The 72,089-nt window shown below is 35.3% G+C and overlaps 1 protein-coding gene across 2 annotated transcripts; it reads right to left on the minus strand.

Annotated features, from left to right (window-relative positions):
* Nucleotides 1-23,062: 23,062 nt before the first annotated feature.
* LOC131051348 (small ribosomal subunit protein uS2y) lies at nucleotides 23,063-44,530 on the minus strand. 2 transcript variants are annotated; one of them, XM_057985815.2, is made up of 6 exons: nucleotides 44,194-44,530; nucleotides 28,431-28,693; nucleotides 28,084-28,281; nucleotides 26,035-26,239; nucleotides 25,684-25,875; nucleotides 23,063-23,668 (listed from the first exon to the last, which is right to left on the minus strand). In XM_057985815.2, exons 1-5 carry the CDS (start codon nucleotides 44,321-44,323, stop codon nucleotides 25,724-25,726), a joined length of 948 nt encoding a protein of 315 aa, XP_057841798.2. In that variant the 5' UTR covers nucleotides 44,324-44,530; the 3' UTR covers nucleotides 23,063-23,668; nucleotides 25,684-25,723. The 2 variants fall into 2 exon arrangements, with proteins under 2 accessions (XP_057841798.2, XP_059069798.1); XM_059213815.1 differs by lacking the exon at nucleotides 23,063-23,668 and having other exon boundaries at nucleotides 25,501-25,875.
* Nucleotides 44,531-72,089: the final 27,559 nt, after the last annotated feature.

The following is a 72,089-nucleotide window of genomic DNA, read 5'->3' on the forward strand; positions in this document are numbered from 1 at the left end:
TTGCATCCCTTTTAAACTGGTACTGATGATCTTTGATGTAAACATTCTGCAAAATTAATATATTCTTCTTGAAATTTCTTTTCTATATGTCTCAAATCTTGAGGCTAGTAATCTGCTTCTTTTATATCATAGATTTAAATAATGGAGAGAAACCATCTTCTAGCACCTTCAAGAATCTATTTGTCGGTAGCCTAAGTGTTAGGGTGGCCTATTCAATGATCAATAAATATGTTGAGTCTACAAGTAGACCCAGTAAGCACTTTATCCTTGCCTTGGTAGAGATGCTCATTTTATTTTTTTCACAAGAACTATAATATTTCAATAGAAAGACAAAACCAAAACTTATTATACTTTTTCTTGAGCCCCTTAACATACCCATATACAATCTCAAACCAAGACTTTAGCTCACAAACATCCCAACCAACAATATGACCCATAAATAGAGACCAAATAGAAACAGCATACCCACACTTGAAAAACATATGCATATAATCCTCAAACCATCCAAAAACAAGATAAATGGCAGATTTATTATAAAATGGTAATTTCTGAATCATAAATTTCCATTTAAACATTTTTTTTTTGGATCAAGCATACCCGACCAACACATGAAAAAGATTTTGGACCACATTCTGTCTTCCCACTCTAGGTTCTAGGCCCTATTAACATATTCAAGAATACAATTAGACTATAATAGTATTTTATGTAGACACTTTTCTTTAAGTTCCAGAAAACAAGAACCATCTACCTATTTCACACCAGAGAGCCATTCAATTTCATGTTTCATTTGAACTAGTTGTTTTAACCATATCAGTATCTTTTTTAGAATTGCATATGTTCTTTTATTACTATTGGACCGATTAAATCCATCATGTAATGTGTCCTAGTATTTAAGTTTGCCATTACAAAATATATATTTGAAGGAAGATATATCCATCTTGTTCCATTTCCTAGCAAAGAACTCCTGTAACAAAGCAAGGAGCTTGTCTTTATGCGATATGTTCAACCAAGGAGATCTAAAACCACATATTACACCTTGATTATGTAGAATAGATTAATTGCATCATACCTTTCCTTTACAACTCTCCCAAGCCCTCCATAAACTGTGAAAGACAATAGACCTTGAAGGTATAATGCTAATACTAAAAAAAAGGTTGTCTATAATGTGGATATTATTCCACCTTGCAATTTTTGGGTAGGCTTCTTGAATGTTTTGTATGACTAAAACTTTTCATGGCTCATTACCCTCCATGGCTTTCACAATCCACTTTGTAGCTAGTACAACACCTTGGAATTCCAAGTCCTTCAACCATAGTCCCACATCTTCTTTATTCATGTAGCACTACTCTCATCTGACCACATACATCATTTTACCCCCTTCCCACCTGAACATAAGTATCTCCTGATAATATTTTGAACATTATTCATTTGATAACTAGAAAAGAACCAACATGATGCATAATATATTAAACAAGAATAGAGGACTTTTTGACAACCTTGGACCCTACCAACAAAGAACGAATAAGTTTCATTCCATCTGTTAAGTTTCTTCTCAATTTTATTTAACATCCAATTCTACATGTTGAGTAGCATGGGAGAGACTGAAAAGGGTATACCAAGATATCTATCAATTTGTCTAGTCCCTCACAACCATCCAAATCCACTTAATCATTCTAGTGCATCCTTATTCCCTCCTAGCAGGATGGATTTTGATTCAAATATTTTTCTACCGATGCATCACAAAATAAATCCAATCCACTTCACAAGTTTATCATATTGTTGCAATTTAAAAGAGGGAATATAGTTGTATCATCAACAAATTGAATGTTTATAAGTTGAGAGGCATCAAGTGGTTTAATACCTTAAGGACTAGGGCCTAGGATTTCATGCCTAGAATATATTTCAAGGCCTCCAAGGAAATGACAAATAGGGCAGGAGCCAAAGGGAACCCCTACCTAATAGACCTTCCCAAAGAAAAGGCCTCATAGAGCTCACCATTAATCTCCACATGGGCATTTTCATCCTTAAAGAGAACTTTCACCATTTTGAAAAATGAATCAGGAAAACCAAACAATTCAAGAATGATAGTAATGAAAGACCACTCCACTTTATCATAAGCCTTCTCAAAGTTTACAAGTAGGATACCCACTTCCTGTCCATCTCTCTTAGCCCAGTTTAGATCTTCCCAGCTAGTCAATAAGTTATCAAGAATGTATGTGCCTTAAATAAAACTGGTTTGGGTAGGACTAATAAGGCGATAGGATATTAGTACACCTTCTAGAAAGTAACTTAGCTAAAATCTTATAGGAGACATTCAAAACATTTATCGATCTCCAATTTTTTATATCACTATTGTCCCCTTCTTTGGGTAAAATTTTTATAATACCCTTATTGATTTCCTTCCCCAAAGTACCATTCCTAAGTGCCTCATTATAGACATCAAACAAATCATGTATCTCCTATTCTATATTGGACTTATTAAATTTAATAGGAAGGCCATAAACCCCAAGAGATTTCCAATTCTTGAATGAAAGATTAGTATTTTTTATCTCACACTTGGAAATCCCCTTACTAACTTGGTCTATCATACTCAGTGAGAGTTTCCTTAGAATCATTCTTCTACACAATCTTTGGGCATCTTGACACTTTTTTGAATTGTCCTTGGTAGTAAAAAGCATTCTGTAAAATTCATAGAATACCCTGGTAATATATTTGTTATCATCGAGCCATTGTTTATCCACTTGGATAGGACCGATACTTTCTCTGTTTTGCTTGATTTTTAGCATGTTGAAAAAGAATTTTAATCCTCAATCACCTTCTTTTAGCCAATTCATTTTTTACCTTGCCTTAGCCCCTTGATCTCTCCTAGTTTGAAACTTCCTTAATGAAGTTGAGTGACTTTAAGATTATGATTTAGTTTTGCATTATGTGGATTCTTTTGGATTGTGTCTTCAATATCAACCAATTCCTCTTGGAACATACATTCCTTTCCTATGTTGATAATGGCATTTCTTTTCCCTATTGTTCTTAGTATCTTTTGCATATTAATTATCATCTTATTCCAATATGTCACCAAGTTATTATTTAGAGCTTTAGCGAGGCTTCTAAGAGTATAGATATTAGCAATGGTATCTTGTTGCTTTAGAAGGTTCACATTAAGTTTTAAAAGACCACCCTTATTCTATGTCTTAGATATGTCTAAAAGTTGTCCTTGACAATGATACTAGCTTCTATTGGATGATGGTCAGACAAAGCCATTGGTTTAACTTGTACATTATTAGCATTGGAGCTATCTTCAAAACAAAACAAGTCTTTATTGACATGCATCATGTCCAGTCTGCAGTACACTATTTTCCCATCCCCTTGATTATTACACCATGAAAACCAAATACTCTTACTCTCTTTTTTCTTCCCTTAAAGAGAATCATATAACTTAAGAGACCCTTTGAGTCTTTCCCAAAAAAAAATATCATTGCCTTTTCTAGTGTCCTTATGAGATGCCCAAACCATCAACACATTCATGTGATCTAGAACCAACAAACCTCGACGTACTACAACATATAATCAACAATCTAAAAAAGAGAGAAAATAGAGACACAAAATAAATATCAAACTCCAAACTAATGGTGAGAAAACAAGGAAACGAAGCAACAAATCAAACATAGAGCACCAATACCAAGGCAAGGGCGATTGTGGGATAGCCAATTGCATGCCTTGAGAGACAAGAAATCTCTCATGCATGCAAAGCCAGAGCCACCCTCCTCTATCTCCCCAAACTCTTTGTCGAGTTATGGGTGATTTTTCTACCCACCTTTGATGTGGGCTACTAGTTGTACTACTAGTGTGCTATAAGTGGTCTAATTTGGCCTTTTCTGTCAAATATTTGTTCTTGACCAATTGTTTGCGTCCTTTTTGGCCTATCTTTTTATAGGGTCAACACCCTTGTTATGTTTATTTTAATATCAAAAACATTTATGTCATTTCTCCAACTTATGATAAAAACTAAAGCTTATCCCTCCGGTCCTTTTCTTATCAAACTCCTCTCTAGATAATTTATGAATACTAGTTATATTATTTCCTCAATCATATCTATCTTTACTAGGCTCGAATGGAAAAGAATGGAATCCAAATGGTGTTTTTGTTGGTTGTAAATTTATCTTTTACTAAGTAGGCTAATCCAAGAGCATCGATGAATGTTTTGGCTTAAATAATTGAGCTTAAGATAAACTATACTCCTTGAGACCACTAATAGAATAGAATTTTTTTTAAATCCATCAAGGACACTTGTTGTCTTAGCCAATTTATCAAACTAATTCTAGTATTCTTGAACTAGATGTGTCTAGAATAATTAACTTAAAGCAACCCTAAAGTTCTCATTGACAATTAGACCAGAGTGGATAAGGACTTTTATAACAAAAAAATGGCCTTTACAAGATATGGTTGTGGTCTTTCTAACCACTTGCCTAATTTAATAGCTTCAATTCTCTAGGTAGAATAGGATGATGAAAATATTTTGACTTGGGGGAATTTGATGTGATGAATAATGATGAACAAACTGGTTGTCTTCATCACTAAACTTAACCATGGCAATATTGGTTAAACACAGTAAGACTTCAGATAGCTAAACCAATAAAACTGAATACTTCAAATAACATTCAACACTTGATAATTACTTCACCAATATACTCATGCATGTGTTGTATCAGTAATACCATAACTATTAACTTTGCATGCATATTCACCTAAACAAAGATTGTTAAATCATCACATGAAAAATGCACAATTCATGACACATTGATTTTTCACGTGGAAACCCAAATGGGAAAAACCACGGTGGGGATGAATACCCACAAGCTTGTTTTTTAACTCTTTTGAAGCTCGCTCTATTAGGAGCCTATTCTGGTTAAATACTTTACAATAAGGTTCTATTAGGAACCGATCCTGTTAAAGATCACCCGGTTAAGGGATGGCTATATACCCTGTTAAAGGTTACCTTGCTAGAGGATTTGAAGAACTCAATGATCTTGAGTCACCTGGTTAGACGATTTGCAATAAGCCTGTTAAAGCTACCCGGTGAAGGGATTTTCCAACTGTTGAGATGGTTAGAAGACAACAGGTAAAGCTCTGATCTGATAATAGCACTACATTCTAAGGCAGATCATTTTCAGTTCCTCTACTCTGCAATCACACTCTGCAGTTTTCCACTCACTGGTCTGGCAAGTATCTCATTACTTGGATACAAACACAACATTTCCCAACACAAACAATAAAAAACATCATCAACCTTATAGACAACAATTAGGTCAGTAGCATAAACCCTAAACCCTAAACACTTTAGGTTTACAATTACAAGTGGTCCAATATTGACCGTTCAAAACACTTTGCATAGAATGAAACAATCTCAAACAAATCACAAGTCATTCTACATCGTCCATTCTCCATCGCATATGGAAATCAGTAACCCATCACACTCTCTTCACATACCACTAAGAAGAATGTTCATTCCCAAGGTAGACATTTAATGCAATCGATCTTCACATGCAAGATCCTCAAGGAAATCCTTCACGTGCAAAAAACTGACGTGACATCTCGATCTCATCCTTATCTCTTAGCTAACTCATCACATAATGTCACCGGTTGCATCACACAAGCTAGATTGCCAAACTGGAAACCCTAGAGCTGAGACTACCAACCGGTAGTCATACTTAGTGAAATCCTGACACCAGTCCACTTCATCTCTTCATATCGGTTCTCTAACTTGAACATCAATAACAACTTCTTCCAATCTTCATACTAGTTCACCTGCACTTATTGACATCAATGACAACATACATTATCATCATATCATCATACCATCATACCGGTTCATCATATGCCAACATGATGAACTATTAAATACTACTTTTCTTTAAATAAGAAATTATTAGTATTGATTATTACCACAATATTTTTTATTATCTTAGGTATTCATGGAGTCCTTCCCATATTGTAAGGGAGAGAAAAATTATTAGTATTAGAATATTGACCATTGTCACTTTACATATAGTTAAGCAACTCTATAATAGAAATATACATGATATTAAGACCTCCTACCATATTACTCAAATAATTTATTATATAGATCCTATCCATCTTGGAAATACATGAATCCCACTCGGAATATGATTGTTGGACTCTATCTTAGATGAATTCCAAGGAAATATCTAGCTAGATTTGTAACCACTAGTCATGGTGAATACTTGAAGTTACTAGAGGTTTACTAAAATTATTAGAAAAAATTATCAATAGGAAGAGATAATCACAACCATATAGGTTCTTGAAGGAGTTAATGTTTGAGTAAAAGGGTATTTAGCTATTTAATTATTAGCTTACTTAGGTCCCTTTTCACACTATCTATTTAAGCTTACTTAGGTCGTGATCCTTTTTATCTCAAGTTATAGGATTGGGATGCCTGTCATGATCTATTTTTATCCTTAAAAAGGATTTCATCTAGATTTTTTTATTAACATTTTTTCTTTCCCTTTTATAAAGATTTATAATTATATCATTCATTAAGATATTATGCATACATAATAAATCATATCTTTTTGGATAAATTATCTCTTTGGTCTCCATAACCATTTCCATTGCTTTTCTCTCTTTTTGTGATAGGTGTTTGATTGTAGGTGATCCTTGGGAACTATAAGATCTAGGAGTAAACTCCAATACTTAATTAGTGATACAAACTAAAAAAAAGGTACCTACATGTATATACAAATATTCCTACATAAAAAATAAGATCACTATATATTAATCTACCAAAAGGGGTAAAATTGGCTTTTAATTTTTTCTAGGTTTTTTTAATTCTAATACCTTAGGCCACTTTTGTAATTGGAACTACAAAATTATGCTTCAATTGAGAGAATCTGGCTTCAAAAATTGTGGAGCTATGAACCTAATAGGAGATAAATTTGTGACTTGTTGGTAAACGGATTTGTTGCTTTAAGAAACTTTCTTGAAAAACTCTGTTTTGCCCTGTAATTAGCAACAAAGCGTTCACAACAGTTGAAGAATCACAAAGAAATGGTAATTCTTCTCTGCGTTTGAGAGGGGCAGCTCCCTCGTATAATGGGGGTATTCGGATTTTTCAAAAAATTTAAAGAACGAACAATAAAGAAAGATTGAATGTCATACAAGGTATGAATCTAGTTTAAAATGAATTCCATATAATCAAGTTTGAGATACCACAACTTGAAATAAACTTCTTCACATTCAATGTTAAAGGGAAAGCATTAGGTAATCATCAATTAAACATAAGAACATTGATAATAACCCATGAAAATAAGTTGAACACACATCCAAATTGATCTCTATTGCTTAAATTGCTTGAATAACACTATCCAAGTCTCTTATACAAAGCTTGTGAAAAAGTGGAATCCCTTCACATTGAATAATAATGAGGTATATATAGGTGAAGTGGTAACCACCTGAGGTAACTACCCTAACCACCTTTATAACTACTTTATAACTTCCTCAACTACTTGAAATAACTTCCTCAACTTTGGGAGAAACGACTACTTAGAATAACTACCCAAAATGAGAACTTAGGATAACTACCTCATATGAAAAGAGCCAAGATTATCCTTTATTACAATACAGAAATAGAGATGAGAGAAAGGAAACTCGATCATGAGAGTTATTTACAAAGAAAGACAAAAACATGATGCGAGTAACACAACAAAAATGAAGACTATACAAAATGCAACTCTGCACTTATTCTAAGCTAACTCCTTGCATTGCCGATGAGGCTGTCGTTTCTGTAGGCACATTATGTTGTCCAGGTCCTTTGTCTCTGAAGATTCTAGAAAGTCAGATGGCTAAAGTGACAGATTTTCCTTTGGGAATTAGGATGTTGGCTATCCTCATTTTCCATGTCTTCAAGTTTCTATGAACGCCACTTAGTTCTGTCACCATGCTGAGTATCTGAGACATAGAGATTCTCAAGGAAGAGTAAATATCAATCAATTTTTCCATGGTATTTTCATTGAAGTTTGTCCTGTTAAAAAGTTGTTGATCTACCATGTTCTGGAAGCTATTCTGTAACACCTGCAAATCTTCCATCAATGTCACATCTAGGAGAAGAGTAGTGAGTTGTCCTTGGAGTTTGGTACACTCTTGATCACATAAAAGCATGAGCTTTTCTAATTCTGATGAAACTTGATCTATGTTCACTAGTTTCCAGTTAATGCTTTCTATCCATATCTCTGGATAATCTTTTTCATTACTAGGCAAGATTTTCTCAGTTGCAAGGGTGTCCATTCCAATTTCTATCATTGTTTGAAATCATTCACAATTTCCTTCCAAGTTGTTTCCTCTTTCTTGACATTCTTCAAGTCTTTCTCAATAGTATTTTTCTTTATTAAGGCCTCATCATGGATAGATTTTGCTTGGACTAGGAAATCACATGCAAGAGTTTTGACCTTTTCTACCCAACCTTCAATTACCTTTACATAGGCTTGGTACTTTTGAAGATTATCCATAACATTCCTTTCAATTACTCCTTCTGGTGTCAATACAATTGGCTGGCGATCTACACTTAGTGGCATAGTCGAGGTATCAACTACGGATTTCAAGTAAGAAGACAAAGTGTGCACTTGTTGTTTCAATTGATCCTTGGATTGCTTATCCTTCTCACTTCTCTCCACCATTTTGGCTACCATCACATTAAAGTTCTGAATATCAGACTCATGAGAAGAAGGTCCCATATCAATCTTCGTCATAACAAAGTCCGCAGAGGTGGCCTCATTTGTATCTTTCTCAGATATGGGTTGAGCAATCTCTAAGCACATATTCTTTGAATTTGGATCAGTCTTTATTCTTGAGGATACTTTGAGTTTCTTCGGTTTTTCAGCTCTTCCAAAAAGATCAGATATGCTACTAAATTCAGGTACCACTAGCTTTTCTACCTTCCTCTTCTTCAATAGACTTTGTTCTAACCATGGGAAAGAAGAATTTTCTGTAGACTCTTGGATGATTTCTTGTCTTGCTACCAGTGTTGTTGTCACCTCTCTGATTTCAACTTGATGACTTGGATTACTTGGAAATGATGAATCCATGACTAAAGTATTTTGTTGTGCTTCTTGTCGTAGGGATTCAATAGGAATTGAGGGAGATATGGAATGCATTCCATCATCAAATCTTGTGTCATCCAGAATTTCCACTGGAACTTGATCCTTTACTTGACTTGCAATAGAATTTTCTTCTATGTCTTTTGCTCTGGATTTCTTCCTCTTTTGTCGAGGTTCATCACCACATGTGTTCTGAAGATTGTTCCTCCGTGGAGGGTCTTCATCTCCATCACTTCCTTGATTATTCTGGTAAGAAGGAGTATCCCTAGCTGGAGTATGGGAAGAATGCAGTGACGTAGAGCTCTCAAGTTGACTTCCTTTCCTTCTTCGAGTTTCCTTTGTTGGTCTGGTAGCAGTCATTTGAGTAATCTTCTTCTTAATCCAAGCTTCAGAATTCTTGATTACAAAACTTGTTCTTTCTCTGACATCTCTCATTTCTGGATCTGCCCAATTCAAATTGGGAAGTGGCTGGGACTGGACTTGCTCAAAATAGATAGGATCAATCAAATCAGATCCATCATCTTCAATGCCTTCTATGGTCCAATCCATCTTGAAATCATTCATTTGCTTCAAAGTCAACCTTGTCCAATCTCTTTTTCTAACCTCGAACTCATCTTCACAATCCTCCCAAAAGTCTTCAAGATTAGGAAAATGAAAATAGACAGGACCTAACTTTAAGTTGTTCTTGACATAATCCTTACTATCAAAAGGAAATCTCATCTGATATGGATACAAGTTAACCTTGGATAAAGCTTTTTCCGTCTCATCTGCTCTTGAACTTGACTCACATCTATAGTGCCCGAGACAAATGGGAAAGGCTACCCCTTTATTCTTTCTATCTCTACATTTCTTTTGAACTGAAACCAATTGTCGACAAAGCTCAACTAAAATGAGCTTATCATCAACATATCTGGGTAGCTTGTGTGGATAACCTTCAAATCCTCCTACTCGAAGATAAGTAAATCTCGGAAACTGGATGAAGAAACTTCCATATTTCTTTATCAATTTAGCGGCTTCCTTTGATATTCTGGTGGCAATGTCTTCTTGTAATAACCTTACTACCCACATTGTGAAAGCATCATTCACCCGCCTAAAATACACAAAGCTTTCCTCAAGTTGCAATTGCTTGTAATAATGGTAAACTTGAGTTTCTTGATTTAGGACACCATTAGTACTTAACCCTGGCCATGAGCTCAAATTAGCAATAGCATATATCAAGTAAGAGATCATATGGAAGCGTTGACTTGTTTTGAAGTGCACTAACTGGTCATGTATGCAGTTGCTGATGAGATGGCCCCAGTCAATGAATTGCTTACCGGCAGAGATGACTGTTATGAAGAGATACATCCACATTTCAAACTCAGTGGAGTCAGGACTTCCTGTCACTCTATGGAGTAACAAAATCAAGTAACAAATCTCTTTGATGAAAAGAGAACGGTGGAGTGTTTTTGGAAGCTGAGACTGTCCTCCTCGTGGCGCAACCATCCATTCTTTAGCCAGATTGTTGAGGCATTTGCTTCTATTATCGCTGAAGTATTTGTAAGCTTTTTGCTTATCGATGTGAGTGAACTTTTCCTTATATGGCAAACGAAGAATAATAGCTATTGAAATTCCATCAAGTTTGGCCATTAAGGATCCCTCTGCAGCTCTTATCTCTCTCGCATCTGGATTATATCTTTTTGAGCATTCTAGTACCAAATCTATGCATTGAATTGATATGGGAAAACATGCTGCTTCAATCAAGCCGCTTCCTGCCACTCTACAAGACAATTTTGATCTGTCACCTTCCATGAAGAACTTTTTGATCTCCTGCAAATTTATGTGCCCAATCTTGGTATCATGAACCTCTGGAATCATGGTGGTGATCATCGGGGCATACTCATACTCTTGAGCCTTGTATTTCATGATGATGTGTTTTGCAGATTCTTATACTAAGAAGTTCTAAAGCATCTTTTTATTACCAATTGCAGCAAATTGGAAATTTGTAAACAATGTTTAAAAATATCTCTTGACTCCCTCTTATCCCATAGGTTTGAAAACTTGAAAGATCATTTAAAACAATACCATGCTACTACTAGAATCATTGCATTACATTTCTTTGAGATAATTTATTAAATAAATCATATCTCTTATTCTCCATATTTCATGGTATCTGACACAACTCCTTCTTCAATCTGTATTTGAAAAGAATACTCATAACATATTTAAAGCTCTTTGAGATAGCGAGCATGGGTTTTGAAGTAAATCGACCCAGTATTCATTGTATACAATATATAAATAACTGTAAAACTTGATGTGATGACATTCTTTACAATATATATAAATTACCAACACATCTTTACCTTCTTCTGCATTCAGCAAGCTGAATCGAATAGAGATATGGGACACTGAAGTGTACAAGATTTCAATTTCTAAACACTGTTATCCCTGCCTTGAAAAACTCATGCTAGTCGATAATTATAATTTAACGGACATTGAAGCATTGCCAACAACAGTCAAGTCAATAACTTTGTCATCCTGTGAAAATATGAAGAATATAAGGGTCATTTGTGATCTGGTAAACCTTGAAAGGCTAGTAATAAAGTGTTGCCCAAAGTTGGTTGAGCTTCCGAGCTTTGCACGATTGACATCCCTCACATCATTTGACCTAAGAGGCTGCGACCGAGTTGAGAAAATTGAAGGTTTAGAATACTTTGTCGGCTTTTGCATGCAGGTCGACCGGAGCACTTCTAATTGCGATGTGAGACAAACAGCATCACCAAAATATAAACAGAAGCAATATCATCGATGGCTAAGGAGAAACAATATCGCCTAAGGTGGCGGAATACACATTGCACTTTCTTAAACTCTTATCAACATATTCACATTGCGCAGCAATAACAATCATGTGCTGAGAATGACAACCATTTCGATCAAACTGTGGCGCTCAAACATTTCATCTTCAATACTTCTGAGTGGAGTTAGGGAGCACGATAGCATGCATATCTATCGGCATGCAAAGCAAATGGCGGAAGCAGTTAGAAAACCGGTTTTCGCCTTCCTTCCTGGCCACGTGGTAGGTTCCTTCCACCAATTGGGGTTTCAGGCGAGCTTGGTGGAGCGATTTTCCAGTTAGAGAAGTATCAGCATGTTAGTCAACTTTGCCAAGTTGCCGATAGCAACCAAAACATAACTTTAAACTGTTAGTCGGTTATTGATATTTATATTCGGCTTGTTTATCCTTTTGGTCAACTTGCTGATATCTTTCATGCATAAGTGAGTTCGATGCAAAATGTTTGGTAACTGGTTAAAGTTGGCCAACTCACCGATGAAGAAGATGTCAATGTTTAAACCTTGCGTGAAGAAACATATCGGTCACTTATGTCATTTACCAACTTGGCGATAACAATCAACTCACTTTCTGGACTTGGTGAATATAGGCGCTTTGATTGTTCTACCAACCTGCCGCTAACACTTGGTTAACTGTCGGCTTAAACCGCCGATGGTGTACATTTCCCAAGTGAGTCGCTTCTAGTGTAAGAATCTCAAAACCATTCTTTGAAGTGTCTTACCTCCATGCCGTGAAAACCCGCAATCTATATTTCAAACTCGATTGTATAATACAATTATCACATTACATATCACAAGGACGGATAAGGGTGCATTCGGCAATGAAGTCCATCCGAGTCATTTTACTCTCTTTCAAAGCCAAAAATTAATAGTTAACCACGGAATAGGAAGACCATCCCTATCATAGGCAAATTCACTTCTTGTGTCATTGGTACATTTACAAGACATTGTTGATAGTAGGTTGTTTCGTCAAGGGGTTTCTAAGTTTCTTGAATGACACGAACATTAAAACAACTTCAAGATTATTTTCTTATGACTCATGACATAGGCTAAAATGGCTTTTAATCATAATTTTTTTTCTTTTTAAAGAAATTGATCAGTTAGACCTCTTGACTTCGTCAAATGAAAAGAAATCACACATATTCATGCTTTGCATATATTCATTTTTTCGTTGAATATCGTTATCGACTCAAATTGTTTAACACAAGAATTCCAACAATTTTCACTGCTCAAAAAGTAGAGTAAACATGACTACAACTGACAATAAAAACCCATAATTTGGAAATGGCCTTCTCTTTTATAAATAATTTGACATGATATATCACTAATATGTCATCACAAAACTACCTAATTGTCTTAGATATTGACTAAATTAATTAAGTGATAAAGGCAACTTCAAGGAGGTAGTCTTAGACCATTTTATTAAATAATCCATGTTAATAATAACAGAGGTGAGCCTATTAGATGAAATAGAAAAAGAGCATATATTTCTTACTAAATGAAATCCCCCATATACAAAAATAGCCAAGGAGAGGTAAGTGGATGAAGGTCCAAGGTTGATGCATTTGTTTTTATACTATGTTATTGACAAGTGGCACGTTTTTAAGCATACTCTTTAATAATATTATATTTGAAGTATTTTTTTAAAATAACACCTCTTTATAAAAATGGCCATCATAAGTGTTCCCATGGGCATCTTAGAGTGTATTTTTTTCATTTATTTAAAATTTTAGAAAAAAAAATAATGTATCCATAATGATAAATCGCATTAGTAATTTAAGAAAATATTTTATGAATTTGTATGTTTAGGAGGGAACACAAACTTATCATAAAAGCTATAAATATCAATGAATCATTATTCTATGTCAATATGGTACATATATGAGTACCCATGTCTTAGACGGTTGGGACTCTTACAATTGAAAATGCAATATGAATTGTGTCATTATTTTCTATATTCATCAAGAGGAAATATTGGCCATAACATTTTGTTGTTGATTATTCTTTTGTAAAAGGTCTTCAATAGTATAAGAATCATAGCAAGTTGATAAATATTGTGTCAAACCATGGTATTGTGATACTTTTTTCTTCATTAACTTGATATATATCTCTTTTTGGTGCACCACTAATTGAGAGTCTCCATTAATAATAGTAGAATTTATGCCCAAAGATAATGTGACATGCAATTGTCATGATGAGGGATTCATAATCAATAATATCATTTGTACTTGGAAATTATAGCCTAGAAGGCAAAGGTATAATAGTGCTAGAAAGTGGGATAAGAATGACACTAGCACTAGAGCCGATCATGTATCTATTTTTCTCACGAGAATAAAATCTATAAATAAAACCATTTTTCGCATAAATCTTTGTCTTTTTATTGTCTTTTTTGAGTTCCTAGTTTGCATTCATGAAATGTTGATTTATTAAAATCTAAATATGGCTAAATATTTTTATGTATGATTGTTTCTTCATGCTATGTTTCATTGTTGAACATTTATGAATGGTCAAGTCATGCTCTAAGTTATTTATTTGAAACTCAACTTCATGTCCAAAGAGGAAAGATACAAGATTATTGGTATGAATTCCAAATGGATACAAATTAATATCAAGATATTTTTTCTTTGGTTTAACCTCAATTTCATATTAACCATGTCTCTATGGATCTTCATAGCAAGCATGAACCTTGAAGTAGCCAAATTTTCATATTAAATCCACTAGAAAACTAAGACTTAATTTTCCTTAATCAATACTTATTATTCCCAATTATATGCATATAATGAACATTAATATAATTATTGAAACATAATCATCACCTTTTTGTAATACATAGTGATCAACATTACTACTTGCAAAACAAGTGCTTTTTCCCTTCACACTTTCAACTTACAAAACAAGTTCTTTTTCCCTTCACCTTCAATTCTTTAAGTTGGCTTGTATAAAATTCATCTTCTAAATCTCAATGAAATAATCCAATCTCAGCATCCTTTACTCCACAAGAAAATTAAATGTGATAACTATAGCTAATAGCATCCTAATGGATTTCAAGTTAGCTCCCAAATCAAATATCTCGCCAAATTGTATTAACTTATCTTGGGAAAACCCCTTTTCCACCAACCAAGCCTCATGCTTCTCTAATGTACCATATAACATAAATATATTTGGGCTAGGTGGTCCCTTTGTGATGCTCCAATAAAGGTACATATTTGGATACTCAAAAGGTAATAAGTCAATTTGCAATCCATGCTTTGATGGCTAAGGGAGATGATTTTAATGATTCAAATGTACAATCAAGCCAAGAGAAATATACATTGAGTTTTAAAAACTTTGTTAAGCCCAATTTTTACATTAAGATGGATCAAAATATTCTCATCATTGTTCTCTATGTGGATGATTTGATTCTAACAAGGAATAAAGAATATTTCATTTGTAAAACAAATAAGTTAGTCACAAGGTTCAAGATAAAAGATCCAAGGTTGCTTCACTACTTTCTAGAGCAATTTTAGTGAATATGACAAGTCTGTTGTCTCCTAGTTGAATGTGTCAAATAGTTTTTCACAACATTTACGATGGAAGATGAGAAAGCTACTAAAATTTGTGCAATCTTGGTATTAAGCTGACAAAAGATACAAGGATAGAGGAGGTAGATCCTATAAAACATCAAAGCCTATCAATAAATTTGCTCTATATTATGCACTCTTACCTTAATACATATTTTTTTTGTATTGGCAGCCAAGTTCGTGCAAGCACCATTGAGTAGTCACATGAAAGTTGTAAGGCATATATCTTGAAATATGCGAATGGGACTTTAAATTTTGGTCTTCAATTCAAGATAGGAAGTCACTATGTTTTATAAGGCAACATAAATTTTGATTAGGTATATAATCCTTCAACTTGGGAGATTCAAGAAGCAAAATTGTGTTTTAGAATCTATAACTAGGGTATAGTACATTGGACTAGTTCAAGCATCAAATGAAACAACGTGGTTGTGAAAGGTGCTACATCATTTGCATGTGCCAAATGATGTGGTTCTTCATGACTATCAAATCTCTTTAGATTTCCAAGAGTCTTTCTTATATGACATATTGAGATTAAGAACCACAAGATTTGTGTGTTATTGGACCATGAAATGATTTGGATTAGATATGTGCTAGAGTTGATAGTGAACCCCACAACTCTCATAAGTCAACTACAATCTAAATTCATATCCCATCTAAAGACAAAAATTCATGATTATGTTATGCAACCTTGAGAAAGAAGTTGATCCAATAAAACATCTAAATTGACATGAACTTGAATACAATTGGATTACACTTGATAGATTACAGTGAATTCTTATACAAGCATAAAGATAAAACCCTAGATGAAAATCCTAAGTGAGTTTAGATAAGATTGTGACTAGTGTTATCATCCTATTCTATGAGACAATGTGACTTAAATATAACTCATTCTACTAATAAAAAGCACTCTTAAGTTTAGCTTGTGTAATAAAATAATAGGGGACCTAAGTAATTAATTGATGATTAATTACTTACTAAGGTGATTACCTAATTTACTCCAAAATATTGAGATAGAAGTAGAAATGACACAAATTTTCATAAACATTTGTGGAGTGTAAGTTTGTCAAGTTATAGCAATAGTTATGTCTCAAAGAGCTTGTTGTTAAGGGCGTTGTTATCATGACATTCTCTTTATCGCTAAATGTAGTAAGTGGGTTGTAAATCCTCCAATTTTATATTAAGGGGATGTTAGAATGTGACAATATTCCATTGAATGAATTTATCCCACATGTATTAAATGAGGTTACAATATTGTAATGTGTTCATATTTATTTGTGTGGATTTATCCCATTGGTCATTGGTTAAGTGACCATAAAATCATATTAGATATACAATTGACAATTACTAAGTTGAAGTGAGTTTATCAATGAAGTAAAAAGAACACAATCACCCTTTCCTTCAATTGTGCACTCCACATGTAAAGTGTTATTTCTAAGAGAATATTTTCAAAAAATAATGTGTATATTTCAATTTAGAGAGCTTTCCAAATAAAACATGTGTTTTTCAATTATATTATTAAATGTACATTTTTATTTTATTTTGTTGAATACAAATTTAAACTAAAAAATCCAAACTAGAGTGCATTATATTATTCAATTGAAAATATAAATATATACTTATAAGAGAGCAAACTAGATAATTCAATTGCATAAGTAAATTTACACCAAAAGAACAATTTGAAACCTATAACATTGTTGAATTGTAAATCCAATTTTATCTCAACCTTATCTAAATCAAGTATAAATTGGATGAAGCTCATAAAAATGGGTCATCAAAGTGGATACTAGATCATTGTTGAATTGTAAATCCAATTTTATATCAAGACCAAACTCAATTTTACCATAAAGCTCCTCTTATGATAAGAAGTTTATGAGTGAAAGATGCACGTCAATAGAAAGCACCATCCTAATGGTTGCTTCTATCACAAATGTGACCCTTTTATGGCATATTGTTAGCACTTTAGGAATACAAGTTTATGCAATTGCACTAGATCTATCATCATGTACGTGACTAATTATTATTGTATGAGGTGATTGTGACAACTTATTATTTCTATTGTAGTGAGGGATATTTTACAATTTTTAATCTTCCCTAGCTTTAGAGGTGTATTGTAAGCATAATTTGATCAATAGGATTTCATTACACTAAGGTATTTAAAGATACAAAGTTTAAATATAATATTTTTATGAACTTTAATAAGGTATTTAGAGATACAAAGTTTATATATAACATTTTTATGAACTTTAATAATAATTTAATGATCATTCTATAATTTTAAAAAAATTGCATATAAATTAGTCGAATTCAATTAATAAATGGTATTTTTTATACCATCCATCAATAATATTCAAATCTTCAAAATATGATTGATCTAGTTTCACTTCCTAGATAAGTTTTTAACTTCTAATTTAAATATACACCTACTCATCCCTATTTATGGGGCTATGGGGGCTAATCCCACCTTTAATCCAAGATTGAAAGTGGTTTGGTCTCCCCTAGAAGAAGCATGGATAAAAGTAAATTTCAATGGAGCAGAATGGGGTAACCTAGGGCCATCAAGGGTTGGATGCATTCTCAAAGACCAGCTAGGAACGCTTGCAATTGAGGTGATGAAATTACCAGAAGGAACAAATAATGAAGCAAAAATACAAGCGGCATTGATCATAGTTTCTATGTTCAAACGTTTGGTTTTTAGGAAGCTACACTTAGAAGGGAACTCTTTGCAAGATGGAGGAAGAAGACACAAGTCTCGAGGTGCTAGTAAAAAAAACCTTGAATTTTATAAAAAGTCAATCAAAAAACTTGAAAAATTAAAAAACTTTGAGGCATAGATCAACCCTTGCAAGATGGAGGAAGAAGACATCGTGGTGATCATTCTCAAAATTTTACCATGCTCGTACGAACACTTCATTGAGACACTCAACATTACATCAACGAATGTTGATCTAAAATTTCTTGAACTGTTCAACAATCTTTTGCAACAAGAAAGGTGGAAACAACAATTTGGGAGCAACAGCGAATCATCGCTGATAGAACAAGCCTTCACTGCCAAAGCCAAGGACAAAGGCAAAGGTAAAGGAAATCCCTTTCAACCAAGAAGACAGAGCAAACATGAGAGCAGCTCCAAGAAAGTTACCATGTGTCACTACTGTGGTAAGCTTGGCCACATGAAGAAGTAATGCAAAAAATAGTTGGTTACAAGCAATCAAATGAGGGAGGGTCTCAGTAGAAGGCCCATGTTGCAGAGCACACTGAACAAAAGGAGTATGTCTTTTACGCTTTTATGGCCAAAAGACTAGCAAACTAGGTGAAATCATCTGCATGGTACATTGATTTTGGAGCTTCTCAACATTTCATGCACAAAGAGATTGGTTCATAGAGTACACGACTTGCTCTGATTCAGTTGTCTTTGAAGGAGGTGAAGAATATACGGTTGTTCACAAAAGCAATGTTTAGATTACATCAGGTGGGAGGAATCTCATATTCCTCAACGTATATATTGTTCCAAGCGTGGAGCGTAATTTGCTTTCTGTTAGATGATGCGACATTGTTTGAAGTTGGATGTTATCTTTAGTGCACACAAGTGCCACATTATTGATAAGGATATTCCAAAAAGACCATTGTTGTTGGCCTCGAAGATCATGGATTATACAGGCTAATTGATATTGGCAAGTCGTAGGAGATTGCAATGGCTGCGAAGAGTTCTTCCATACACTGTGGCATCAATGATATGGGTATCTCAACCTATCATATCTCTCTCAATTGGCTCGAGAGAATCTGGTAGAAGGCTTACCTGAGATTCAACAGCAGACACATAGTGTATGCAAAGCTTGCCAAACAAGGAAGTAGCATTGAACTTTGTTCTCCAATGGACAAGCTTGGAAAGCATCCAAGGTATTACAATTGGTTGATGTAGATGTTTGTGGACCAATGAATAAAGCATCAATCACTAGTGTCAGGTATTGTCTTCTATTTGTCAATGATTTTAGTAGAAAAATGTGGGTGTTTTTTCTCAAAGCAAAATCAAATGTGTAATTAATTTCAGAAGTTTAAAGCATTAGTTGAAAAAGAGTTAGGACATCATATCATAACTCTTCGATCAAATAATAGGGGTGAATTTTGTTCCACTAAATTCATGAACTTTTGTGCTAAACACAACATCAAGCATCAATTTACCACAACCTATATCCCTCAACAAAATGGTGTTGTTGAGCGAAGGAACCAAACCATAATAGAGATGGCTCAATGTATGATTGAAGACAAGAATGTGCCTAGGAAATTTTGGGCAGAAGCTAGTATATACTCCAATTTACCTTATGAATTGATCTCCCACACAAGTCGTTAAAAAGATGACTCCTGAAGAAGCTTGGTCTAGGAGGAAACCAACAATCAGCCACCTCAGAGTTTTTAGTTTGACTACATATACTTGGATTCCTAATGACAAGAGAACAAAGCTAGACTCCAAGAGTCAGAAGTTGATGCTTACAAGCTACATTGACAATCATAACGCCTATTAGTTGATTAGTGTGGACATTGACCGTCTCATATTCTGTAGAGATGTAATTTTCGATGAAGATACTGGGCTCTTTCGGCTCACTTATGTCATCTAGTGTCTTGAAGAATAACCTTTGTAGAAAATAGATATAAGTGTTAGTCTTCCATTAGCTACACCTAAAGGGAGTGATTCTAATGATTTCGAACTTGAAGTTGTGGAATCTCCTAGACATGATATTGTACCACCAAAGTTCCATCAGGTTCAACATCTAGATGCTTTTATTCCAAGCAGCCCAAGTTACGTTGATACACCTAATTTGGAAGTAGATGGTTCTGCTCTCCAACCTAAGTGGTGGGAAAAGCTTATTGGTGATGTGCGAGATGATGAGCTAGTTGAGGGTAGATCTTTTAGAGGCAAGAAAGAGAAGAGCACAATCAATTTCGTTCTTATGGCAAACATTCAGAGTGTTTATGAGCCCCAAACTTATTCAGAGGCAAAACGAATACCTGAATGGGTAAAAGATATGGAAATTAAACATCGTAGTCTTTTGAAGAATAATACTTGGGTTTTGTCAAATCTTCCACCTGGGAAGAAACCCATTGGCTACAAATGGGTCTACAAAGTGAAATACAGAGCTAATGAGACACTTAATAAATACAAAGCTTGATTGATGGCTAAATGCTTCTCAGAAAAAGGAGATAACTACAAGGAAACCTTTGCTACCATAGCAAAGATAAGCACCATCTAACTGCTTCTAGCCATTGCATCACAGTCTAACCAGAAAGTCCATCAAATGGATGTAAAGAGTACCTTTCTCAATGATGATTTGGAGGAAGAGAATTACATGACGCAACCTCAAGGTTTCAAGGTAGCAGGCAAAGGGCACCAAGTATGCAGATTGGTAAAGGCTCTTTATGGCCTAAAACAAGCCCCTAGGGTATGCTACATCAAAATTGATCAATACTTGGTTGCACAGGGCTTTCAGAGAAGTCCTCCAGATCCCAATTTGTATGTCAAGAGTGTTGGTAATGACATTTTTATTCTATGTTGATGATATCATCATTACTAGCAGTGGAAAACACTTGCTTAAGCAAATCAAACAGAACTTGTATCAAGACATTTGATATGACAATTTTGGGACTTCTACATTATAATCTCGGTGTAGAGGTTTGGCAAACAAGTGGCAGCATTTTCATCTCTCAATCAAAGTATGCAAAGAGTTTGTTGGATAAGTTCAAAATGCAAGATTGCAAACCTTCGTCTACACCTATGGAGAAAGGGTTGAAACTCTTAACCAAATCAAATTCACCTCTGGTGAATGGGTCAACATTCAAGCAAGTAGTTGGCAATCTCATCAATCTTATAACCACTACACTCAATCTTAGTTATGATGTGAGCTACATATCTTGTTTCATGACAGCCCCAAAAGAAGAACATTGGGTTGCAGTGAAGCGTGTAGTGAGATGTGAAAGGGACACTTGACTTTGGCATTTTGTACAACAGAAGCAAAGATCCTCGGTTGATTGGTTTTACAGGAAGTCTACTTCTAGATATGTCTTTAGTCTTGGCACGAGTGCAGTCACATGGACCAGTAAGAAGCAACAAACAGTAGCTCTTTCCTTGACAAAAGAGGAGTATCGAGGAGCTATTAAGGCACCATGTGAGGCAGTTTGGCTTCAAAAGATACTTTCTAACTTTAAAATGTCTCAAGCGGGACCTTCACCCTTGTACTGTGACAATCAATGGGTGTTAAAACTTGCCAAGAATCCAATCTTCCATGAACGAACTAAACATGTGGAGCTTCATTGTCATTTCATTCGCCAGCTTGTTGAAGATGGAACTATGGACCAAATTGCAAACATTCTCACCAAATCTCTAAGCCCGGACAAGTTTTGTACAATTTAGGGAGCAGCTTGGTGTAGTTGATAGGATGACCATTAAGGGAGTGTTTTAAAGCATTTATTATATTATTGAATGGTCATTTAGTTTAAGCTTAGTTTAGTTAGATAGTTTCTATTTCGGTTTCCTATTATCAAATGTGTCTTTTAAAAACATCATAATGTAATTGCCTATATGTAATTTGTTTCTCCTTAATTAATTAAGAGGCTCTGCAATGTTTTCAATCAAAACAACTAAAGTTGTAACTACATAGATCCTATATATAGTACGAAGAAAATATTAATGCAAAGGCCTATATATATGTGATAGCCCTTAAAATTCCTCTTAATATCGAACCTGTTTTACAATTTTAACATACACTAAGAGAGATGGAAATCATGAATTCTAGAAATGACTTGCAATAGGAGTGAATATAATTTCCCTTAGGACTACAAAATAAAAGTGTCGTTGTAAAATTTATTGTCATAATCAAGCATTAAGTGCATTGGTTCATCAATCAAGATCCCACTAAATCCTAGTCAATAGGATTTGCAGCTCCAAATGGCCATTAGAGATTGGATTTGTTGTAGGGGAAGACCACCAGTTACTGCCCATGTTCCAATTATCATTTACTCCTTGCTCACCCAACCACCAATTACTAACCTTAAAGAAATCAAAATAAAAATGCCACCCACTTAACCCCCAGTAGTTATAATTTTTGAACTTTAACTGGAGGAGTTGTGCAAGACTATCGGTACCCATAGTGCATGACTACTGAGGCATTTGAGCATAAATATTGTTCATTCTTGAGGTGGTTGTAGTGCACAGTTATTGGGCCATCTTTATAAAGCAAGGTCCATACAACACTTTTGAAATGTCCACTTTTTCAACTTTGTGCACATAATGGATCCTACAACATGTGTCGTTACTACCCAAAAGTCAGAACAATAGCCATAAGCAATTAAGTGACATACAAAGACAACTCAAAAAAAAGGTTAAAATATGATGTACCAATTGAGATCTATGGGTACGCAAATTAGCCAGAACATCTATCGATATGCTTACCTTGTATCAAATTCTTAAATTTTACAACTATATTGCATTAATTTTAGAGATTTATTTTGCTTGGACTTACTATTTTTCTTCTTTCTCCTTTATAAATATAAGCTAAATTATAGTTCCACAAGCCACTATGAACATAGCAAACATACAATTATTACAACATCAAATTTTCATGTACAATACGAAACAATAGTTTTTAGAACATTGTCGTTAATGCATGTGACTTTTCGGTTTCCATTTGCTGCACACTTAATCTTCCTCTATATACATAAGGAAAATGTCTATGCAATCAACAAAATTGCCTTGCTTAGACAGTTTTGTGTGTTTAGTTTGTGATTAATAAATGGCAAAATACTATCTAATCAAGAGAATTTTGTCGGCTACATAGACAACATCCCCACATTGGATGAACTTAGATTTAAAACCCATGTGCACCATAGGTGCAATGGAATACATGTTTGTACTCTTTGCAAGAGATATATTTTTCATTAAAATAAGCAACAAAACAAAGGTGTTGGCCCTATATACAAACAACCTGTAGGCGACATAAAAGAAAGGGAACAACACAAGGATGTTGACCCTAAAACAAGCTCACAGATCGGACAAGCCTTTAACAACAAGTCAGAAGATCACTGTAAAGGCCTACCAAACCAGCAACGGCCCAAGTTGAGTGGTGAGAAAAACCCAAAAGTTGACTCGAAGAAGTTTGGGGAGGGGAAGAAAGCTTACCTTTCCACCTGCGACAAACAACAGCCCAAGCAACATTATTATTAGAAACATAAGGAGGATCAAGCAAACCCATACCGAACGCACATTGAATGGTTCGTTAAGAAGGTTAAAAGAATGTGTTTTGTATTTTCTCTAAAATTATTTAAACTAACAAAGGACACAAAGCTCTTTGGCTAATAGAAAATTGTATTCAAAATAGTGGAGGCGTCAAGGTAATGAAAGCACCAAAGAAGGAAGTTATTAGCATGCAAGTTGGTAAGCACGTATTACTTAGTATTTATATATAAAGAAAACCTACATTAGTTAGTAGATCTCTTTTTTTAAGCTTAAGTAAACGAGGACTGTAACAAACTTATTGAGAAACCACATTCACAAATTTCTGTCAGCTACATGTTTAAGGTTAAAGAATATGAATTCAACTTCTGTCAACAAAGATGAAAACTTACAATAAGCTCAGTCATTGTCAATTTGAGCATGACACGTGATGCACACCCGTCTTGGCCAATCAAAGCAAATGGTCAACCGCAGGCATTAAAATGGGAAAAGTTAAGCTCAAGATGCCGAAACATATTATTTTCATAACCAACTTAGTAAGAGATTAAATATTTACAACCAAAATGATGTGGCATCTCTGCTGTACTGCAAGGGACGTGTGATGCTAAAGTCTTGAGCTAAAAGAGTTGGAAACAAGGAGAGGAAATCCTAGATAATCTCCCCAAATTATGGAATTCTATATTTTCCACCATCCTATTGGCCTTGCAGTAGCTTGGGCTATAGTTTAACAAATATTTGAATCCCTGTTTAGAAAGTAGGAATCAATGGGCAGAGACAAAAAAACAGGACTGCGTTTCTACCAAGTAAAACATGTTAATGATCCAATCACTTCCTTTAAATAAAAGAAAAATAATAAATAAGATGGATCAAACTTCACATCCAAAATATTTCTCAACAGAACTCCATCAGATATACAAACCTCAGAGCTCCATGTAAACATACGAGGGATGAAAAACATGCATTTGGATTTCCATTTTTGGAAATCTATGTAGCCTAATGTACACATTACATGTTTACCAAGATTATATCTTTTTAGACAAAACCGAGTGAACTCCTACGATAGTTCCCCACATCTTTCTTTTTTTCATACAGCTGGCTTGTTTAGATTTTGCCAGAGGTTGTTATGAACAAGTTGGATTTATTTATTTTTAAATATAAATGTTAACTCCATGACACAGCATTACAGACCACGTGAGAAGGAATTTTCCTATGGGCTACAGAAATAGATTGCTACTGTATGATGCTGTCAAGTAACCATGTGGGAGCGACAATAAAATATGATTTGAAAACAGATCATACTTTGCAACCTTAATAAGCAGTCTTCTGTAGACTGATACTGATAGACAAATGTATTGTTGGCATAAATCTTTACTTCGGTTAACAATGGAACTACCAAAACTTTCAACAAAAATTTGATTTATTGTTTATCACTCAGTCTGTGCTTTCACTTTTTAAGTCCATGAAGAATGTCATTAAGAACTTGTTTCTTAAAAAAAAACCAAGAAAAACAACCTATGACGATGCATTTCATCTAGACAAGCCTATGGAACCAAAAGGAAGGCTTAAACAGCTAGGGTACTGAAATCAAAAGAAAAAACAAGTTAAAAACCAATGATGTCAAAGAAGAAATCAAATGAGTTTCCCTAGCAAAAAGAGTCAAAAAGCTCGTTTTTCTTTCATAATTGCCTTAATGCAAAATAACCTAAAATCTTCAAGTTAAAACTCAAATTGTGTCAAAACTGGAATAAACTTTAAAGTTGCAAACTTAAAGTACTAACAAAAAATGTATTTCAACCAGATGCTTTCTTTATCTGTATCTGCAATATTGACTTTAAAATACAGTCAAAACCTACAAGGAATAACTATAGATCTCCACTGAAAAGTGAAAATCGTAAGCTATGCCTCAATACAGTAATGTAGCAGCCACTCGGCATTGTTAACAACACAATTATAATATCAATGTTTTTACCTTCCTCAGAAAAATGGAGTTGAAAAGAGACAAATTGAAATCATTGAGAACCAGGAGGCCAACTTGTAGGATCAATTGGAGCCTCCCAACTTGTTGCAGCCGATCCAGGAACCGTTGGTACTGGAGCTGCATCCCATGCTGGGGCCATTACTGGAGGGGCTGCCGCATCCCATTGAACAGCATCAACAGGTTCTGAAACAGATCAGAGAACCATGAAACAATTATACACACCAACATCCAAGAGCATCATAACAGGTAAATTCCAATCATGTGGTACTGCATTATTTGCTGAACTAAATCATGACAAATTTATAAATGGTTTTTACTTCTGTTAGTAAAACAGAGACTAACCAGCTGCAGGCATCCAATCAGCAGGAACTGCAGGTATTGCAGCAGGAACTGCAGCAACAGTAGCCTCCCCCCACTGGGCATCACCAGTATCTGCACCCCATTGATCTGCACCAAGAGCAAAACCAGGAGTATAGTCAGGCTGTGCAACCTCCTCTTCTTCACGTTCCTTGGCTTCCTCTGGCTCCCTATAAAAGAACAGGTCAACCTGCAGTAGCAGAGAAAATATCATCTTAACCATTGCAATAATTGCTTAAATGTGATGTCCCCACTTTGATATAAAATTTAATAATAAATAATAAAATTAAAATATTAAAAACGGTTAAATTAAAATATAAAGAATATAATTAAGATTTAATTAAGTTAATGAATAGTCAAAAGACATAAAATGAAAAGTTGTGACTCCCTCAAATATGAGATATAAAAGGGAGAAGAGAACTTCATTTGAGGAGGGAATTTGGGAATCAGAAGTGCAGATCTGATTTAAATAAGTACAGATTTGATAGTGAAAGGTTGTGTCCCTTTCAAAGGGCAGAAATAATGAAGAGTTGCACTCTTTCAAACGGTGCTAATGGTGAAAGGGTGTGTCTCTTGCTAAAGGGCATACATGATGAAGAGGTGTGGCCTCTCCCTCACATTGAGAGATATAAAGGGAAGGAATCAAAGCATCTAGTAACATCACCATGGATCAGATCAAATCAGAACTGTTTTTAAGTTACAAGTAGTAACATCCTTGTTCTTGGTGGTATGCATGGGGATGTTCTTGGTGGTATGCATGGGGATGTGCTTAATATGTATGCTTTATATATGAAGCCTGATAATATTATTATGCAGAATTTAATAGAAATATTAATATAGACTGCAATATGTATGACAGTCATAATTAAATATGCATTCATAGTACATAAAAGATTTATACAGTACAAAATAAGGATAATAGATTAATTAATGATAATGATGTTAGCAAGATTTATAATAGGTTGATATACAAACATATATACTTTAAATAATATTAATAAGATTATATATATATATATATAAGAATGAATTCTACATATCATGGATAAGATTATAAATAAATTACTTTGATTATTTATATGTGTATATGTCTTATCTCGTAATCAATCAAAGGAATGAATGCAGGAAGTAAATTGGGGAATTGCAGTTTACCGGCTCTCCCAAGCTAAGTAGGCTACCCCAAGGGATGGAATTGTCATAGTGGGACGTTCCTGCCTCTTGAGGGCCAAGAGGTAAGTTGTCATAGTGGGACGTTGTGCGCTCTTGGGCTTAGTTGGGATGAGCAGTATACAGGCACCCTCACGAGCCTTTCCTACCAAACTAGACTATAATTGGTTATGGTTAGAAAGACATGTTTATCATTCTATGTAATATATTTGCTATTATATTAATCCATGTATTTATTTGCCTATTCCTAAGTTTATTGAATGACTAGATGAAGTTACTCTTATATATTGAAAAAAATGATAAACTATATTGTGGAATTACTAATTTAGGACAAAATTCAGGTAATCACTAGTTGGGGACATTGCATTAAATGAGACATATCAAGAGTGAGAAATACATGGATGAATTTTGAAAACATTAAGTGACTAAGTTTATTACGCTAGCTTGACTCATCCATTTGAAGGGGTGGCTGTGCAACTGCTTGCATCTTAATGCTTAACGAAATAACAAAATTACAAATAGACTAAAGCTATTCAAAAGTGAGAAATGATTTTTGAAGGATCCTGGTCAATATAGAGAATGGAAAAAAAAAAGTCTTTTGAGTTAGCTACTTCTTATTGAAAAAGCAAAATTACATACAGACGTACATTATTCGAAAAAGAACAACTATTATGATTTTAATTTGTGAAGGATTCTAGTCAACAAGGAGAATGGTCTTAGTGTACTTGAGACTTGAAAACTCTAGTGTATTTGACCATAAGATAAAAAACTGCAGTGTATTTAACAAAAAGAGGAAAAGGAATGTAGAATGCTTTTGAACCCAAAGAAACACATTGCCATGAACAACCGGTTATTAATTGAACTTACCATGACATCCCAAGGATGGCCAGGGAGAATTGTCCCCCGCATTTGCAAAACCATCCTTGCCATCATCCAAAATAGACAACCAATGCTGTGTTTTCCCTTGTTATTGGCAGGAATGCTAATGTCAACATGTTTCATTGGAGAGTCAGTGTCACAGAAGGCAATGGTAGGAATATTACCAAGTGCTGCTTCTCTTATAGGCTACAAGGCATCAACATGAAAACTGTAAGAATTTAAGAAAGAAGGGGGCAAAACTAAAAATTGGTTGAAGATGTAGAGAAGCTTAATATAATTTGACTACAATGAATTATGCAATAAGAAATTCATATTGCCAAGAGCTCAAAGTTCACCTGATGGTCAGTTCTTGGATCAGTAAGAATCAGAAGACGTGGCTCATTAAATGATGTCTGAAGCTGATTTGTAAATGTTCCAGGTGTGTGCCTGCCAGCAATTGCCTGTGCTCCAGTATATTGGGCAAACTTCAGAATTGCTCTCTGTCCATAGGGCCTTGCAGACTGCACAATTATATCCTGAGGGTTCTCAATTGCTACAATAATTCTTGCAGCAAGCTGTAGCTTTTCCCAAGTTTTACCCAAATTGATAATGAAGATGCCTGCATCATAATCATGAAGGTCAACCTCAAATTACAAGCTTTAACAGGTAGACACATCATCACACAAAAAAATTTTGTTATACATCTGTATTCAATGAAAAGCTACAAGAAGAGCTTAAAATTAGTTTTTGTTTTTTAATTTACACATCTGTGCTAAGTATCAAGTAATCAGCTCAGAAACCAAGGACAGATTTTAATTTTTTATCACCTTGGATGTTTAATTAACTAGATAACCTCTATTCCAGCAGTATAGCAGCACATTTTAAGAAATCAATGTCTTTTGTCACCATTCACACTATAACAGGTTATATTAGTGTCAAATGATAAATTAATTGGAGGGCAAACCAGAACACATAAATTGAAGAAAGTTAACAAAGTAAAAAACCAGGAGACAATTGAAGTCTAGAAGTGGAAAACGCATGTATGTTAACTTTTCACCACAAAGCCTGAATCTCCCTTACAAAAATTAGCATTTATATTGCAATAATAAATCATCTCGATGTGAAAAATGTCACTTGAGACAAGTGCACAAAAATCATATAGAATTTTAGCATTGATGTCAGAATTCCAAATTTTAGGTCGAAATAGCACACACATTGTAGTTTTCTCAGCATTCAAATCAAAACTTGGGTTTAGAAGCCTCCCAAATCCTGTCTTATGTAGCTTTGGATTCTGAAAAATCTTGAGTCAAGACTGATCTAGGTGACAAATTGCATGCAAGGATCACAAACAGATTTATTTGTGATAAAAACAGAAATTATAGTCCGTTTTGTGTATAGAGAACAGTTCAAGACTGCAGAATTTTCAACCCTAACCTTATCCCCATTCCATAAAAACGGCAATTCATTTTCCTCCAAGTCATTTTTCTAGTAGGTCCTCATCTGCTGGCTAGTGTCTATCATTTTTCATAGAAGGAAATGTTGTTACATATAGGGGATTCTAGATGACTGCTCATTTCACTTTAATATGGTAAATTGTAAAAAGCCAGCAGCATAGCCGACCTCTTTGCTGTCAATCAACAGACTAAACTAAGGTAGTCGAGCATAAACAAACTAAAGCAATATCTATTGATCTGAAATCTCACCAAAACATAGGAGCAAAAAATGGCAACGTGATTAATCACGTTTAATCAGCACCCAGTGCCAAGGCCATTCCAGATAAAACCAAGATGGAATTTTTTACACTGCTGTTTTTAGGGTTAGGATAACATTGCTGGTTTTTCCCATTTTCCCATGTAATTGAATTCCTTTTACACTTTCCATTTGCCATGTAAATGCCATATAATGTAACACCACCGTGCATCAAAATATGCATATAGAAATTAAGAATTAACTCTAATTTAACTGCGCTACTTACTCAAAATGACAGTCGAGAAGGAAAGAATGATATGACAGAAAATGATTAAACAGATATTATCCTAGAAAACCCCAAGGGACAAAAGCAGCTTGGTAGTGGAAATTGCACCACTACCAACTTGTTATTAGCATCTACACAAATACAATGAGTTGTAAAATGCTGTGTAATACAATCTGTCGCTTGCTCTACTTGATTACATACACATTGTTAAGTCTAACTCCCTCTTGTCCAAAAATAAGTGTTGGGATGTCCTCCTTGTGTACATGTGCAAGGAGGTCCCAAAAGTGGAACTGGAAGGAGAAATTACAAGACTGATTGGTACACATTCTGTCTGCTGGCATAGCATGAAATCGCTGCTTTTAGTTATCAACAATTGGAAAACTACCAGGAAATAAAGTAAGCACCACAGCAGTTTGAAAGCTGCCCCCTATTAGGAACTAATGGTTCCAATCTACCACATTTTCTGGGTCGTTGCTGAGATTTATACTAAAAGTGATCCCAAATCACTCCTACAGTTTCAAAACTGTCACCAGTTGGAGAACCAACAATTCTCCTATGCTGCATTTTCCAGGATTTTTATAAGAGTTATGACTACAGAAAAGGATTCCACTAATAAGTTTTGTTTTACTTGATCCTTTATGCATCACACCTCCCTCCTTAGAGGTCCCACAAAAGTTTTATTGAAAAATTATATGAGAAAAGAGCTTCCCCATCTCTTCTTTTGAGTATCACTTGGCTTGCCTTGGAGCCTTCCCTTAGAGCCCAAATTGCCAAAATTCGTGGTTCCCTATAATATTTTTCTGCGGCACCATATGCTCTTGAAGTATTTCTCAGTCTCCCACTACCAAGTCCTCTGTTGAGTGTAGTTGTTCTTCACCTTATACATAATATGATCGGACACAAGCTTTGTCCAAGTCTTGTGGATTGGTGATGAATACCCTCCATATTATAGGGGTGTGAAGGCCTCCAAGGTACTTTATAGGCACATCCTCACCCTTTAAGACCATGCCCAATATCATGGCTTTCTCTTAAACTACATGTTGTAATCATGCAAACATTGCCCATTATCTTATTTGAGATACGGTCGCTCAATTTTCTGGTTAGTCTTGTGCCCAAATGGGACAAAAATTCTTGCATGGGCAATTACATAATGATAAATTCATTCTTTCCACCTCGACACAACTAGTTTCTTTTTCCTTCTGGAAGATGACAAATAATTCTCACAACATACAAGAGCAGCCTTGACATTTTGAGAGTTGCAAAAGACATCTTATGTATCTCATTAACATTATGCACACTAAAATTAACCTCCACTTGTATGATCCAAACATCTAAATGGATTCAGCATTCCCTTACCCTTCAAATGATTTTATGTTCGCTTCCATTCTCAACTTTAAATGGGGCATGTGCAGATTTTACCTCAGTCTTTTTTTCGTTAATGTCATCCAAGAAGATTTCTTGGTCCTCTAGAACCTCACTGGAATCTCCAAAACCAAATTTCTTGGCAAGAGATAATACTACTAGACCCATAGAAGACTATTCTTGGCCTAAAACTCCTATTGGTAAAGCATGCATTGTTGTTGCGTCATCTAATTCCAAATTCACAATCAATATATCCATGTTGCTCACAAAGGCCATCATATGATTGTTTACAATGTTGAAGGTTCTCCATTCTCACCTCTTTATTCCATATTTTTGTTATAGATATCTAGTTTAAAATGTTGGAGGAATCTGGTTTGCAATTTAGCAGCTATTTATTCTGAGAAAACCTAGTCGCTGTCATACAAACACTGCTATTTTCCACAAGTCTCATAAAATGGATTATTAAATTGTTCTGATACCAAATTGATCTGTAATCTCATCAAAATTATATTATAGAAATTATGAATCAACACTATTTTGGACTGTGCTACTTATTCAAAATAGGTGACAGTTTTAAAGGACAGAATGCCATAAAGATTTTATCCTAGAAAAACCTGCTTGGTAGTTAGTGCTATTGTATTAGAATATTTAATTATATTTTAGTCACCTATGTTTAGTTCCTTGTTTGATGGTCATTTAGCTTTTAAGTTAATTAGCTTTTAAGCTTTATTTAGCATTTAGTTTTTTCTTTTTAGTTAATTAGCTTTTAAGCTTTATTTAGCGTTTAGCTTTTTAGGAGTTAACTTTAAACGACTTGTTCTTAATTTAGAACATCGTCTTGTAATCTCTATATATATGCTCGTATATTGTTGAATACATTATCCGATTATTGAATCATTCATTCTATTTATTTTTCATGGTATTAGAGCGGGTCAATGGGATTCTTTAAAGTTTGGCGAATTTTTTAATAAAAATTCATGGCCTTCTTTCTGGAATATTTTCCAGAATTTTTTTTTATTGTTTTTTTATTAAAAAACGATTTTGCTTTTTTGAAGGCTTTTGAGGGTTTCGAGGATTTCTGGTTCGTGGGCTGGGCAGCAGTTCATGTTTTTTTAGAGTTCTAGAGATTTTCGGGCCCACAAACTGGAGTTTTTTTTTTTTTTTTGCAGATTGAAAATTTTCCTAGGGTTTCTGCAATTTTCGACTAGGGTTTTGACCGTTCAGTTCAAGTCGAAATTTTATATTGCTTGCAGATTCTTGGTGGGTTTTTCGAGACCTCAATTGGGTCGTTGTTAGATTTTTTTGGGTGCATCGATTTCCATGTCTCAATTTTTGAGCCGTCGGATTTGTATTCTGATTTTAGATTCTTGGTGGGTTTTTCGAGAGCTTTTAAGGGTTGATCTCATATTTTTCTGGTTGCCTCGTTTTCCATGCCTCAAATTTTGTGCCAGCAAATTTGCCTTGGAATTTAAAAACAGTTCACAATTTCTACTATTTCTGTGCACATTGGGATTTTTGCTGTTTTTTTTGGGCACCATTTATGCTGTTTTAAGTTTGCAGAAATTTTTTAATTTCTAGGTTTCTTCCAAACCTAGAAATTTGCACCTTAGAATTCATGCCAAAATTCTCCTCCAAGGTTTCAGATTTTTTGTGTAGCTGCTTCTATTCTGATTTTTAATCAGAATCTTCCGTCTCATTCTTTGTGCCTTCACTAGGTTGACCACGTTCAACCTCAGTTTCTGTGATGGCATCTTTGACCAACATCATGTTGGAATACAGACAGAAGTTCAACAACTGCCACAACACCTGAAACAGTGCATGTTCACGATATCTGAATATCGTTGCCTTTATCAGATTGATTTAGGCCAGACCTCGTCTTACAGGTCCCAGGGTTTTCACAATGTTTTCCTGAAAAATTGTCTGTCGGTTTTCTAATTTTTTCCACAAAAAATCATGGGAGGGTTTTCACCATTTTTTCCTCAAAAATTGTTCGCAGGGTTTATAATTTTCCCTTAAAAGTTATCTCATCTGTAATCCGCGATATTCGCATAAGATTTTAGTTATCTGGGTTTTACCCTTTTTTTCCACAAAAACGATGATTTGTAACCTCAAATTTCTTGGTTTTTCGATTTTCTCCTCAAAATCGTAAATTCTCTTTTCGAGGGTTCCTATTTCAAGGTTTGACAGTTTTTTCCTCAAAATCGTGCTTTGTTGCAGTTAGTTTGGGTCGCACCTGCCAGGGCGAACATCTGCAACCGTGGTATCTTGCAGTCAGTTTTGGAGCTGATACTCTTCTGCAAAAGGGTTTGCCGATTTTCCTCAAAATAATGGTTTCAGTTTTCAGTTTGGTTACCCAACGTTAGGTTGGATGGATTCTAGTATTCTTGGTCATTAACACTTTTCAGATCCAGGGAGGGTCTCCACTGCAACAGAGTGTTCTTTTCATTTGTGATCAAAAGACCTGCAGTGTCTTCTGTAGGGTAGTTAGTAGATAGAATGACCATTAAGGGAGGGTATTAGAATATTTAATTATATTTTGAGTCACCTATGACCATTAAGGGAGGGTATTAGAATATTTAATTATATTTTGAGTCACCTATGTTTAGTTCCTTGTTTAATGGTCATTTAGCTTTTTAGTTAATTAGCTTTTAAGCTTTATTTAGCATTTAGCTTTTTCTTTTTAGTTATAATTAGCTTTTAAGCTTTATTTAGCATTTAGCTTTTTAGAAGTTCACTTTAAACGACTTGTTCTTAATTTAGAACGTCGTCTTGTAATCTCTATATATACGCTCGTATATTGTTAAATACATTATCCGATTATTGAATCATTCATTCTATTTATTTTTCATATTGTACCGTTACCAAATTATTACTAGTATAGATATCTTACATGTATCCTAAGTCACCAGGTTTGAATTCGAATTCGAATTCGAGTTCAACAACCATAAAATTCAGATAAAGTTTGGCAAGGGTAAAAATTCGACATTAAATTCGCCTTTATAATTTTATTTTATTTAAAATATAAGTAATATATTCACAAAATTATAATTTATTAATACTAAAGTTTAAAATAATATTATATTTAAGTTGATAATTTTAAAAATTAAATTTAGATATTTAAATATGTTTAATTATTATTAAATATTAATATTAAAAAATAAAAATAAACAAGTAAAATAATATTGTTAAAATATATTTAATGTTAATATAAATAAAATTCTATTAATTTTTAATAAATGTAAATTATTCAAATATAAACTTTAGAAAAGTTTTAACTACATATAAGCAAACTTTAAAATATCCAAATGAAGTCTCGACCAAAGAGTGCAATGGTGGGAACAAATGAAAGCGGCAGGAGAGGGAGCAATCATGGAATGAATGAAAGCTAAGCCAAGATCGAACACTATCAAATCCATTGCTCGGCAGCCATCACGACTTCTACCAGATTGATCTCGTGGTGGTGTAGCTCGTCACGTAAAACATCTCCTCTCAACCACTATTTGTAAGGTCTGATCCAGGTCACTAACTAACTCTACACAAGCTATTGTTTTCACTACGCACGGAATGTCGTGAAAGCAAGCATTCGCAAGCATGGAAGTGAGAACGTTTGGATCGAAGGGCATTCTCTCGACGTCGCCATGGGAATGTTAGCAAGATGGAAATGGCAGAGGAAGAGCACTAGTTTTTACAAGCCCATCTCTTCAATCCACCATTTGTTTCGTCGCCAATGGAAAGGATTCAAAATTGAGAAAATCAAGCAAGGGTTTCACATTGCTTGAAGCGTGGTCACAGTCGAGCTGTCAATGACCTTGCAAGACAATCATGAGGAGGAATTTTGTTCTAGAAAAACCTAATAAATAATGCCTCGTACGAATTTAGCAACGAACTTTATACAATTTTTAAATGTTTGCCGAATTTAGAACTTCAACCATGAAATTCGGCGAACCCGATGACTAAGCATATATCTAAAAGATGCCACGAGAAATCAATCTCAAGGTGCATATATTTAGCAATCCTAGTACTGGCTCAAGTTTGGGTTTGCCAGTTTTATTTGTAGATTCGGTCCCAAAAAAATTGAGGTTGGGTTTGTGTTGGGCTTCGCTAGTAGAATACACATAAAAAATAATAAATAAATATTTATAGCCTAAAATCAAGAATACTAAACAGTAGACATATTTCCTAATATTTTGAATTTTCATTGTACAAGAATATTTATTAGCTATAAACAATATTGATAAAATTGATATAAATATAATAATAAAATTATAAATAAAGTGGCATGTTTGGGATCAGTTTCTGGGGGCCACATATTGTAGATTTGCGCATGTATGTTTAGCTTGCTGCACAGTGGAGTTGGCCTTGTTGTGGCTGTTGCACGGGCACCTTGGTGAAGCTAGCTTTCTCTTTAGTGCCGATTGCGGCATAGGGTGTTTCTTTTACCTTCTTTAATTGTCTCTTTAAGGGCCTGCACCTGATTTGGGCAGATTGGAGAGCCCTCTAATGTCTTTTTTCATGTGTGAAAGTTGTAGCTCTATGAGTTGTTGATGATTTATATTGCCCGTGGCTACACCTTTTAGGGATTCAATGGGCCCCTTCTTCATTCAAGCAGGTTGTCTGGGCTTTGGAACCCACACCCTCTAACCATGCAAATGGTCTTAACTTTTAATGCAAGCTATGGAAGATTTAAATATGAACCAAACGTATGAAAAATGTCCCAATCTAATCAATGCTTACTAAAAAGTGACTATCAACCTGTTCAAGTCATTAACCCAGAATTGGTTGCCAATGATGTATTGCTTCCAAGCACGCTCTAATCTATAAATTTATGTATATCAAAGTTTCTCTACCCTTCCTAGAGAAGTGGACACCTCACACTTGGCAACCAGAAGGAGACATGAAAGTTATTTTGGCTGCAAACATGTATTTTTTAAACCCTAGCATATGAGATTTGATCCCATGGAGGAACTCTCATCTCGTATTCAAGTTTGGATCTGTCTCTTCTAGTTGGCCATAGAATTCTAGAGATCTAACATTGTGCAATCTATTGGCGCTACTCTTGGGAAACCCATGGGCTCTTCTTATCTCACTGTAGAAAGAAAGGTTATTACATGTGCCCATCTGTGTTGAAATTGACCTTAACAAACCCCTCTCTAATTCTCTCAAAATCAGATTAACATGCAATGAATCCAACATATAGACCATGAGGCTTTACCTTTTCAATGGTGTGCTTGTCATGTGTTTAGCCATCTACGAGAAGACTACCCACAACGGGTTTCAATCCCAACTTCATTGCAGCCAAAGAGGCCTAAAATGAAAGCTTTAGCGAAAGGTAAAAACCCAGCTCATGGAATTATTTCAAAGGGTTTTAGTCAGGTGAAGAAGCATAATAGCGGAAGAGCTTTGAATCATCCAAGAGGGAATGCTACAAGAGGAAATGTTAATAATAGATTTGAAGCCTTAAAAATCTTTGAAGAACCAAAGCCTATCATTGCCTAAACCTCCAAAGGTCCAAGGAGTCCCTCAAGTTAGACCTACAACAAAAGAGTGCCTCTTACAAATATTCTAAAGTGGGGAGAACGGAAGATCAAGAAAAAGTAAAGATTATTGGGGAATCCCATGTGGAATCAAGTGTTACTCCCACACTCATGCTCACTTTTCCAATCCTCACAAATGAATGTTATTTCATGGAATACTTGGGGTTTGAATAGCACCCCTCTCTCAAAATGTTATCTATGATCAAATTTGCAAGCATAAGCCTAATATTATCTTTCTTCATGTAATGTCCCCTTTTGTAAATGCCCTAGTTTTTTTTCCCTAAAACCACACTTTCAAAGTAAAACAAAAAAAGGAATAGAGGAATATTAACTTAATCATATGATATACCTAATTTATTGATGGAATTCAACTGTAGGGAAGCTAGGGTAAGGTGATTCGATAGGGTGTCATAGAGATCCTCTATCCTAGGCCCAAGAGTAGATATACCATCCCTCTTGGCCTCATGTGGCCCGTGCCATCAATATATGAGGTGGTGTACCTAGTAAGGTGTCCTATATTGTGTCCTATATTCCCCCTCATCTTGCCATCCATTTCCCACTTCCTATGATTGAACTCCTTGGTGTGTTAAATTCACCATATAGAGGGATGAGGTGTATTCACAACAGGGTGCCCCGGAAGCCCATCTCTTCTAAGCCCAAAGGCAGTACCCTTTGTACCCCCTTGGCCTCATGGGACCATTTGGTCACCACCATGAGGTGGCTGATGGTATGATGAAAGAATAAGTATCCAGTAGAATATTGAGAGGGGGGGTGAATCAGTATACTGAAAAACTAATACAAACTCCCAAACTCAAATTCAACCTCACAAAGTAAACTCACTTATCAAGATCAATACTCAACATCAACCAACATCAACCAGTTTGGCTGTTATGACAACTTAACAGTAAACAACTTCAATCTTGTAAACATCAAAAATGCTTAATCATATGTCAACATATTCATCTCTCAATGCTTCCAGTTATCATGCCATTTTAGAATAGTTAAGTAGTTGATCAAATCAACAAATAAGATCATAACCACAAAAACATTCACCACTTGACACAAATATTTATGTGGAAAACCCAAATAGGTAAAAACCACGGTGAGATGAGACTCACAAGGATAGCTATCTGAACTCTTCTGAAGTTCGCCCTATTAGGAGCCAAGCATGTTAAAGCTTTTACAATAAGTCATGTTAAGAACTAATTCCGGTTAGGAATCACCCGATTAAGGGATTTACAAATATGCCTTGATGAAAAGCACAATACCCTATTAGGAGTAACCTCGCTGGAGGAATTGAGAATCCAAACTAATGGACTACCTTGTTAGAGGATTTAGAAAGTAACCAAGCTTGTTGGAGCTTACCCGGTTAGGGGATTTCAATTAAAGTTGTAATTGTTAGAAAACAACAGGTTTTCTTGATCTGTCTAAATAGCACTACATCTGCTTGATCAGATCCTTCTTAAGCTTCAATCTGCCTTTACTCAAACTGCAGATCCATCCACCGATTAGGCAACCACACACTCAACTGGTTTCTGCCAATCTTGTCAACTTTGCCAACACTTAACAAAACAATATCATTGACCTTAAATACAAATCAACTAGGTCGGTAACACAACAAAAACCTAATTCTCATCATCAAGATTACAAACAAGTCGGTACAATCTTGACCGTTAGAAATCATAACAATCTCTTCACATTCTTCAAGAAAATTCCAACCGCTCCATGATCACCGCTTCATCGAACTTTGTAACCCATCACGCGCTATGCATTAGATGCAATCCACTTTGCTCCTTTCCAAGATAACAAACGAACGTGCCAAATCAATTCTGAACTTATCCTCATACAATGATCATACGTGTCTCCATCATTACCGCTCAACAATAGATCTTAAACCAACAAACTTGATCGGTTAGGGTTTAACAAAAAACAAACTTGATCGGTTACATAACATAGAAAGGTTTAACCCTTTACACCAATTCAACTTACAAACTAACATATACCGGTTTACAACATCTTCTTCAAAGTTTATCATACCGGTTACAAGACAATAGCAATAACAACAATAACATCAGCAATATCATGAATATCATTCACCAATTCAATTGACATCAATGACAACATATCATTAATGCAATCTATATGCAAAATGTCAACAATCTAAAAATGACAACAGTGGCATATCTAGAAGCTAAGTCACCAGGTTCGAATTCGAATTCGAAGTTCGACAGCTTTGAAATTCGAATGAAGTTCGATGCGGAAAAAATTCGAAATGTATAAAATTCGAATTAAATTCGCCATATGTAATTTTTTTAAATTTTTAATAAATATATGTAATATATCTATAAATATTAAATAAAAAACATTATTAAATAATAAACCTAAAAAAATATTAAATAAACAACATTATAAACATTAAATAAACAACATTATAAACATTATAAATAAATAATAAACCTAAAAAATATTAAATAAATAATAATAAAATTTATAATAAACATTATTAAATTGTTTATAAAAATATTAAACCTAAAAAAAATTAAAAAAATATAAAAATATATAATATAAAATTACAAACTATTAATATAAAATTATAAATTTTTAAACATTATAAACATTATAAATAAATAATAAACCTAAAAAAATATAATTATAATGTTGTTTAATTAATAAACCTAAAATTAAAAAAAAAAACAGAGAAGCCGAAGCCTACCTATGCAGCAATGGCCGTGGCCCGTGTGCAGGTCAACCGTGGGCGACGTCGGGTTGGGGTAGCAATGGCGGTGGCCCGTGTGGAGGTCATCCGTGGGCGACGTCTGGTTGGGGTAGCAATGGCGGTGGCCCATCTGCAGGTCAACTATGGGCGACATCGGGTCGGGGTAGCAATGGTCGTGGCTCGTGGCTGCAACTCCGTCCATGGCGGGTAGCAATGGCCGTCGCTGCAACTCCGTCCATGGCGGGTAGCAATGGCCGTCGCTGCAACTCTGTCCGTGACTGCAACTCTGTCTGTAGCGGGTTGCAATGGCGATTGGAACTAGTGCGTGGCGTCCGTGACTGCAACTCTGTCCATGGCCGCCCATATTTATAAAACAAACCCGACGAAACCCTAAAACACGCAAAAAAACATTTTTCGCCAGCCCTAATTTTTTATTCGAATTTAATCGAATTTTTAGGGAATGTTTCAAGTTCGGCGAATTTCGAACTTCAAGGTTCAAATTCAGCCGCACCTGGTGACTTAGCCTAGAAGAGTATACCATCGCCATACCCATCTTGTAATCACTCATTTCCTCTACCTTGGCTGACTTTAATAATCATTCAGGACATATAAAGAATTCCAATATCATGCAAGTGATTTACATATAATAATCAAACATAAGCAACAGCAAATCATTAATCAGTAGTGAACAGATACAAATAATATTCACTATGCTATATAAGCAGTCATAAACAGCTATGTAAGGTTAATCAATAATACATATATATACTATGTCATGTACAGAAATCTTATACCAAACTATAGTATTGAGTCAAACTGCGGTACATTTCATTATTAATATTCAATCTAATCTGTCAGATTTGATGATATTTGTATGATTGATTGATTGATTCAATGAATTCCTTTGATCGGATGATTTCAGGTATTGGTGAGTGATGACTAAGTGATTGTTGATTAAATGATTGATAAGTGAGTGAGTGAGTGATCCTTGAATGCTTGGAATGATCTCTCCTTTATACTTTATTGAGGGAAGAATCACCACCTTTCATAGGAATTGAGGCACCACCTTTCATAACAAATGAGTCGCCACTTTTGATTGCTGCCTTTGAGAATAATACATTATTCTCCAAATTGGTCTCCCTTCCTTCTCTTCCTCAAATGAACTTTCTTCCCTTTATATCTTCCCATGTGAGGGAGAGGTCACATCTCTTCATCATGCCTGCCTTTTGGCAAGACACACAACCTATCACAATTTCCACCCTTTGAAATAGTATAACCCTCCATAATTCTTGCCCTTTGGAAGAGTCACTTCCTTATCTACTTCCCATTCCTTTCTTCTTCCATTAATCCTTCCTCGATCCATATGCTTCCTTCATTTCTTCCCTCCTCCTTATCCCATTCAAATGATCTCTTCTCCCTCTTATATCTCATTTTTGAGAGAGTCACAACTCTTCATTCCATGCCTTTTGACCATTCATTAACTTAATTACATTTTAATTTTACTATATTATATTTTTATTATTTTATGTTTTAATATATTATTATTATTTATTATTAGATCCTATTTCAAAATGGAGACATTACACTTCAAGAAATGAAACTCTTTGTTGAATATATGGTGGCCATTCTTCGAAACTTTGCAAAGGCAAAAAGGGCTATCAATGCCAATGCATTGGTGCACAAGGTTTTGCTAGTGGATTGGCAAGTCTATGGGACCCTTGTCAGTTTGCAGCTTCCCTTTGGTTTGCAGATAGACAGTCTCTTTCTTTGCTTGTCTCCTATTTTGAAACTACCAATTCCGTCCTCCTCACCAATTTATATGCGCCCATGGACTTTCAAGGTAAAAATTTCCTTTGATCTCAAATAAAATTTGTTTAATCTTGTTTTCCTTCTTTTCCTTGGTTTATGGCAAAAGGATTTAATGCAATCCTCTATTTGGAGGAAAAGTTAGGGCAATTAGAAAGAGTTTGGAGTCCTTCAATATGATTGATGTTAAACCTAGATCTAGTCTCTTTACTTGGAATAATAGATGTGGGCAAGATTCTATTTCATTTGCAACTTCATAGATTCTTGGTCTCTAAATATTGGCTTGGTGATTCTCGTGTCCTTAAATATTCTTCATTGGATGGGCTCAAATCACTAGCCAATTAAGTTCTCAACCTACTCTTTTTTCCTTGTTAAAAAGCCACCCTTCAAGTTCTAATTGATGTGGCTCGAAGATTAATCAATCTATGCTTGCACTCCAAATGGGTCCCTGGAAGGAAAACCGCCCTTTGATACATCTATGTACTTAGAGGCTGCCATTTGTGAAATTCAAACTAAAGCAATAAAATAGATTCCATTTTGGTATCATTTCAGGAAGAAATAAATAGGCATAGGTGGTCAATTTAACTTTTTTGATTGAGAGAATGACCAGGGATTGGCTTCCTCAAGAATCCTCCTCCCTAAAGATTTGAATGAATGGTCCTTGCAAGAGGAAATTCTCTAGAAACATAAATTAAGGATAGATTGATCGCAGGAGGGGGATAGAAATACATCCTTTTTCCATAACTCTGATAAAAACAAGCAAAAAAGGAATATCCTTGCCTCTCATCTCTTCTCAAAGAAATGCTCTTTCTTCTTTCCATGATATTAGTGTGGAAGTTGTTTGTCACTTCTCTTCCCTCTTGGGTGCTGCCACAATAGTATAAGATGTCAAACACCGAAATCTATCACACAACCTGGAATAGCCCTATATCCTCCCACCCACCAACTAGAATGAACAAACTGTTTTCAGCCCAAAAAATGCAGTGTAATCAGAACTCATTACATTGGCAGAAAAAAAACCATAAAAATTAAATGCATGAATGACAGTAATCAGATAAAAATCACACTAGTCAGAAGTCCATTTATTACAGAAATCAAAACTATTAAAACTAAACACATAGATTTCTGTTTTCAGCTAAAAACTAAAAAATGATCAGAATTTCACTAATTGACAGACCAAGAGCCCTCACATCTCAAAGAAGGAATAACAGATATCCCCTCAAAACTACACAATGATCAGAATCCCAGCAAATAATAAAAAACCAATTGGATAAATCATCAAACTCAAAAGAATGAATAGTGTTTTCAACTCAATGACAAAGTAGTGAGATCTCTAGCAGTAGACAGAACCCCAAAAATGTTGAAACTGCGTGCATGAAAAACAGTTCTCATCCTGAAATATGATGAAAACCAATGCGGTCAGATTTCCATCAATTGATGACAACCAATAACCATAGAAATTATGTGTGCATCTAGTAAAAAATCATCTCAAAACCTCACAGTGATCAGAATTCATCAACTGATAGAAACCCAAAACTAGCAGAACTAAAATCGTGAATGACAAGATTCAGCTAAAAACACAAAGTGGCCATAAGTTAGACCTACATAAATTCAATAACACCCAAAACTCTCAGAGCTAAATTCATGAAAACAGTTTCCAACTCAAAATCATTGGTGCTAAGAATCCTGGTTATCAACACACAACCAAAACTATCCAAACTAATTGCACAAAAGCAGTTTTCTGTACAAATCCCCAAAGGGAAGAATATTCTGTCAATTGACAGAATTTAAACCCACAATTGTCAGAACTAAATGCATGAATCGAAGTCTCTTGCTCAAAACCACATTGATCAGAACTCCTTCGATAGACAGAAAACAATAACTGTTGAAGCTAAATACAGAAGAAAATAGTTTTCAGCTCGAAAATACAAGATGGCGTTAACTCCATTAATTGACAGAAGACCAGTATTATGAGAATATTATACATCAGTTTGAGCTCAAAAACAGTGCAATCAAAATCCCATCACTCGTCAGGAACCAAAAGAACGCCTCAACTAAATGCACGAACAACAGACTTCAACTAAAAAAGAGTGATCAGAACTTATCTACTAAAAGAAAACCAAAAGCCCCCGCTAGATACATGAATAGAACACTTCAACTGAAACCCACAAAATCGTCTGAACTCCCATCAATTGATAGAAACCCAGAAGCACAACCATAAAAAAACCAATTTTCAGCTCAACTCCGCAATGCCCAAGTAAAATTCGCCATACCCACTTCCTCTAATTCTATCGAAAATGGCTTACAATACAAAATTCGAGCGAGAAAAACTTGAAAACCGAGAAGGTCGATCGACAGAAACCCAAATCAAGCAGGCTACCCGTTTTCAGTTCAAACATACAATGCTGAGGTGCAATGTGACACACCCACTTCTTGTAATTCTAACAAAACTGGCATACAATACAAAATTCGACCCAATAATCCTTGGGAACAGAGTCCGTCAGTTCAGAGAAATCCACAACCATCATGATAGTAGTTTTCAGCTCAAATCTACAATGCTTAACAAAAGTACGACATGCCCACATCTTAATTTTAAAAAACAAAAACGTACCGTCGATCAGAACTTCCTTGAAAAACTACAATACAAAACTTACACTCAAAAAACAAAATTACTTGAGAACAGAATCCGTGATCGGACGAGAAAGACACAGGCATCCGGATCTTACCGTCTGAGCGCCTCTTGAAAACGTATCGCTCCATCTGAAAATCACAGTTCTTGGTGCCGAGATGGACATCGGCTGCAAGCATCATCTGAATGTCTGCTTCCCTCTGCGTTAAAACCTTATTGGCCGCCATTTTTTCCTCCCCAAGGGAAAGAATAACGATCTCTTTCCCCCTTCAGATGTTTGTTTCCGCCGCAGATCCGTTTCTTCTTTGATCAACACCGATGCCTGGTTAGTATAAACCCCTCATTCCTATACCCTAGGACGAATGATTCGTTAGCATCTGGTCATATGGGTTTTGTTTGTTTGTCATCCGTAGCAAAGCGTTTAGCCATGGGGGATAAGTTTTTTGTTTTTAGGCCTATTGTTGGGCACCTTGCCCTCGATCCTTCATGGTGCCCATGTCATATATACGTATTGCTGCTCTTAAGTAGCTTATTAGAGGCTTATTAATTATTTTTTATTTCTTTTTTTTTTAGGAGAATTAGTAAGTCAGTCGAGCGATTTGGAGTTCAGTTTTTAAACAAAGTGAACCCTCATAACTTATGGATTGGGTTTGAACAAACCTACAATTAGATAAAAAGAATCGATATCAAAACCTACATGAGACAAATCCAAAACCTTTATTACAAAAATTTGAATGTATATCACAATGTTAATGATTTACAACTAAAATTTATAGTATGATCACATTAGCAAGACAATAAAATCACTCTTAAAATAGACTTCCAAAGACTCTTCAATGGTTGAGAAAAGCTTAGTTTAAAATATGCTTACCCAAACACAAATATTTGAGAATAGATGCACCTTACACTACTTCAAAGTTAAATTAATTAATATTAGTAGTAAATGGTAATTAAATGTAGTATAAGGTGAGTCAGAGCTCTGAGGAAGTTGAATGGTCTCTAGCCATTGTAACTTCCTGGAGATTTTATTTCACTGCAAGTAGCTCAGGTTGGTGTTCTTCGTCACTCTTGTCTCCTTTGTTCCTCTTATTTCCTCTTTTGTCAAGTTCTAATCATTTTTTTTATGGCTTGTTTGCTTTGTTTTTATGTTATTTACGTGTTTGCTTGTCTGTATGTTAAGTTAAATTGCAAGGATTTTTTTTAATATTTGAAATCAAGTCTCTGACCCACTTGGGTTGTGGGTAGTATCCCAATAACAAGTCTTGCAACCAATCTTCGGTCAAAATTGGCATAAAGCCTTCATTTATTAAGAGTGTACCCCCTGTAGTCAATTTGTCTCTCTTGGGCCACTTGGCTCATGGGAGATGGAACCGACATGACTAAGGAGGTGAATGACAAGGTTGAAATTAATGAACTCCTACAAGCACAAATTAATGAGTAAGTTTCTGAAAGAGATAAATTCTCCAAAGACAACATATAGAGATGCCCTAAGCTTGGACTCTACCAACGAGGTTTACATTCACCTATTGTTGTCTAAGTTCTCGGCAACTGTGGAAGAGTTCAAATAGCCAGAGATGTAGAATTAGGAGGAGAAGGACATTTGGGGGGCAAGGCAAACATAATGGGAGATGAAGGCTTTGTTGATGGAGGAGACATTGGACGAGGAGAAAATGGTAAGATGTCTTCCATGCCCAAAATCCTCTCAATTTCCCCTAATTAAGATATGAAAAAAGCTTTGAAAGCAAAAGCATCTAGATTAAGAAGTATTTCTATATTTTTTATTTGTTTGGATTCCAATTTTTTCCCATCTTAGAAAAAAATTTGATGAATGGATAGTTATTTTTTGGGGGCAAAAGATGGGTATCCATGTATCCTTCCATAGGATGATACAAAGGAGTTTATTTGTGGTTTTCTTTAGAAACCATGGTATGCAGGAAAGAGTTGCCAAAAATGAATTTTGGAATATTGAGATATCTATGTTCATAGCCCTTCCCTAGTCTTCGAAGGAAAATTTTGAAGAATTATAACAAAACAATTGTTTGTGAAATTGAAGTACTTGGCTCTTTAAATCCATGCTTTTTATGTGAGAGAAATGGCCATCTCGAAAAAGATTGCCCTAAAGCCAAGTTTAAACTGGTTGGGACTGTTAGGTCCCGGAGACAACTAAGGGGGGGGGGGGGGTGTGAATTAGTTGTCAAATGAATTCAAACCAAAAACAACTTAACCAACCTTAATGCTTAATACCGATAAACCAAACTTTATACTGGTAGATAGTTTATCAGTTAATTGCAGTACCGGTAAAGATTAATGCATGACACAAAAAGACAATAACATCCACAACACATAACACCAATATTTGTATGTGGAAACCCTGTAAGGGGAAAAACCACGGTGGGAAACCTTACCCACAATCAGATGATACTACTGCAAATAGTATGTGTATACAAATGGGGTCTGCACATGCAGAAAGGCCAAGCACCTAGAGCTCACTGCTCAAACACAAATAGGAGTCACACTAACTACAATTGGATGGTTAAATCCAATAATGATGTACTGCTTAAAATAGCATCTTCATATGCTAGATTCAGTACCGATGTAGTTCTAATTGCCTTTACAAAAACCTTGCTTCACCTTCAAATGATGTATGCCTGTATAGCTCTGCTTAATCTTGCATATACCTTCTTACAATTCCTTCTTCCAATCGCTTATTGATCTTACAAATAAGATCTTACATATATACCATAACCTGAGACCATTTTTAGTAGGTCGGCGAGCTAAAAGATATTACAATAAAATAATTACAAGTAAATCAATAACCGATGCAATGTCTGATTCAACATGTCGGCTTAATGCATTTACAATAACAACAAAATCATCTCCAAAGCGTGTTGTGCTGATCTGGAATAGATAAGCCTGTCGGTGCTTATTCTGGACCTATTTGCCGGTAACAGCAAATATGCAAATACGAACATGCCAATGAACAAATCTCCAAGACAAAGTGTCCAAACGATGTCTTCGACATAACCAAGTGTTTTCCATGTCATTCCAAGTGTCGGTGAACAATATATCCCGTCGGTGTACCAGATACTAGTGACTATGCATAAAGTCACTTGCTTGCCGGTGAACATTGTCGATCCTCCAAAGTGCTAGAGTTGTTAAGTGTTAAAGGTGTTGACATCAATGAAAAAACCATATCAACATAACCAAAATACCAACAATCCCCACCTTTGACATTGATGGCAACACAAGATGGAAAAACCATCAAAGTGCCAAAATAGAAATGCCAAAAACCAATAAACCAATAATCTCCCAAAAAGGATCATAACCAGAAATCAAAATTCAGATACAGAGAGTAATTAATCTCTCCCAAGGTAACAATCTCTCCCCCTGAGAGTAACATGTGTTTTCCTTGTGTTTTTTCATATCAATCTCTCCCCCTTTGACATCAAATGCCAAAGCCAGGTTCAAATACAAAATACCAACCAATTTAGTATGCCAACTACTCCCCCTAAGAAGTAGCTCTCCTCATCAAAGCAAGAGTAAAAGATTTCTTTATTAATTATGTCGGTTGATGAAAAACATCAATTGTCTAAGTCTCTACCAGTGGGGGTATGACCCCAAGCTGATCTTTGAGATATTCAAAAGTTTCCTTAGGCAAAGGCAGTGAAAATATCTGCAATCTACTCTTTAGTATTCACATAAACCAGTTTTACTTCTTTTGCTTCAACATTCTCTTTAAGAAAATCCAATTTGATAGAAACATGTTTAGTTTTAGAATGTAGTACCAGATTCTTAGATATATCAATTGCTGCAGTGTTATCACAATAGATAGTTATAGATTCCTTGCATTTTACCTTTATGTCCTTCAACATTTGCTTAAACCATAATACTTGTGTACAGTTAGTTGTTGCTGTAACATATTCTGATTCTGCTGTTGATAAAGATGTGCAACTTTGTTTCTTACTCAACCAAGAAATTAATCTGCTTCCAAGAAAAAATGCTCTGTCGGTGGTGCTTTTTCTATCATCCATATCTCCTGCCCAATTTGCATGTGTATGCACATAATTCAAAGTTTTCATCTCTAGGATACCATAAACCAAGATTTGTAGTGCCTTGTAAGTATTGGAAAATCCTTTTTACTGTTGATTCATGATTTTCTCTAAGATTACTCTGAAATCTTGAAACAATACATACTGCATTCATAATATTAGGTCTTGTTTGTGTCAAATACAGTAGGCCTCCTATCATAGATTTGTACCTAGTCGAATTAACAGGTGTAGATTCATCCCTTAGTGATAATTTGTCATTTGTAGTCATAGGTGTACTTACCGGTTTAGAGTTTTCCATCCCAAATTTCTTTAGTAACTCCTTCAAGTACTTGGATTGACTCAAGAATATACCTTTATTAGTCTGTGAAATCTGCAATCCTAAAAAGAATTTTATCTCTCCAATAATAGACATTTCAAATCCATGCTACATTTCAATAGAAAAGTCTTTACATAATCCATCTTCTCCTCCAAAGATTATTTCATCAAAAAAAACTTCTATAACCAAGATGTCATCATTAGTCACTTTATAGTATAAGTTGTTGTCAGCATTACCTTTAGAAAAACCAATCTTCAAAAGATATGTATCCAATCTAGCATACCAAGCTCTTAGAGCTTGCTTCAACCCATACAAAGCTTTCCTTAACCTGCAAACCATATCTTTGTTATCTGTTAAAGAAAATCTATTAGGTTGCTCAATGTAAACTTTTTCTTCAAGATCTCCATTCAAAAATGCACATTTAATATCCATTTGATATACTTTGTAATTCTTGTGTGCTGCAAAAGCCAAGAATAATCTGACTGCCTCAATTCTAGCTACCGGTGCAAAGGTTTCATTATAATCAATTCCTTCTTTCTGAGAATATCCCTTACACACTAGTTTTGCTTTATTTATGATTACCTTCCCATCTTCATTAAGTTTGTTTCTGAATACCCATTTTGTTCCAATCACATTTTTGTCTTTAGGCCAGGGAACTAATGTCCATGTGTTATTATTCTCAATTTGTTCTAGTTCCTCTTCCATAGCTTTAATCCAGTGTTTATCTTCACATGCCTCATTAATTGATGATGGTTCAATTTGAGAAATAAAGACATGCCTCTTCATTTGCCAGTCTTCCTCTTGTCATAGCTCCTTGATACTTGTTCCCAATTATCTGGATTTTAGATTGGTTCAATCTTACATACCGAGGTGTCTTCGTTTGCTATTGTTCCTCAGTTATAGTGGAATTTTCAAATGATACCGATGTAACTTGATCTTCATTCTATACCGGTGGATTCAATGTAGGTTCATTTGTCAGTATCTCTGTTGCATGTTCAGAGTCCAAATACCTTGAAGTTCCTCTAAACTATTCATCAATCTTCACATTTGTACTCTCAACAATTTTCTGCAATTTCTTGTTAAAACATCTATATGCTTTGCTCTTAGATGAATAACCAAGAAATATTCCTTCATCACTTCTAGGATCAAATTTGCCAATATACTCATCTCTTCTAATATAGCAGTTACTTCCAAATACTTTGAAATATTCAAGAGTAGGAGTAATACCAAACCATAGTTCATGAGGGGTCTTACCGGTTTCACCTTTGATGTTGTAGCGTCCTAAAATTGCGACACTTGCAATTTCGACCGCATTTGGGTCTTCACGATGGCAGCGCAACACGGAACCTGAATGGAGACCCCGAAACTTGTTCAAGACATCAAAAACTGCATTTTTCAGTACCCTGGCCTGATCCTCCTTGCACCCTGCTGTCCCCAGAGGTGGGACCATGGCGCCCAGCGCCCTGGTCCCTGGCCCTATTTTGGGCCCGGTCTCCTATGGGGCTTCGGGTCTTTAAGTTTGCAAATTGGAAAATAACCTTTCTTGGTCGGCCCAAGGTCAGAAAAATCAGTCTTTTAACCCTAATTGACAAGTATATAAACTACTTTTCCTCTCCCATTTTAAGGAGGAAGGAGATATAGGTACAAGACGTGGAAACGATATTCAAACATTCAAGCATTCAAGCATTTCCTTCAAGCAATTGATCATTCTAAGTCTCCATTCAAGGCTAAGTGTTGCATTCAAGACAAGGATTCAACCATTGAAGAGGAGATCACATATCACATACAACATACAACATACAACAACATCTACACCTTCGCATGTAAGAATATAAACATTCTTACAATAAGGTACTAGTACTTGTTTTACATTACAATCATTTACATTTACAGCAATTTCTCATTTCTTGGTTAATTCCAAAACCGGGGTTTGACCTAAAGGCAAACCCCTCATCCCTAACCCCCCAATCGTCCTCTCTTTTTTGTGTGTAGGTTGCAGGTACGCGGCTGTAATTGAAGATCTGGAATCATTGTGCAGAGACGAACAGATCCCCCTTCGTTTCGCGGATTTTTCGGAGGACCGTGTGCACGTCGGGCGCCATCGTCCCGTCAACTTTCGCTCAAATTTGCAGAACAACATCGTCTCAACATTTTACTGCTAATTCCAGGTCCGCAGCTTCATCCCATATCCCTATCTCTATTTATAAGCGAATCTTTTCTACTTTACATGCATTCTTAGTTCAATCTTTCTATCTACATTCTTTACAAAAGAGGGTATCCTTGATGTCCTAACCCTTGAAACTCATATAGAATCCAATCTTACATTGCGTGGGATTGGATCTTGTGGATTTCAACCCCTCTTTTGAATGTAAAGTCTCTCATAAGTGAAAACCATCAACCCTAGTGACTCTCCCTTCTCTCTCCTTGGAGTTGGGGAGGGGAGAACGACTAGGGTTCGATTTTTTCCGCTTTACATTTTGGTGAACCCGACGTGAACATCCTCATTTTGATTATTCATGGTTAGATTTGAAAATTTTGCTTTCCTAATTATATTTCCATGTTTGATCTTTTGCAAATTTTAGAGGTTGATTGCATAAAAAACCCTAAAATTTTCTTTTTAGTAATTAAACTTGTGAAATGCTTAATTGTTAATGCTTGTTTCAGATCTACCCTTCTATTGCAAATTGTCAATTCATATTTGTGCTTTAATTCTAAAAATTAAGTGGTTAAATGTCAAAACCCTAATTTTTAAGACCTTCTTGATTCAACCTTTGACTGATAATTTCACTGATCAAAACATCTCCAAATCGGCTGTAACTTTGGATTCCACAATAAAATCACAATATCTTTCATCCCTGAAAATTTGGAAAAAAGTTGCGAGGACCGTGTGCACCCCGAGCGCCATCATCCCCGACATTTTTTCCGAAATTTCGGGAGCTAGATCTTACTGTATTTTTCTGCTAAAATCCAGAATTTTGGCTGATTTTATCAATTTTAACACCTTCAAAATTAAAGTCAAAGTTGGTCTAACAATTGCTTGGATTGAGGCTTCTAATCATTCAAAAATTGTTGAAATTAAAATTCATATCAAAATTGTGTTTTTTACAGTCCTAAATCTGAAAAGTGTGTTAGCATTCATTCGAAATTTCAGCGCTTTATTCAAATTTTTGCAGTTTGTGACTTTTGAAATTAAGTGTTTAATTGCAACAACTTTGATTTCCACTTTCAAATTCGAATTTTGCATGAAATTGAGTCAATTGTTAACTTTCAAAACTTGCATTGCTTTCAGCATTCCCTCTAAAATCATAAAATTCAAAATTTCAGTTTCCCCCTCTTTTTCAAAATTCAAATTTTACATTTTTCAACAATCTTGGTAGGGTTCAATTTTGAGATTGCAACTTTAATTTGGCCTATCTACAGATCGTAAAATCACTCAATTTTTTCAGGTTAGCTGTAAAATCATCATAACTTTCATCCCTGAAAATTTCGAAAAAAGTTGCGAGGACCGTGTGCACCCCGAGCGCCACGGTCCCGGACATTTTTTCCGAAATTTTGGGAGATTGTCCTGATTGCATTTAACAGCTTAAATCTAGGAGATTGGCTGATTTTATTGAAGTTTTCTACCTCTAAAATTCAAAATCTCTCTCTTTCTTTAGTGCATGAGTTTTACAACGATAAGCCCTACTTACACTATTCCCGTTAGACGAAGCCTTAGAATTAAGTCTTTCCAAGGTGTAATTACCGAGGAGATGGAACCTAATTTGAATGGCCTTTTTAACGAAGACATGGGTAATTCCTCTAATCCTCTTAATGATGAAGAAGCTCTCCAAGAGGTTTCTGTAGAACAACTTTCAAAATTGGATAACCAATTTGATGATTTTCGACAATGGATGTCTCAAGAATACCCCGATAGTCAAGCTCTTCCTTTAATTGAGGGTCTAAAACGAATGGTTCAAAGTGATAAGAATGGAATTGATATTTTGCGTGGTATTGCACACATTGTGGATTCAAATGTGATGCCTATGAAGAGTTGTGCCGAAACCTTAGGTTATACACAACCTCCTACTCAAGTCAATCATTCTATTCCTTTGACAACTCCTATTGCTAGTATACCTACTTTTACATCAAACATAATGACTACTTCAATACAAGACATTCCTCCTATGATCACCAGTCATGGGGGCAATCCCTCTTCTTCAATCAATCCTCTTCCTTTATTCAATCTGACTTCTTCATTCATTCCTTCAATAAGTGTTCCTATTACATCACCACAAATGAACATGACACAAGGGGGCAATTCGTTTTCCATTCCTCCTTGTAGTGTTCCTCCTGTCCAATCATCTCCTATGACTAACTATCATAGTGTCCCACCACCTTACTCTCTACCTTCTTTCAATAACATAACACCTCTATCACAATCTAACACGTCTAATATGAACTCTTCGACTGAAGCGACCATTAACAATCTTGCACAAACTGTCTCTTCTTTACAGCAACAAATTGCCTCTATGAATCAATCTAAGTTTAGTGTGCCCACATTTGATGTTGCGAGCCCACTTTCTCTTGACATTGTTCGAGCTATTCCCCCTAAACATGTTGAAATTCCACATTTGGAGCTTTATAATGGTAAGGGTGATCCTCTAACACATGTTAAGACCTTTCAAACAATATGTACTAATTTTGCTTATGACCAAAGGTTGCTTGCAAAACTGTTTACTAGAACATTAAGAGATAAAGCCCTACAATGGTATTGCTCGTTGCCTTCTTATTCTATTACTTCTTTCGAACAACTTGCAAATGCTTTCATTCAACAATTTCAAAACAATATAAGTCCTAAAGTTACTTTGATTGATTTAATGCATTGTAAACAAGGTGTTAGAGAAAAAGTGACTGATTTCATTGGTAGATATAAGCATTTGTATGCTCAAATTTCTTTTCCAGTGCCTAACAATGATATTCAAAGAATCTTTATTTCTAATTTACAAAAAGATATTAGAGAAAAACTCTTGTTTTCTGAGTTTACTTCTTTCCAACAGTTGTGCGCAACTCTTCACCATTATCAACTGACTGTGAGTCAAATGGAACAAGCAAATCCTATGGCTCCGAGTGATAAGGGTGATAGTAGTCAACAACCATTTGGGAAGTTTAAACCGAACAGAGAGTCTATTAAATTCAATGAAAACATCATCAACAACAATGTGAATGCAGCATCAGGTGTGCCTCGTATTTCTAAGTTTTTCAAGAAAGAAAGAAAGTTCACTCCTTTGAATGAATCATTGCATAGTATTATGAATAAGTTATTGGAACAAAATGTGCTTACTCTTCCTCCTATAAGGCAAATAGATCCTGCAAAGATTAATTCACCCTATTTTGATAACAAATCTTTTTGTCAATTTTATCGTCATCTTGGGCATGATACTGAAAAATGTTTTGCTTTAAAGGGTAAAATTCAAGATTTGATTGATAATAATACTATTTCTATTTCTGGTGTGAATGATAAAGGCAACACATCTGTAGCTGCTCCTAACCAAAATCTTCAGATTTTTACTGATCCATTACCTTCTCATACCTCTAATGCGATTGATACTAATGATTCCTCTGTCTCACCTGATGATCTGGTGTCTATGACTCCGAATGTGATTAACTTTGTGGAGCAACAGAAAATCCCTAAAGAACCTTCCATCACCTTTGATTCTAGTGAAACTATTAGGGCACCTGATGGTCCTTTATATATAGTTGCAAAAGTCAAGAATACACCTTGTCGTGGAGTGCTTATTGATTCTTCTTGTATGGTTAATATCATTACTGAAGAATTTATTTTTACTTTGCAATTGAATCAAGTGATCTATGATGAAACAAATGTGGTTGTGAAACTATTTGATGCATTTTCTTCTCCTGCAATTGGTTCTATTACATTACCTATTGAGGTCCATAACAAATCCCTTGATGTGGACTTTGCTATTATTCCATCATCCGAACAATTTCGTGTGAAGCTAGGCTATCCTTGGCTATCTTCCGTGAAAGCTATTGCTTCTCCTATTCACAAGTGTTTGAAATTTCCCCATAATGGTGAAGTTGTTACTGTCAATCATAGTCTCTTTAAACTAGCTGAAAGAACTTCTAGCGTTCCTATTGATTACTTTTGGCCTAAACAATTTCAATCTCTTCCTCCACGAAGTGATCATCTTTTCAAATCTTATCAAAGGTGGAAAAAAGATATGATCCTGTCTCTAAGTGAACCTAGAACACCCAAACTTGACATTCCTATCGTTCTTGAGAAGGAAGTTCTTCCTTTGAAAGATAAAACTAATGTCTTTCCTCAAGAAGATTCCCAACCCATTCCTATGGATGTGACTATGCCTATATCTAATAAACTTCCTAAAAGTAGACCTATACCTCCTCGTCATGATGGACTTGGTCTCCTTCCTAAACCGAATATTCCTCCCTTATATGGAGCAGTTCCTCCTCCTTCCTCTTATGGAGAGAAGAGACCTTCCTCTTCTCCTATTATTCAACCTAAGAGACCACAACCTAAACACCCAAGTGATAAGGATGAGAACATTCCTCCTCCTCAATCTTCACAACTTCCTACTAAGACTAGACGGAATCGTTCTGCACGTGAACGCCGGCGAAAGCGTCGTCTTAGAGCTCAAACTTTACAATCCCCAAAAACACCTTCAGCCAATATTATTCCATTTTCTCCTTAGCCGATGATTGAGCCGAAATCTCCTAAACATAAGATGCATGATGGTCTTGATCCTGTGCGAGTTAAAGATCCTATTTTTATAAATCTTGATGATGATATAGATGAAAATGTTATTTATGATGAAAATGTTACTTCTTTACATTCTGATAGTGAATATGAACATGTTGATGTTGATAATTATCTATCTAATGAATTTTCTAAAGCACTTATCCGAGCTCCTAGACAAGAACAACGTGGCTTGGGACATGAACATAGCCCTTGTTTGGATCTTGTGATAGCTCCATCTGCTGTGTTGGATGTTCCTCCTCTAGCATGTTTCCTACCTTCCTAAAATATTGATCAGCAAGATCGGGGGGTAGATGACATGCTAGACTAGTTCATTAGCATAGCAGATTCTCTCCTCCTCTCTTTTGTTACTTCTTCTATGTGTTACTCCCATTCTTCTATTTGTTGTCCTTGGTGTTGTCTACTTGAGGACGATGCAAAACATTGAGATCTCTTTTGGTCTCTCTCGTGTTGACTCAAAAGACACATGTGTTCCCTTCTTCTAGGTGACCACCCTTGATTGGGAAATGAAGAACAATTATGCATACATACATATGATATACATGAATTATCATACAGCATACTGACCCCGAGGAAAGCAAAGTCACCTTGTGCTTTGTGTTTTGTGTCTATTATCCTTGGGCTTATCTCACACTTGGGGGCTAAATCCTTGTGATAACGTGCTCCTTTCTCATTTCTTATATGTATCACTACCTTAAAGCAATCACCCCCGGTGAGGCGTGTGCGATCGCTTTAACGTAGGGGGGCATACATCTCGTTCATATCTTTTCAAGATACTTGAAAATTTCTTGACAAATTTAGCTTTGCCTTGAAAATTTTTGATATCTTTCTTGCATGACTCGTAGTGAGGGAACCTACTACTGACAGTCATGGTTCTCCCTCGTGATCTTCCCTTTTACTTTGTCAATCGAAGTTGTAAGATCCTTAGTCCACTGGGGGCTTGGTGTATCTTGCCTCCTTGACATGGTGAAAGTCTTTCAATGTTGTTTCCTTGTACTTTACCGGAAGTATGAGCGTACGCTTATACTCCCGCTAAAGTGGGGGCTAAATGTAGCGTCCTAAAATTGCGACACTTGCAATTTCGACTGCATTTTGGTCTTCACGATGGCGACGCAACACGCAACCTGAATGGAGACCCTGAAACTTGCTCACGACACCAAAAACTGCATTTTTCAAGCACCCTGGCCTGATCCTTAGTGACTCCTTCATCAACAAGATAATAAGATTTATCTTTATTCTTCTTAAATCTGTATCTCTGGTATTCAGGGTTAGGCTTGTATGTTCTTCTAGCTTCTTCTCTTAGTCTAGCATGTCTATCAGGGCATCTTGAAGCCATATGACGAATCGTATTACAGTTAAAGCATTTAAAGGATGCTTTACCTTCATACTTACTTCCAACTGGACCTTTAGGCATTTTCCTTGCAAACAGTGCTTCAAGTTCTTCAAGTTCTTCATTTTCTCTCTTGCTTTCCTCAAGTTCTCTTGCATAAAAGGCTTTCCAATCAGATTTGTCAAAAGATGGTGTAGATGATGTTGATGCCTTAAAAGCTAAATCTGTCTCTATAGTAGCAATAGGACCAAATTCCTCAATTTCAAAAGTTGAAAGTTTTCCAATCAATGTATCCCTAGTTACTGACATATTAGGCATTGTTCTCAACTCATTTATAACAGTAACTTTCATTTTATATGCTAGTGGCAATCCTCTTAAATTTTTTGAAACAATTTCATCTTCACTTAAGGTTCCTCCACAACATTTAATACCCAAAACAATTTCATTTACTCTTTCCATAAAAGCAGAAATCCTTTCATCTTCTTCCATTTTCAGATTTGCATACCTGACCCAGAAGCTTTCGAGTTTTGCAATTTTGACTGTGGAATCTCCTTCATTCAATGTTTCTAGATGATCCCAAATAGCTTTAGCAGTAGACCTATCTGATAATCCCATGATTTGTTGATCTGATAATGCGCTCAAAAGTGCTTCCCTTTCTTTACAATCATTTTCTTCGTCTTTTCCTAAGGTAGGTGGATTAGGCTGACTTTGAGTAGGAGCAATATAGCCATTCTTTGTAACATCCCAAATGTCCTTTCCAATGCAATTTAGATGTGTCTCCATTCCGATCTTCCATATGCCATAGTTGGTTCCATCAAATTTAGGACTGTCCTTCCTAAAATAGTTAGTAGACATTGGATCTCCTCAAGCTGTTAAACTTCTGCAAAAAGAGGACTAAGCTCTGATACCAATTGTTAGGTCTCAGAGACAACTGAGAGGGGGGGTGAATCAGTTGTCAAATGAATTCAAACCAAAAACAACTTAACCAACCTTAATGCTTAATATCGGTAAACCATACTTTATACCGGTAGACAATTTATCAGTTAATTGCAGTACCGGTAAAGATTAATGCATGAAACAGAAAGACAATAACATCTGCAACACATAACACAAATATTTGTACGTGGAAACCCTATAAGGGAAAAAACCACGGTGGGAAACTTTACTCACAATCAGATGATACTACTGCAGATAGTATGTGTATACAAATGGGGTCTGCACATGCAGAAAGGCCAAGTGCCTAGAGCTCACTGCTCAAACACAAATAGGAGTCACACTAACTACAATTGGATGGTTAAAAACCTTGCTTCACCTTCAAACGATGTCTGTGTGTATAGCTCTACTTAATCTCGCATACACCTTCTTACACTTCCTTCTTCCAATCGCCTATTGATCTTACAAATAAGATCTTACATATATACCATAACCTAAGACCATTTTTAGTAGGTCGTCTCTAAAAGATATTACAATAAAATAATTACAAGTAAATCAATAATCAATACAATATCCGATTCAACATGTCGGCTTAATGCATTTACAATAACAACAAAATCATCTCCAAAGCGTGTCGTGCTGATCTGGAATAGATAAGCCTGCTGGTGCTTATTCTGGACCTATTTGCTGGTAACAACAAATATATCCTACCGATGTACCAGATACCGGTGACTATGCATAAAGTCACTTGCTTGCCGGTGAACATTGTCGATCCTCCAAAGTGCCAGAGTTGATAAGTGTTAAAGGTGTTGAAATCAATGACAAAACCATATCAACATAACCAAAATACCAACAGGGACCTTCAAACCTAATGCAAAAGAATCAGAGGGCAATAACCCCTCCAAATAAGGAGGGCAAGATTGTCCATGGTATGGACTCCAGTGAAAGAAAAAACACAATCTTTGAGGATATAAATTATGCTCCCAATAAGGACAAACAAGTTGATACTCCAATGACATAGAATGCTAATTTGTCACTAAAGATCCGCTATTTTATAGGGAAATTGAAGTCATCCATGCTAAGGGCTCCCTTGCTTTCAAGCCTATCTCGATGATTGACCAAGACAAAGAGACAACCCCCCCAGGACCCATGAATGCTCAACAATTAGCCTTCGGGTTCTATTCAAGCTAAAGCAGAAAAAAAATACCCAAATCATGAAACTCTTTGAACGTGAAGCAGTGAATCAAGCCCCATAAAATAACTCTAATCTCAAACTAGGTGACGAGGCCTTTGGAAAGGAAATTGTTATGTCATGTCATAGTCCCCTATTTTTCAGGATCAATTATTGATAATTCTCTTCCTTTACAAAAACTATCTTCTGCTAAAAAGGATAATAAGAAGAGGAAACTAAACGATAAAACTAGAACGTTTGACTCTAGCTCAAAGAAAAAGGTGACCAAAAAGGGCAAGGAAGATAAGATGTTAAAGTGTTTTGATAGATTGTATAAGAACCAGAAGAATACACCTAGGTCAATCCCTAATGAACTTAAAAATTTGTAGTTCGAATGTTAGGGATTCAGAACCAGCTAGTGGGAAGTATGTGGTTAGAGAATTTTGCAAAAACAAGCCATAGACTTTTTATGCCTACAAGAGGTCAATGTAGTGAGATTTCGAGTTGAGAATGTCTTAAATTTCATTTGGATAAATGCATGAATGATCATCTCAAACCATGAAAAGGGCAAGGGAGTTACTACTATCCTAATTCACCCTAAGTTGAATAAGAATATCTCTTCATGGGGCTCATCCCCTTGTAATCTAGTGTCATATCTCATTCTTTTACTTGCATTATTAATACAATAAATTGGTCGAGACTATGGTTAATTATCTTGTGAGTGTTTGATTATGCATTAAAGTTATTTTAAATACATGAAATTGAAATTAGAAATAAATTTGAAATTAAAATTAAAATGATGATGAAATTTATGAGTATGTGCTTCGGTTATGGTTTATGGGACTAACCTATTGAAGCAAATTTAAGTGCAAATAAGTGCAAGTATATGTTGAAGATGATAACTTGGCCAAGGTGGAAATTCCCTAGCCACTTGGCAATAATTAGGATGATGTAACTCAATGTACATGCACACACTCACATAACACATCCATATTGCATTATGATGTTTGTTCGTGTATTTTATGGTATTCTAGATGCATAGTTTAGATTATGAACGTTGTGCTTAAATGATGCTTAAATGTATATAAAATTTATTTACAAACTTGTTTCAAATGATATGTTGGGGAATATTATTTAATCACCACCTTTATTTGTACGTCATTGTTTTCTCAAGTTACATAATTATTTTATTAAAAAAATATAATTTGTTTGTAATTATTTACTTTACACACACACACACACACACATTTTGACAAATTTCTACCTAGGGGGTATCACCCTTTATATTAAAACCATAAAAAGATACATGAAATCAGCAAAAAAGAGATGAGATCAAAGTCCTAATGGCCTTTATGACCTCTTGGGCCCCTCTCTAGTTGTGAATCTAAGAACAACTTCCCATTTATAGACATCATACATTCAAAAGTTTCCAATTTGTTCCTACTCAAACCATTCTTCAAGGCCAGGATGTTATCAACCATATATTTACTTATGATTACCTCCTCTTCCTTGCAAGTATCGACAACAAGCCCTCTAAGTTTCTTCAAAGCTTTCATGGCAAGTTCTCTCAGAGGTGGAGCTACCATATGACGTACTTCCCTTCATGTTCACATACATATTGTTGGTAAACACATGTGTCACTGCAATTGCTTCTCTAAAATTGACCCTATTTGTTTGAAGAGTAGTGACAACTGCACCAACGGTTGGAGAGATTGCAATCAAACCACAATCTTCCTTTGCATTTGAGAGTAGTAGCTCCCTCGTATAATGAGGATTTTTAAGATTTTTGTGTACTTTTAACCTGGAAGTACAAAAAGGAGAGAAAAATAAACTAAATAAAGGTGAATAATAGAAACCCCAATAGCAGGCATACGAATACCAACTGAGATTCCACAACTAATAATATATTACAAAGGGAGTTTATCAACAAATATGTTTAGCCATGTGATGATGATGAAAGATGAAAGATAGATCTTGACATACAAAGAGATAAGCTACTTCAACATATTCAAACTTAGATATAAAAGCAATTTAGGGGAAACGTTTTATGAGGAGTAACTCTGGAGAAATTCCTAGAGAAACTTTTGATAACTTTTGGCTTTACACTGTACAAAAAGGGTTTCTGAAATGGTATCATTTCACAAAGATAATGAAGAATACATTTTGGTTTGTGTGTTCTGAATGTGTTCATCTGTTATTATTATTGATTTCTCATATGTCAAATTAGTAATCTCTTTTTGTATCTGTGTAAATCATTGATAATTTGTGCAGTTGGTGTAATGATACAACATGGGGGCCTCACTGGCTAGGCAATATTATATCACGTGCATTCATATTGGGGGGTTTAATATCTCAAAAAATAAGCTCAATATATTGCCTATTTGGTGAAAATAGGGGGTTTTTTAATTCAGGCTATGAAAAAAAGCAATATATGGTCAAAATAGGGGGGTTTTAATTTGGGTTGTTTATTGGGAGAGGGTGACAAAAAAGGAATTTAGGGCAATATTTTTTGAAAATAGGGGGATTATGTAGTATGCCATGAACGCACGTGCTATAACCCAAGTTCACTTAGTGAAGCTCCCATGCGATACAAAAGCATGCTTTTATATCTAAGTTTGAATATGTTGAAGTAGCTTATCTCTTTGTATGTTAAGATCTGTCTTTCATCTTTCATCATCATCACATGGCTAAACATATTTGTTGATAAACTCCCTTTGTAATATATTATTAGTTGTGGAATCTCAGTTGGTATTCGTATGCCTGCTATTGGGGTTTCTATTATTCACCTTTATTTAGTTTATTTTTCTCTCCTTTTTGTACTTCCAGGTTAAAAGTACACAAAAATCTTAAAAATCCTCATTATACGAGGGAGCTACTACTCTCAAATGCAAAGGAAGATTGTGGTTTGATTGCAATCTCTCCAACCGTTGGTGCAGTTGTCACTACTCTTCAAACAAATAGGGTCAATTTTAGAGAAGCAATTGCAGTGACACATGTGTTTACCAACAATATGTATGTGAACATGAAGGGAAGTACATCGTATGGTAGCTCCACCTCTGAGAGAACTTGCCATGAAAGCTTTGAAGAAACTTAGAGGGCTTGTTGTCGATACTTGCAAGGAAGAGGAGGTAATCATAAGTAAATATATGTTGATAACATCCTGGCCTTGAAGAATGGTTTGGGTAGGAACAAATTGGAAACTTTTGAATGTATGATGTCTACAAATGGGAAGTTGTTCTTAGATTCACAACTAGAGAGGGGCCCAAGAGGTCATAGAGGCCATTAGGCCTTTGATCTCATCTCTTTGTTGCTGATTTCATGTATCTTTTTATGGTTTTAATATAAAGGGTGATACCCCCTAGGTAGAAATTTGTCAAAATGTGTGTGTGTGTGTGTGTGTAAAGTAAATAATTACAAACAAATTATATTTTTTTAATAAAATAATTATGTAACTTGAGAAAACAATGACGTACAAATAAAGGTGGTGATTAAATAATATTCCCCAACATATCATTTGAAACAAGTTTGTAAATAAATTTTATATACATTTAAGCATCATTTAAGCACAACGTTCATAATCTAAACTATGCATCTAGAATACCATAAAATACACGAACAAACATCATAATGCAATATGGATGTGTTATGTGAGTGTGTGCATGTACATTGAGTTACATCATCCTAATTATTGCCAAGTGGCTAGGGAATTTCCACCTTGGCCAAGTTCTCATCTTCAACATATACTTGCACTTATTTGCACTTAAATTTGCTTCAATAGGTTAGTCCCATAAACCATAACCGAAGCACATACTCATAAATTTCATCATCATTTTAATTTTAATTTCAAATTTATTTCTAATTTCAATTTCATGTATTTAAAATAACTTTAATGCATAATCAAACACTCACAAGATAATTAACCATAGTCTCGACCAATTTATTGTATTAATAATGCAAGTAAAAGAATGAGATATGACACTAGATTACAAGGGGATGAGCCCCATGAAGAGATATTCTTATTCAACTTAGGGTGAATTAGGATAGTAGTAACTCCCTTGCCCTTTACATGGTTTGAGATGATCATTCATGCATTTATCCAAATGAAATTTAAGACATTCTCAACTCGAAATCTCACTACATTGACCTCTTGTAGGCATAAAAAGTCTATGGCTTGTTTTTGTAAAATTCTCTAACCACACACTTCTACTAGCTGGTTCTGAATCCCTAACATTCGAACTACAAATTTTAAAGTTCATTAGGGATTGACCTGGGTGTATTCTTCTGGTTCTTATACAATCTATCAAAACACTTTAACATCTTATCTTCCTTGCCCTTTTTGGTCACCTTTTTCTTTGAACTAGAGTCAAACGTTCTAGGTTTATCGTTTAGTTTCCTCTTCTTATTATCCTTTTTAGCAGAAGATAGTTTTTGTAAAGGAAGAGAATTATCAATAATTGATCCTGAAAAATAGGGGAATATGACATGACATAACAATTTCCTTTCCAAAGGCCTCGTCACCTAGTTTGAGATTAGAGTTATTTTATGGGGCTTGATTCACTACTTCATGTTCAAAGAGTTTCGTGATTTGGGTTTTTTTTTTCTGCTTTAGCTTGAATAGAACCCGAAGGCTAATTGTTGAGCATTCATGGGTCCTTGGGGGGTTGTCTTTTTGTCTTGGTCAATCATCGAGATAGGCTTTAAAGCAAGGGAGCCCTTAGCATGGATGACTTCAATTTCCCTATAAAATAGGGGATCTTTAGTGACAAAATAGAATTCTATGTCATTGGAGTATCAACTTGTTTGTCCTTATTGGGAGCATAATTTATATCCTCAAGGATTGTGTTTTTTCTTTCACTGGAGTCCATACCATGGACAATCTTGCCCTCCTTATTTGGAGGGGTTATTGCCCTCTGATTTTTCTACATTAGGTTTGAAGGTCCCTGTTGGTATTTTGGTTATGTTGATATGGTTTTGTCATTGATGTCAACACCTTTAACACTTATCAACTCTGGCACTTTGGAGGATCGACAATGTTCACCAGCAAGCAAGTGACTTTATGCATAGTCACCGGTATCTGGTACATCGGTAGGATATATTGTTCACAAATATCGTTTGGACACTTTGTCTTGGAGATTTGTTCATTGGCATATTCGTATTTGCATATTTGTTGTTACCAGCAAATAGGTCCAGAATAAGTACCAGCAGGCTTATCTATTCCAGATCAGCATGACACGCTTTGGAGATGATTTTGTTGTTATTGTAAATGCATTAAGCCGACATGTTGAATCGGATATTGTATCGATTATTGATTTAATTGTAATTATTTTATTCTAATATCTTTTAGAGACGACCTACTAAAAATGGTCTTAGGTTATGGTATATATGTAAGATCTTATTTGTAAGATCAATAGGCGATTGGAAGAAGGAATTGTAAGAAGGTGTATGCGAGATTAAGCAGAGCTATACACGCAGACATCGTTTGAAGGTGAAGCAAGGTTTTTAACCATCCAATTGTAGTTAGTGTGACTCCTATTTGTGTTTGAGCAGTGAGCTCTAGGCACTTGGCCTTTCTGCATGTGCAGACCCCATTTGTATACACATACTATCTGCAGTAGTATCATCTGATTGTGGGTAAGGTTTCCCACCGTGGTTTTTTCCCTCACAGGGTTTCCACGTACAAATATTTGTGTTATGTGTTGCAGATGTTATTGTCTTTCTGTTTCATGCATTAATCTTTACCACTACTGCAATTAACTGATAAACTGTCTACCGGTATAAAGTTTGGTTTACCGGTATTAAGCATTAAGGTTGGTTAAGTTGTTTTTGGTTTGAATTCATTTGACAAATGATTCACCCCCCCTCTCAGTTGTCTCTGAGACCTAACAATTGGTATCACAGCTTAGTCCTCTTTTTGCAGAAGTTTAACAACTTGAGGAGATCCAATGTCTACTAACTATTTTAGGAAGGACAGTCCTAAACTTGATGGAACCAACTATGGCATATGGAAGATCATAATGGAGACACATCTAAATTGCATTGGAAAGGACATTTGGGATGTTACAAAGAATGGCTATATTGCTCCTACTCAAAGTCAGCCTAATCCACCTACCTTAGGAAAAGACGAAGAAAATGATTGTAAAGAAAGGGAAGCACTTTTGAGCGCATTATCAGATCAACAAATCATGGGATTATCAGATAGGTCTACTACTAAAGCTATTTGGGATCATCTGGAAACATTGAATGAAGGAGATTCCATAGTCAAAATTGCAAAACTCGAAAGCTTCTGGGTCAGGTATGCAAATCTGAAAATGGAAGAAGATGAAAGGATTTCTGCTTTTATGGAAAGAGTAAATGAAATTGTTTTGGGTATTAAATGTTGTGGAGGAACCTTAAGTGAAGATGAAATTGTTTCAAAAAATTTAAGAGGATTTCCACTGGCATATAAAATGAAAGTTACTGTTATAAATGAGTTGAGAACAATGCCTAATATATCAGTAACTAGGGATACATTGATTGGAAAACTTTCAACTTTTGAAATTGAGGAATTTGGTCCTGTTGCTACTATAGAGACAGATTTAGCTTTTAAGGCATCAACATCATCTACACCATCTTTTGACAAATCTGATTAGAAAGCCTTTTATGCAAGAGAACTTGAGGAAAGCAAGAGAGAAAATGAAGAACTTGAAGAACTTGAAGCACCGTTTGGAAGGAAAATGCCTAAAGTTCCAGTTGGAAGTAAGTATGAAGGTAAAGCACCCTTTAAATGCTTTAACTGTAATACGATTCGTCATATGGCTTCAAGATGGCTTGATAGACATGCTAGACTAAGAGAAGAAGCTAGAAGAACATACAAGCCTAACCCTGAATACCAGAGATACAAATTTAAGAAGAATAAAGATAAATCTTATTATCTTGTTGATGAAGGAGTCAATGATGATTCTGATGAAGATCCGACAGACAATGGATGGGTTTTTGTTGCTATAACAGAAGATCAACCGACACCTACTGTTCAACCGATAGAGCAGGCCTTGGCAGCTAAAGTTGAAGTTAAGGATGAATGGATCATTGATTCAGGATCTTCACATCATATGACTAGTGATAGAGGTAAATTCTTGAACTTTCAGGAATATAATGGAGGTCTGGTAAGATTTGGAGATGATAAAGCTTGATTGATCAAAGGAAAAGGTACTATATCTCTTGATGGTAAGCATAATACTGACAATGTTTACTATGTAGAAGGTTTAAAGCATAATCTTTTGAGTGTTGGTGAATTAGTTGAAAAAGTATTTTAGTTACAATTCAAGAATGGAAAATGCAAAATTATGAACATAACTGGTTTGGAAATTGCAACCGGTAATCAAACTAGAGAAAATATCTTTCATTTGAATAACAATGAAAAGACATGCTTGATTGCACATATTGATGAAAGTTGGCTATGGCATAAGAGACTCTGGCATGTAAATTTTGATTGCATGGTAAAAATCAGTACTACTAAGGAAGTTAGAGATTTACCTAAGATTGTTAAACCTCACAATCCGGTATGTAAGGAATGTCAATTTGGAAAACAAGTTAGAGCATCTTTTAAATGTATTCCAGAAAAAACCAATAATGTTCTTGATTTAATTCACACTGATTTATGTGGTTCAGCTAGAACTAAAAGCTTACAAGGTGATAGATATTTCATGCTAATCATTGATGACTATTCTAGAATGTGTTGGGTTACTTTTCTCAAAGAAAAATCAGAAGCACTTGGGAAGTTCAAACTATTCAAGACAATGGTAGAAAATGAAACCGGTAAGAAAATCAAATGTCCGAGATCAGATCAAGGAGGTGAATTCACATCTAAGGAATTTAATACATTCTGTGAAGTGAATGGAATCAGAAGACAACTATTAGCACCCCAGACACCACAACAGAATGGAGTTGTAGAAAGGAAAAATAGAATTGTCTTGGATGCAGCTAGAAGTATGTTATCTAAAGCAAATCTACCACATGTATACTGGAGAGAGGCAGTAACCACATTGGTCTATACATTCAACAAAGTTCACATCAAAGGTGAAACCGGTAAGACCCCTCATGAACTATGGTTTGGTATTACTCCTACTCTTAAATATTTCAAAGTATTTGGAAGTAACTGCTATATTAGAAGAGATGAGTATATTGGCAAATTTGATCCTAGAAGTGATGAAGGAATATTTCTTGGTTATTCATCTAAGAGCAAAGCATATAGATGTTTTAACAAGAAATTGTAGAAAATTGTTGAGAGTACAAATGTGAAGATTGATGAACAGTTTAGAGGAACTTCAAGGTATTTGGACTCTGAACAGGCAACAGAGATATTGACAAATGAACCTACATTGAATCCACCGGTACAGAATGAAGATCAAGTTACATCGGTATCATTTGAAAATTCCACTATAACTGAGGAACAATAGCAAACGAAGACACCTCGGTATGTAAGATTGAACCAATCTAAAATCCAGATAATTGGGAACAAGTATCAAGGAGTTATGACAAGAGGAAGACTGGCAAATGAAGAGGTATGTCTTTATTTCTCAAATTGAACCATCATCAATTAATGAGGCATGTGAAGATAAACACTAGATTAAAGCTATGGAAGAGGAACTAGAACAAATTGAGAAGAATAACACATGGACATTAGTTCCCTGGCCTAAAGACAAAAATGTGATTCGAACAAAATGGGTATTCAGAAACAAACTTAATGAAGATGGGAAGGTAATCATAAATAAAGCAAGACTAGTGTGTAAGGGATATTCTCAGAAAGAAGGAATTGATTATAATGAAACCTTTGCATCGATAGCTAGAATTGAGGCAGTCAGATTATTCTTGGCTTTTGCAGCACACAAGAATTACAAAGTATATCAAATGGATATTAAATGTGCATTTTTGAATGGAGATCTTGAAGAAAAAGTTTACATTGAGCAACCTAATAGATTTTCTTTAACAGATAACAAAGATATGGTTTGCAGGTTAAGGAAAGCTTTGTATGGGTTGAAGCAAGCTCCAAGAGCTTGGTATGCTAGATTGGATACATATCTTTTGAAGATTGGTTTTTCTAAAGGTAATGCTGACAACAACTTATACTATAAAGTGACTAATGATGACATCTTGGTTATAGAAGTTTTTTTTGATGAAATAATCTTTGGAGGAGAAGATGGATTATGTAAAGACTTTTCTATTGAAACGCAGCATGGATTTGAAATGTCTATTATTGGAGAGATAAAATTCTTTTTAGGATTGCAGATTTCACAGACTGATAAAGGTATATTCTTGAGTCAATCCAAGTACTTGAAGGAGTTACTAAAGAAATTTGGGATGTAAAACTCTAAACCGATAAGTACACCTATGACTACTAATGACAAATTATCACTAAGGGATGAATCTACACCTGTTAATCTGACTAGGTACAAATCTATGATAGGAGGCCTACTGTATTTGACACAAACAAGACCTGATATTATGAATGCAGTATGTATTGTTTCAAGATTTTAGAGTAATCTTAGAGAAAATCATGAATCAACAGCAAAAAGGATTTTCCAATACTTACAAGGCACTACAAATCTTGGTTTATGGTATCCTAGAGATGAAAACTTTGAATTATGTGCATACACATATGCAAATTGGGCAGGAGATATGGATGACAGAAAAAGCACCACCGGCAGAGCATTTTTTCTTGGAAGCAGATTAATTTCTTGGTTGAGTAAGAAACAAAGTTGCACATCTTTATCAACAGCAGAATCAGAATATGTTGCAGCAACAACTAACTGTACACAAGTATTATGGCTTAAGCAAATGTTGAAGGACATAAAGGTAAAATGCAAGGAATCTATAACTATCTACTGTGATAACACTGCAGCAATTGACATATCTAAGAATCTGGTACTACATTCTAAAACTAAACATGTTTCTATCAAATTGGATTTTCTTAAAGAGAATGTCGAAGCAAAAGAAGTAAAACTGGTTTATGTGAATACTAAAGAGCAGATTGCAGATATTTTCACTGCCTTTGCCTAAGGAAACTTTTGAATATCTCAGAGATCAGCTTGGGGTCATACCCCCACCAGTATAGACTTAGACAATTGATGTTTTTCATCAACCGACATAATTAATAAAGAAATCTTTTACTCTGGCTTTGATGAGGAGAGCTACTTCTCAGGGGGAGTAGTTGGCATACTGAATTGGTTGGTATTTTGTATTTGAACCTGGCTTTGGCATTTGATGTCAAAGGGGGAGAGATTGATATGAAAAAACACAAGGAAAACACATGTTACTCTCAGGGGGAGAGATTGTTACCTTGGGAGAGATTAATTACTCTCTGTATCTGAATTTTGATTTCTGGTTATGATCTCTTTTGGGAGATTATTGGTTTATTGGTTTTTGGCATTTCTATTTTGGCACTTTGATGGTTTTTCCATCTTGTGTTGCCATCAATGTCAAAGGTGGGGATTGTTGGTATTTTGGTTATGTTGATATGGTTTTTTCATTGATGTCAACACCTTTAACACTTAACAACTCTAGCACTTTGGAGGATCGACAATGTTCACCGGCAAGCAAGTGACTTTATGCATAGTCACTAGTATCTGGTACACCGACGCGATATATTGTTCACCAACACTTGGAATGACATGGAAAACACTTGGTTATGTTGAAGACATCGTTTGGACACTTTGTCTTGGAGATTTGTTCATTGGCATGTTCGTATTTGCATATTTGTTGTTACCGGCAAATAGGTCCAGAATAAGCACCGACAGGCTTATCTATTCCAGATCAGCACAACACGCTTTGGAGATGATTTTGTTGTTATTGTAAATGCATTAAGCCGACATGTTGAATCAGACATTGCATCAGTTATTGATTTACTTGTAATTATTTTATTGTAATATCTTTTAGCTCGCCGACCTACTAAAAATGGTCTCAGGTTATGGTATATATGTAAGATCTTATTTGTAAGATCAATAAGCGATTGGAAGAAGGAATTGTAAGAAGGTATATGCAAGATTAAGCAGAGCTATACACGCATACATCATTTGAAGGTGAAGCAAGGTTTTTGTAAAGGCAATCAGAACTACATTGGTACTGAATCTAGCATATGAAGATGCTATTTTAAGTAGTACATCATTATTGGATTTAACCATCCAATTGTAGTTAGTGTGACTCCTATTTGTGTTTGAGTAGTGAGCTCTAGGTGCTTGGCCTTTCTGCATGTGCAGACCCCATTTGTATACACATACTATTTGCAGTAGTATCATCTGATTGTGGGTAAGGTTTCCCACCGTGGTTTTTCCCCTTACAGGGTTTCCACGTACAAATATTGGTGTTATGTGTTGTGGATGTTATTGTCTTTTTGTTTCATGCATTAATCTTTACCGGTACTACAATTAATTGATAAACTATCTACCAGTATAAAGTTTGGTTTACCGGTATTAAGCATTGAGGTTGGTTAAGTTGTTTTTCATTTGAATTCATTTGACAACTGATTCACACCCCCCCCCCCCTTAGTTGTCTCCGGGACCTAACAGTCCCAACCAGTTTAAACTTGGCTTTAGGGCAATCTTTTTCGAGATGGCCATTTCTCTCACATAAAAAGCATGGATTTAAAGAGCCAAGTACTTCAGTTTCACAAACAATTGTTTTGTTATAATTCTTCAAAATTTTCCTTCGAAGACTAGGGAAGGGCTATGAACATAGATATCTCAATATTCCAAAATTCATTTTTGGCAACTCTTTCCTGCATACCATGGTTTCTAAAGAAAACCACAAATAAACTCCTTTGTATCATCCTATGGAAGGATACATGGATACCCATCTTTTGCCCCCAAAAAATAACTATCCATTCATCAAATATTTTTCTAAGATGGTAAAAAATTGGAATCCAAACAAATAAAAAATATACAAATACTTCTTAATCTAGATGCTTTTGCTTTCAAAGTTTTTTTCATATCTTAATTAGGGGAAATTGAGAGGATTTTGGGCATGGAAGACATCTTACCATTTTCTCCTCATCCAATGTCTTCCCTGATTTTAAAAATCCTGATTTTAAAATTAAGTGGTATTCCCTTGGTCCTAATTTCAAAATTTCAATTTCCTTTCATTTTTGGAAATTTTGTCATCCTCTTCCCCTAGCAAAGTTCAAATTGTGTAATCATTATTTTCTTAAATTTTGTGTTACTCGATTTTGTAAGCTTTGTTCCAAATTTCAAAATTCAAACATTCCCTCTAGTGCATGAGTTTTACCACTATTAGTCCTACCTATCCAATCCCCGTTAGATGAAGCATTAGAATTAAGGCTTCCTAAGGTTTAATTACCGAGGAGATGGAGCCTAATTTGGGTGACTGCTTTAATGAGGAGCATGCTAATTCTTCCCATCCTAATCATGTGCTTATTCACACCATTGATGAATCTCATGATTAAGAAGAAGCTTTAACTAGGGTTTCTCTAGATCAACTTTCCACATTGGACAATCAGTTTGATAACTTTCAACAATGGATGTCCCAAGAATACCTTAATAGTGAAGCTCTTCCATTAATTGAAGGCCTTAAATGGATGATTCAAAGTGATAAGAATGAAATTGATATATTATGTGACATTGCACATATTGTTGATTCTAATGTCATATCTATTAAGAGTTGTGTCGAAACCCTAGGTTACTCACAACCTCCAACACAAGTCAATCCTTCTATTCCTTTGACTACTCTTATGACTAGTATTCCTACTTTTACCTCCAACATCATCGCTAAAAACATTGGTCATGGGAGCAATCCCTCTTCTTCTTTTAATCCTCCATCTTTATGTATGTCTTCCATGAGTGTTCCTATTATTCCTCAACCACTTAGTGTGACACAAGGGGGCAATTCCTTCAACAATTTTATTCCTCCTTTAAGTGTCCCTTTTCCTACCCAATCATCACCCATGCCTACTTATCATAATGTCCCACCACCTTATTCTCAGTCCATGCCTTCTTTCAATAATATCATACCACCTTCTCAATCACCTATGTCTAACATCAATTCTTCTACTGAAGCGACAATTAACAATCTTGCTCAAACCGTGTCTTCCTTACAACAACAAATTACTTCTATGAGTCAATCCAAGTTTAGTGTGCCCACCTTTGATGTTGCGAGCCTACTTTCTCTTGATATTGTTAAAGTCGTGCCACCTAAACATGTTGATATCCCTCAATTGGAACTCTATAATGGAAAAGGTGATCCTGTTACGCACGTCAAAACATTTCAAACCTTGTGTACTGGTTTTGCTTATGATCAAAGATTGCTTGCAAAATTGTTTACAAGAACACTGAGAGATAAGGCTTTACAATGGTATTGATCTTTGCCTTCTTATTCCATCACTTCCTTTCAACAATTGGCAAATGCTTTCATCCAACAATTTCAAAACAAAATTGG

Source organism: Cryptomeria japonica, chromosome 11 (assembly GCF_030272615.1).
Source record: "Cryptomeria japonica chromosome 11, Sugi_1.0, whole genome shotgun sequence".
Classification (NCBI taxonomy): domain Eukaryota; kingdom Viridiplantae; phylum Streptophyta; class Pinopsida; order Cupressales; family Cupressaceae; genus Cryptomeria; species Cryptomeria japonica.

Coding starts and splice junctions, on each gene's coding strand:
- LOC131051348 (XM_057985815.2), bottom strand. CDS start 44,323: ATGGCGGCCAATAAGGTTTTAACGCAGAGGGAAGCAGACATTCAGATG. Junction 28,282..28,430: donor ATCCAAGAACTGACCATCAG/GTGAACTTTGAG, acceptor GATGCCTTGTAG/CCTATAAGAGAAGCAGCACT. Junction 26,240..28,083: donor GCCATCCTTGGGATGTCATG/GTAAGTTCAATT, acceptor CTGCTACTGCAG/GTTGACCTGTTCTTTTATAG.